General features: G+C 33.6%; 4 protein-coding genes across 7 annotated transcripts in view; 2 read left to right on the top strand and 2 right to left on the bottom strand.

Moving 5' to 3' along the window:
* Positions 1-9,758: 9,758 nt before the first annotated feature.
* On the top strand, positions 9,759-11,905 carry LOC133299302 (protein PHLOEM PROTEIN 2-LIKE A1-like). The gene is made up of 3 exons (XM_061498748.1): positions 9,759-10,278; positions 10,545-10,663; positions 11,297-11,905. The coding sequence occupies exons 1-3, from the start codon at positions 9,796-9,798 to the stop codon at positions 11,664-11,666; spliced, it is 972 nt and encodes a 323-aa protein (XP_061354732.1). The 5' UTR covers positions 9,759-9,795; the 3' UTR covers positions 11,667-11,905.
* Positions 11,906-12,596: 691 nt separating this feature from the next.
* On the bottom strand, positions 12,597-23,688 carry LOC133299297 (lecithin-cholesterol acyltransferase-like 4). Its single transcript, XM_061498745.1, has 11 exons — positions 23,281-23,688; positions 22,566-22,657; positions 22,358-22,476; positions 21,492-21,627; positions 21,287-21,338; positions 19,188-19,288; positions 18,291-18,473; positions 17,691-17,848; positions 17,483-17,537; positions 16,846-16,899; positions 12,597-13,286 (listed from the first exon to the last, which is right to left on the bottom strand). Exons 1-11 carry the CDS (start codon positions 23,498-23,500, stop codon positions 12,870-12,872), a joined length of 1,587 nt encoding a protein of 528 aa, XP_061354729.1. The 5' UTR covers positions 23,501-23,688; the 3' UTR covers positions 12,597-12,869.
* Positions 23,689-27,222: 3,534 nt separating this feature from the next.
* On the top strand, positions 27,223-30,195 carry LOC133299312 (cytochrome c6, chloroplastic). Its single transcript, XM_061498767.1, has 6 exons — positions 27,223-27,370; positions 27,524-27,650; positions 28,721-28,818; positions 28,924-28,955; positions 29,472-29,535; positions 29,759-30,195. The coding sequence occupies exons 1-6, from the start codon at positions 27,311-27,313 to the stop codon at positions 29,897-29,899; spliced, it is 522 nt and encodes a 173-aa protein (XP_061354751.1). The 5' UTR covers positions 27,223-27,310; the 3' UTR covers positions 29,900-30,195.
* A 29,971-nt stretch (positions 30,196-60,166) lies between these two features.
* The window catches only part of LOC133299296 (protein NARROW LEAF 1-like), a 9,806-nt gene continuing 9,024 nt past the window's right edge, over positions 60,167-60,948 (bottom strand). For all 4 annotated transcript variants that reach the window (XM_061498741.1, XM_061498742.1, XM_061498743.1 and 1 more), the window contains one exon: positions 60,167-60,948. This exon is cut by the window's right edge and continues 42 nt beyond it. In XM_061498741.1, coding sequence (XP_061354725.1) covers positions 60,563-60,948 — 386 coding nt within the window. In that variant the 3' untranslated portion in view covers positions 60,167-60,562.

Genomic DNA, 60,948 nt, shown 5'->3' with positions numbered 1-60,948 from the left:
CCCCTAGTCTGATGTGGATTCACCTCATCATGATCCTATATATGGGAGTAGATATATTTTTCGTGATGTCCATTCATGTCATAACATGAGGGTTGAGGGGAAGGGGAGTGAGGCATGATGTGACTTCCTTAATGTACCCTCATCTCATTAGTCTTATAGATCGAATTTTCAGCACCTGGAGGTTGCAGATAGGGTATCACGGATGAGGAGGACGAGCAGGAGCGCAACGATAATGAGGAGGAGTGCAATGATAATGATGATGAGACCCGTTTAAACTTGTATAGAATTATTTTTGGTGTGTATTGTTATTATTTTCATATTAGTTTCTTCAATATATGATCTTGTATGGATTGCTTGTCTTCTATTAATGTTGGTTTTATCCATTTCAAATTTTAATTGCTTATATAATTGCTATATGTAAGTAAAACATGACAAGGAGCTAAAAATGGTGGTTTGATACCTTGAAATTGAATGAAAATTGGACCCACAAACAGTCACATTTAGCCCAATCACATGTATACATTAGATTATAAATTGGTTTGAATGAAAGGAGATTGAGCAGATATTATAAATTAACCTAAAAAACGATTATTTAAGACCTTGAAATTGGATGGGACTATCCTCAGTTGTTATATTTCTACAAATCCCCATCTGAAATTCAATTATACTTGTACATGACATAACAAATTGGTTTGAATGAAGAATGAAGTGCTTTTTGCAACACATATTGAGAAGAACCTAAAATGACGGTTTTAATTTTGAAATTAGATGAGGATTGTCCTCATGTTAACAATGTAGCTTGAATTAAAAAATGTTCATGGTTATAAATTTCACTTGCTTACTGTTAGGAAATTATATTTCCTAATGTGTTTGTGGGCTACATATAGTATAAATAATTATATTATGCTATTTAATATATATTGGGTAAATTAAAGTGATCAAATAAAGATGCCCAAATAGATTCTTAAGTAAGTGTGGGACAAATTAGTGGATACAATGTTGGACCAACTAGGTATAATGGGAGCTTACTGGCCCAACAATAAAGAAAAACACTATAAAGGATTATGGTCCCTAATATGTCAAATAATAACCCTAGTTTATCTTTCACATCAAGAGAGAGACAACACACTAAAGAATAAGGATTAGGGTTATTTGACTTAGGAAGATCGCATACCCCAAAGGTGAAGATCGAAGTTATTCTGCTGCTATGGAGACAGGTAATGCCTCCATCTTTCTGTTAATATTCCTTTATGATTTGGTATGATAAATCTTGGTTTGTTGGTGATGGTTATCACCATAAGATTAAGAGGAATTATTATTCCAACAATTGGTATCAGAGTCGTCATCATATTGAATCATGAGGGAATTAAGTTTTGTGATTTTTATATATGATGAATCATGAAAAGTTTTGCTTTATTGTCTTTTGGCATAAAGTTTACTGTTTTTTGAACGTGGGTTCCATCTCATGTATTTCTGTATTAGCTATGTAGAGTTAATTTTTGTTCCCTGACAATGTCTTTTTTTTTTTTGGAACAAAAGTTACAATCTTTTGAAAATCTAGGATTCACAGTTTAATATGGGTTTGTCATTTAAACTTTTGAATCTGTATAAAGATGGAATATTTGGAAGAATTTTTTCTTTATAATTCATGAGAGTTTGTTGTTTGAATTTGGAATTTAAATGAACAATGAATTCTCTTAGAAAATTTTGGACTTATAGTTTGAAAGAAATCAAATATTTAAGGTATTTTGTTGTAGGGTTTTCCTTATATTTGATATTCTTTGTTAAAAGCTAAATATAATTTTTTTGGGTATTGTGCATCATTTTTAAGCCTTATAATGGTATAGTATGTATGTATGTACATTGAGGATTGATAAAAAATAATTTTCTTTATTGTTGTTATTTTATTTTTAAATGGGTTTATTATCTCTAAAGGTTTCTATATGAAATGAAATAAGATAGATTTGTTGGACGCCAAAGAGGCCAAATTCATAAAGGTTAATTTGATTTCAAATAGGTTGATTATATAAATATATATTATTTATGTGAATAATTATCGACCCAAAGGAAGTTAGTTGTTTGGCCAAATAATATATGTTGTATGATTATGTGTGTGTTTGTTTCTTATGCGGAAAATAATCGGCCCAAAGGAAGTTAGTTGTTTGGCCGAATAATATATGTTGTATGATTATGTGTGTGTTTAATTAGTTTCTTATGCGGATAATAATCGACCTAAAGGAAGGTTATTATTTGGCAAAGTAATTGATATACCAGTGGTAATAAATATGTGACAATTATTAAGGCTTCACCATATGAGTCATAGTCGGCCCAAAGGAAGACTATGGTTTGACAGGACTTATTGTCATTATTTGATTATTACATTGAGAATACCACTTACAAGTTGATTTTTTTGTCCAAAGACTAAATATCAATGTTGTGCTAGGTATCTTGTAAATAAACTCATTTGACTTCAGATTATTTTTCAATATCATGTATATATTATGATTATGATGGTGTTTAAATATATACATTATATGACTGTTATGAGTATGTTATCTTATTTTGTTCTCTATACAGTTTCTGCTACTTCTGCTAACTTTGTTGCTCAAGTGAATATGATTCCCATGCTTAATGGGGCGAATTTCAAGCTGTGGAAAGAACATGTGGAAATTGTTCTCGTCTGCATGGATTTAGACAATGCGCTAAGGACTGAGAAACTCACTTCTACTCCAGAAAATCTGAATACAGATAAGATTGAGAAGTGGGAACACTCAAATCACATGTGTCTGATGATCATGAAACACTCTGTTCTGGAGGCATTTTGGGACTAGATAGTTGAGACTACTGATGCCAAGATATTTCTGAAGGAACTCAAGCAGTACTTTGCTCGAAATGAAAAGGTCGAAATTGGTCAAACCTTGTCCAAACTCATTAATATGAGGTATAATGGAAAGAGAAACATAAGGGAGTACATTACGGAAATGTCTAATCTTGTTGGAAGACTAAAGGCATTAAAGTTAGAGCTGCCATCTGAGTTGCTCATGTACTTAGTTACAATATCTCTTCCTGCACAATATGGTCGATTTGTAGTGAGCTATAACACCTAAAGGGAAAAATGGACTCTTAATGAGCTCATTGCTCACTGTGTGCAAGAGGAAGAAATGTTATAGCGAGAAAAGACTAATAGTGCTCACTTGGCATCAACCTCTCAATTAAGGCAAGAAAAAGAAGAGAGCTAAGGATAATGCGGAAGCTTTGCCCATGCAAAAGAAACAAAAGAAGCAGGATCAGGAATTCACTTATTTCTTTTGTAGAAAATCTGGACACATGAAGAATGAGTGTTCCATATATCTGACATGACGCGTAAAGAAGGGTATGACTCTCACTTTTGTTTGTTCTGAAATTAATTTAGCTTTTGTGCCTGTTGATACTTGGTGGGTAGATTATGGTGCTACTAATCACATAAGTATGACTCTGCAGGGTTGCTTGTGGAGCCGACCGCCAAGTGATGTTGAGAGATACATCTTTGTGGACGATGGCAAGAAGGTTGTAGTTCAAGCTATAGAAAATTTAAGATTATTATTAAAGACTGATGTTTATTTGGATTTGATTAAGACATTTGTTGTACCGTCATTTAGACGGAACTTAATTTCTATTTCAAGTTTGGACAAATCTGTTTATTCAAGTTTGTCTTTCTCTTAATTCAAATATTATTGGTACTGATTCTTTGATTGATAATCTTTACATGCTTGATACTGTTACTACTGATAATGAAATAATGTACATAAGTGCACAAGGTACAAAGCAAAAATTAAACGAGAATTCTGGCATTCTGTGGCATAAGCGTTTAGGTTATATCTCTAAACAAAGAATTCATAGGCTTGTGAATGATAGAATTCTTGAACCCCTTAATCTGGATGATTTTGAGGTGTGCATTGATTGTGTAAAAGGGAAACAGGCAAACATAAGGAAAATAGCTTCCAACAGGGCATCAGACGTCTTAGAACTGATTCATACGGATATCTGTGGACCATTCCCTACAGCTTCTTGGAATGGTCAACAATACTTTATCACGTTCATGGACGACTATTCAAGATTTGGCTACCTATATTTGATTAGTGAGAAATCACAATCATTGGACAAGTTCAAAGAATTTAAGGCTGAAGTTGAACTTCAAATAGGCAAGAAAATTAAGGCCATAAGATATGATCGTGGTGGTGAATACTATGGTAGATCTGATGGATCAGGTGAACAACGTCCAAGGCCCTTTGCGATCTTCCTAAAGGAGTGTGGAATCGTCCTATAATACACAATGCCAGGAAAACCTAGCATGAATGGTGTTGCGGAAAGGCGAAATCAGACTCTGAAGAAAATAGTGAGGAGTATGCTTAGTCATTCTCCATCACCAGAATCACTTTGGGGAGAAACACTAAAGACTACAATTTATATCCTTAACAGGGTTCCAAGCAAAGCAGTGACTAAAACCCATTTATGAGCTATAAACTGGAAAGAAATCTAGCATAAGGCATTTACATATTTGGGGTTGGCCAGCTGAAGCAAGGCCTTATAAGCCAAATGAAAGAAAGTTGGACTCAAGAACAACCAGCTACTATTTTGTTGGATATGCTGAAAGCTCTCAGGGCTTTAAGTTTTATAATCTCACTACAAGATTTTTTTTTTTGAGACGGGAAATGCCAGATTCCTTGAGGATGTTGAGTTTGGAAAGGAAGATAAAGTTAGGAATGTTGCCTTTAATGACGAAAAAAATTATATTTCTCTTCCTAATATTGTCGTCATTCAAGATGCAATTCCGGTACAAACAATTAATGATCAGGTACCTGTTCATGACATTGTTATGGAACATGCTTTGGTTCCTGACATTACTTTGGGTCAAGACAATAATGAACCACCTCTTTTGCCACATGAAGAACAAACTCAAGAAGTGTCATGAAGGAGATCCATTAGAGAAAGGAGAAACGTAATTCCAGATGATTATATTGTATTTCTTCAAGAGCATGAAAATATTTGAGGCTTAAAAAAAGATGATCCTGTCAACTTCCAACAAGTATTACAAAGCTCTGATGCTCATAAATGGATTGATGCCATGAAAGATGAGATGAAGTCTATGAAAGATAATGACGTTTGAGATCTTTCGAGTTACCTAAAGGTCCAAAACTCATTGGTTGTAAATGGATATTTAAAACCAAAAGGGATTCCAAGGGCAACATCAAAAGATATAGGGCACATCTAGTTGCTAGAGGTTTCACTCATAAGAAAGGTATAGACTATAAAGAGATATTTTCTCCAGTTTCTACGAAGGACTCTTTTATGACCATAATGGCACTTTTGACTCATTTGGATTTGGAGCTACATCAGACGGATGTAAAAATAGCGTTTCTCATTGGTAACATTCATGAGACCATTTATATGGTGCAACTAGGAAACTTTGTATTTGGAGATTCAAAGTCTATGGTTTGCAAATTAAAGAAGTCCATATATAGCCTTAAGCAAGCTTCTTGTCAATGGTATCATAAATTTCATCAGGTTATCATCTCTTATGGCTCTGAGGTGAACTTAGTAGAAGATTGTGTGTACCACATGTTCAGTGGGAGTAAATTCATATTCCTAATACTATATGTTGATGATATATTACTTGCCAGCAGCGATATAGGCTTATTGAATGAAACCAAAAAGTTTCTCACTAAATTTTTTGAGATGAAGGATCTTAGCGATGCATCTTTTGTCTCAGGAATACAGATATTTAGATATCTCTCTCAAGGTATCCTATGGTTATCACAAAAGGCCTATATTGAAAAGATTATGGATAGATTTGGCATGAAGGATTGTACATCAAGAGACACACCCATATCTAAGGGAGACAAGTTTAGTCTCGGTCAATGCCCCAAAGGTAAGCTTGAAATGATGGAAATGACAAAGGTACCTTATGCTTCGGCAATAGGAAGCCTTATGTATGCCCAAGTTTGTACTCGCCCTGATATAACATTTATAGTAGGAGTGTTAGGTAGATACTTGAGCAATCTAGAAGTGGATCATTGGAAAGCAGTCAAGAGGGTTATGCGGTATTTAAAGAGAACAAAAGATTACATGCTCACATATCGGAGGTCAGATGAATTAGAGATCATTAGGTATTCTGACTCATATTTTGCTGGATGCCAAGACAGTAAAAGATCCATGTCAGGTTATGCTTACATGTTAGCTGGAGGAGCTATTTCTTGGAAGAGTGTTAAGCAGACACTTGTAGCTTCCTTTACTATGGCAGCTGAATTTATAGCTTGTTTTGAGGCGTCCAACCATGGGGTATGGCTGCGAAATTTTGTCACAAGGCTGCATATAGTTAGTGGTGTTGAAAAGCCACTAAAGATTTATTGTGACAATAAGTCAGCAGTGTTGTACTCCAACAATATAATAGACGCTCTTTAAAATCAAAGCACATTGGTATAAAGTTTCTGGTTGTTAAAGAAAGAGTTCAGAGTGGTCAGATTTTCATAAAACACATAGGGACGAACTCTATGCTTGCGGATCCGCTTACTAAAGGCTTAGTGCCTAAGGTCTTTTACGAGCATACTGCTGATATGGGTGTTGTTTTGTTTGATAACACTATGATTTAGTGAGAGTTCTTTATGTTGGTGTTATATGTAAAAACATTTATATGTATGTTTTCTGCAGAATAAAGATTTTGATGTTATTTTCCCTCTAAATGTATATATTTTGTGCTTGTGTTTCTGCTTTGTGTATGCAGAAAATTAAGGACAGATTTCATAAGGACTAAAGTAGGACCAGTTGGAAATAGGCATGACAGAGATCACATTGCATGTAATTTCCATGCCACTCATCCATACTTGATCCATGTTATTGAATATATTGGTGTAATGACCATGGAAGGTTTAGTTACGATTAACAATGACAAAAGCCGTCATAATCTCATTAATATAGGAGATGGACCATATTGTATCTAAGGAGGAATCTAAGGATAAATAGCATACAATTGCGCACTAAGGATATATGATATAATTATCTCAGGTCAATGTGTAGCCCAAGTGGGAGATTGTTAGGAAATTATATTTCCTAATGTGTTTGTACGCTACATATTGTATAAATAATTATATTACGTTATTTAATATATATTGGGTAAATTAAAGTGACCAAATAAAGATGCCCAAATAGATTCCCAAGTAAGTACGGGACAAATAGGTGGGTACCAGTGTTGGACCAATTAGGTATAATGAGAGTTTACTGGCCCAACAATAAAGAAAAATACTATAAAGGGTTATGGTCCCCAATATGTCAAATAACAACCTTAGTTTCTCTTCCTCATCAAGAGAGAGACAACACACTAACGAATAAGGATTAGGGTTATTTGACTGAGGAAGATCACATACCCCAAAGGTGAAGATCGAAGTTATTCCGCTGCTATAGAGACAAGTATGCCTCCAACTTTCTGTTAATATTCCTTTATGATTTGATATGATGGATCTTGGTTTGTTCCGCTGTTATGGAGACAGATATGCCTCCATCTTTCTGTTAATATTTCTTTATGATTTGATATGATGGATCTTGGTTTGTTGGTGATGGTTATCACCATAAGGTTAAGAGGAATTTATTATTCCAACACAAAGAAAGGGCATTTCTTGTTCAAGTCAATCGGATTGAAGTTACAGGAAAACTGCCTACGAATCTCTTCAGGTCTGCCTCTATAAAAAGTTGAGATATGCTTTCTTGTTAACTTTGATGTAGATGCATTTTTATTCCATGCATTTTTCATGGTTAATATTACACGAGTCCTGTTAACTTTTACTTTTAGTAAAAGAATATGTATTACAGGAAGGAGTACTGAAGATTTACTCCATGATTATTAAAGCCACAATTATTAAGGCCACGAAGGATCAGAAGTGAGAGGACTTTTATAAGAATGAATTTTAAAATAATAAAAATTATGTTATTTTGAATTATTGTTTTTGGTACAAATGTTAATCTGATTGATAAGATGGCACAACTTTTCTTTGTTTTTATTAATTTACAAAATCCATTTTTATCTGCTGCAAATTAAGTGTGTTTTAATTCAAAAATATCCGAGCATAGCCTTTGATAAGGCATCGTCGAACTCTGCACACATTTGTGATGAAATGTGAATTGTTACGCCAGAAAATTGAAAAAAGAACAATTGTAAATTATAAAAAGATCCATATCTAGGTGTCATGGAAAGCAAAAGAAGTTCCCAATGGCAAAGATCCAAAGTAGAGCACTATTAAAGATGTAGAGTAGAACAGAACGAATCAGAATAACATGGATAGTAACTCAGCCACCAGAATCAAATGCCTTATCTTGGAATAAACATTTAACTTTTTCTCGTAAATATAAATAGAATTTTCTTTTTATGTTTGACACTTCGTGATAAGGAATACAATTCCCTATATATTTCATTGCAGAAAGAAAGCACAAATACCGATCCTTGCTCCTTCCTATTAGTAAGGGGGCCACACGTGAAGTTTCATAATCTTAATTAATAGCACGTTTTGACAATGAAAAGGAAATAAACAAGAGGAATTGTTTTTTTTTTAATTATTTTTAATCAACCTTATATTCATTATATTTATTGTTTCAAAATGTCATTTACAGTATTTTCTTCATAAAGTTTTGAAAACATGTAATAGAATGAAAAAAAAAATGTATTATTTTTATAATTACAAACAAAAATATAAAAACAAAAAATAGAAATAGAAAACAAATCAAACATTCACTTACCGATATTTCGGTGGCTCTTTTAATTTCTCCTTTTATTTCAAATTTATTAGGAGTGTTTGTGATTTAATTTGAGTCAGTTTCAAAAGAAAAATCACATAAACCAAAGCAGGGAATTGATGTGTTTGCTTCTATTTGGAGAACCAAACTAAACTAAATTATCTTCATCCATTTGATTCGATTTGGTCTAATTGATTATTCTATCTAGTAGTTTTTCTTAAATAAACTCAAACTTCATTTCATTTCTTTCTTTCCATGACTCAGTTAACAGTAAATTAAATTTGTGTAAAAGTCTTAAAGAAATCACCATCAATAGATGTAAACAACAAATTAACCTTAAAAGTTTTATAACAATAACAGTAAGCTATAAGATAATTATACATAAGTAATTAAACTAATACAACATACAACGTTTTGGTTTGATTTGATTTTATGAATGAAGTTCAAACAAAACCAAACTTATTCACTTTTAGTATTTCAATTCGATTTTTTCAGTATAAATAAGGGTTCTATTTTTCTCATATATGAGAGAATTATTTATAGCAAAAAAAAAAACTTGTAAACTACGGATAATACATAGTTATAATAGTAAAATTGTTTTTTCTTTCTCTGTCACGTCAGCTGACAATATCTAAGGAGAAAAAAAAAAATTTAATACTATAATTCTGTATTATCCGTAGTATATAGTTATTTTTTTAGAAGAATGATTACCCTATAAATAATACTAATAAGCAACTATCTCATCCAAAAGTTTAGATGAGACAAAATTATTAATTTTATATTTCTCTAATAAATATCAATAAAGTTTTCTAAGGTAATTCATTTATCAATTATTCTCTTATATATAATTATTATCATAAAGCATCTCATATCTTTTGGAATAAAGAGAGAGAAAAATCAACAATATTGGCGAGTATTGTTTTTTTTGTCTACTCCATCACATTTTGTTAATAGAAATAAATTCCTTATGACTCAAACTTTAGGTATAAATAGTATTTCATTAGTACAATATGGACTAATAGTTCAGGAAGAGAAATGGGAGCTTCACCTTCAACACCGTCGTCGTCACCGCCGCCGCCGCCTCTGTCTCTGCCGTCGCCCCAGCCACAATCACAGCCGCTGCCACAGTCACAACCCAAGCCACAGTCACCGCAGTTACGGCCACAAACAGGGTCACAACCCCAGCCACAGTCGCAACCGAAGTTGCAGCCACAGCCAGGGTCACAACCCCAGCCACAATCACATGAACCAATCAGTAGGGAAACATGGTTGCTGCCTTTTCTAGGTGAGGCAAAATCCTCCACTAATAGCACAAAGGCAGTAGAAAATATTGCCACAGTTGTAAAACGCAATGAGACTCAATCCATGACGTCCCCATTGAAACCTTTAAAAGAACTAAATTTCCCACACAACTATGAACACATATTGAAGGATGCAGACTCACCAGTTGATAAATCTTCCAGGGAAAAGCTCTGTGATCAACTATATGCTGGGGTGTTCTTAGACAATAAAACCAAGGCAAGTTCATTATATCATTCAGTTTCAATTTTCTGAAATCCTTTTTTATTAATAAGGGAACTGAAAGCTATACATTAAGATGTTATTGTACAATTGGATTCACTGTAATGCATAGATAGCAATGTGGTAGTGCATATGGAAGAATATCTCGGGTTTGGTTTTGATCACAAGCTCGGTTAGAAACTTTTATCTATATTTGTAGTATATATTTTTACATTTAAGAGTTTATTGATTGAACAATTTTTAATGATTATCGTTGGGTGCAGAAATATTGGCTAGAAAAGAAGTCAAACAGCAACTGTTTCATGCTGTATGCAAGAGCACTCTCAATCACCTGGGCAGAAGATCAAAATTATTGGAAATGGGTACTGCAGAAAGAATCAAGGTATCACGAACGTTAAAAGTTTTTTTGTTAACTTAATCTAAATTAAACTTTGATGAATATTGTTCACCGGGTTAGATCTATGAAAGCCCACGTTATGTTTGATTTATATATATTGTAACTTAATTTTGATGAATATTGATCTTTTTTGTAACTTAATCTAAATTAATCTAATAAAGATAAAAAAAGATCAATGGTATCACATGCTTACAAATCAGAGTTGTTGATCTTTTTTGATCTAACGGATATCAGATAAGGTGTCAAAGGATTCTACCGCTATATGTATATATATACCAACCCTCGGTACCTTTTTGAGATGAGTAGGCTCCGGGTATTCTCATAAGTTTCAACTCTTTGAGTCAGTTATAAGACTAATTCATAGTTAAGGTTTAATCATAGTTAAAGCTCTTCGTCCCTCTCCAAATATATATTTGATGAGAATTGAATAAAGGTTCTCTCCACACTTATTCAGCACGTATTGCTAATTGAGTTACAGCCATTGGGTGGTTATGTTTGATTTTGCCTTTTCAACAACATACTATGTCTAGTTAAACTGAATCTTAATTATAATTTAAGGACATTGATCTTACACATAGTTCTAGTCCTAATTAGAGCAAGGTATATATGATGTTGCAGTGGCACAATGGCAGAGGTGGCTGAACTGAAAAGAGTATGTTGGCTAGAAGTGCATGGAAAATTTGACACTAGAAAGCTTTCACCAGGAATTCTATATGAAGTCTCATTTATTGTAATGTTGAAAGATGCAGCTCAAGGGTGGGAACTTCCAGTTAATGTTAGACTTTCCCTTCCTGGAGGAAAGAAACAGCAACACAAGGAAGCTTTAATTGACAAGTTAAGGATGCGTTGGATAGAGGTTCCTGTTGGTGAGTTTGTGGCATCTGAAAAAGATGTTGGTGAGATGGAGATCTCTATGTATGAATATGAAGGTGGTATGTGGAAGCAGGGGCTTGTCATCAAAGGGGTTGCCATCAAACCAAAAAACTAGGAAATAGATAACTACAAAGTATAAACTCTATCTATGATGTGTAGAGGAATCATATTCCCATGCATGGAGTAAAAAGCAAATTGCAATATTCATGTCAAAAGACGTATCAAAATGGAGAATTATAGTTTAGTATATGATCTAAAATTATAGAAGGCGATGCTGCAAATGTTATAATAATTATTACTTAAAGGTAATGTTAGTGTTACAATTCAAATATGGAATCATGACTATCTAATGTACTCATTAAATATTCTGTCAAGCTTGCTAACGCAACAATATATTTAACAATTATAACTTAAATTACAATGTATGTATAAAATATATCCAAGTTCATATTAACAACTTATTATTTAAACTTTTACCCACACAAACTAAGTGTCAAACTCATCTATAAATACTTTTTAATGCATATGGTTATTGAATAAAGGTGGCAAAGCGAATTTGACTCGTCAAATCAACCCATCTAATTTGGCCGATTAGATTATATTCTCTAATCCATCAACCCACACTGCTTAAGTGTAAGTTAAAATGAGTTGAATATGAATCGAGACGAGCTGACCCAACGGATTGTTTTTATATATATATATATATATATATAGATATATATATATATATATAAAAGGTTGACAGGCTAGTTTAGATAAAACATCTATTTATTTTTTTTCTAAAACATTTCATTCAATCTCCTTTTTTTGGCTATTTTTCTTAATTTTTCATTTTACGGGCTTGAACCGCTAATGGAGTGAATTGAAATTTTCACTCGCAAAACACAACGGCGTTAGAGGCAGAGCGAGTCAAATCGCCCCTATTGCCACCCAAACCGATTGCTATTAGTATTTCTAAGAATATTGTTTCTTTTATTATGAATTTGGTCCAATCTCAAATGTAAAACAAAAACATACAATAGTATAGGTCCAAATCCAATAGTACTTGGAACAAAAAAAGAAAAATGCACAGAAGAGAAACATACAAGGCATTACCAGTACAAGTATAGGCTAATAAATAGTAACTTTTTATATGTACTTTAGACAGCACGTCACTCTTTACAGAGATAAGAATGTCCGAAAGATGGTCATATCATACATAAAACGTGGAGGAATATGTCAGCATCGACATACGAATATCCTTATATACAAGAGATGCCAACCACAGTCAACAATATAGACAGTATTCCCTGCACTCAGACTTCCAACAGAAAATAATTCATGAGGCATCAACTGAAACAGCCAAGGCATTCAGTTGAACACGCTGTTTACCCTCGTTACCAGGGTGAACACTGATGGTAGCATAAGCCTCAGAGTAAGATTGATTGGCTCCTTCATTCGAAACTGATATGGAGCTCAAGGACATTTTATCAGCAGTATTGCTTTGGTCATCTTGGTCTCTGGAAATAATCTCCCATTCCTCTTTAAGGGATGCTACTTCTAGACCCTTCTCTTTATGCCTCTCCATTTCAAAAGCAGTAGGTAGAATCACATAATCATTCAGGGGATTGTAAAAGGGATCTGGATCTCCAGCCTTCAGCCAGTGCTTAACAAGCCGGAATACATGAGCCTCACGAAGGATACCTCGGTGTTCACCTGGGACTCCAACCCTTGCCTCTGCATTGAGTCCATCAGCCTGCATTTGGTATATAAAGATAAAAAAGCTTAAACACAAGGCAGTATTATATGATGATTATGGATTCAATCGAGGTCAGAGAGAAAAAATTGCTGGCGGAAAATGATGCGGGAGAGGAATCATTTAGGATTCGGATCCTCCTCTCTTTTTTGCATTTCTTTCCTTCACAAATTTGTAAGAAGTTGCCGTGAACTTCCCTTGGCTAAGCTTCAAAGCATATGGTCAATTTCAAACCTTCTACAATTGCTGTGAACCCCCCTTGGCCAAGATTTTCAAAGCAATAGGTCAATTTCAAGTCCGTTCCATTATAACTTGGTTACTTTATAGTAAACTAAGTCTAAAATAGTTTGAATGTAACCATACCATCATTTTTTATAGTAACATATAGTTTAGTTTAGTTCAAACGTGACCATATAGTTGTATTCCAACAATGGATATCTTAATAAATATCCAGGACCTAACTAAGCAATTAATAAAATTTTCAGGGACCTAAACAGAAATTTTGCACTTGTCTGAGGACTTGTAATTTAAGTCAATTAGTGCTTTCCCACCAAGTTGGTCACTTGTATCCCCTATGGCATGATTCTAATCTGTTTTATCTAGAAACACCACATTAATATAGTGAGAAATGAGAATATAATTCCCAGTGACAACAACACAATTTCAAAATCACATGGTGAATCTAGCTGTACTAAGCTACAGAAAAATATCTCTATCACATCATGAGCACTTGCAGCAAATATAGTTACAAGATAACTAAGCATCAGTAAGCAAACATCAGCAATAAAAGTTACTGCCTTTACTTTTATTTCTCTTATCCTCTTTTAGCATCTTAGCTAAAAGCAGTAAGGTAAAATCAGCAATAAAGAATTGCTTCCTTTACTGCTTATTCTTTCTCATCTTCTTAAACTTTATAACTACGAAGAGTAAGCTTAAGCAAATAAGTAGCAGTGGAAGTATGGCCCAGTGGTGGCAGTGGCAGTCTTGTAATGGCTAGTAATGTACTGATAATAATCACAAGGGTTTATAGTAATCATAACAAAGGAACTTGGGGCAGTGGTAATATCATATGACTGTGTTCTTAACCTCCCATATGGATATCAGATATTCAACTTTGAGGTACTTTCCACCACATCAGTATATCCTAGTTTACAAAGTTGTGCCGGAGATAAGTAGGGAAAATTTCATAAAACACCTTTCAACTTTTCTAAACGTCCATGTTCTGAAAACTAAACCAAACCGTCCAATTGAACCAGTTAGACCATAAAACAGCTATGTCTCTGGTTCAAACATTATGCATTTCCCACAAAATTTAACTAATGAACCAATGGAACCATGACCAAGAGGTCTTGCTGATTCAATATCATGTTCGATTTTTAAAACATTGATCCACGAGCAATTTAACCTGAAAGGATTAGTGCAATTTACCCCATAATCTAATTGAATGTATAATTTATGGGGATAAAATGCCCCAATAAAATTTTTATGGTGGTAAATTACTAAATTTGTGGGAGAGGGTTATTGAACATCGCTTGAGGAGAGATACCAAGGTTTCTGTAAATCAATTTGGATTTATGCCAGGAAGATGTACCATGGAAGCCATTTTCTTGATGCGACAACTAATGGAAAGATACCGAGAAAAGAAAAAGGACTTGCATATGGTGTTCATAGACCTTGAGAAAGCATACGATAGGGTTCCAAGGAAAGTTTTATGGTGGGTTCTGGAGAAGAAAAAGGTTCCATTAAAGTATGTAAAGGCAATCAAGGATATGTATGATGGGGCTACTACATGTGTAAAAGCTTGTAACGGATCATCAAGTTATTTTCCTATCACGGTAGGTGTACACCAAGGGTCGGCTCTAAGTCCTTACCTCTTTGCCTTAGTTATGGATGAACTAACAAAAGATATTCAAGAGGAAGTGCCATGGTGTATGCTTTTTGCAGACGATATTGTGCTTATTGATGAGAGCAAGGAGGGTGTTAATAGAAAACTTGAATTGTGGAGAAGCACATTGGAATCCAAAGGATTCACATTAAGTCGAAGCAAGACTGAGTATCTGAAGTGTGAGTTTTCTCTGGTACGAGATGGGGACCAAGAGCCCGTGCATCTAAATGGTCAAGAGGTACCCAAAAAAGATGCTTTTAAATACTTGGGCTCCATTTTACAAAAAGGTGGAGAGATTGATGAGGATGTAAATCACAGAATCAGAGCAGGGTGGATGAAATGGCGCAGTGCATCTGCATTTTTGTGTGACCGCAAAATCCCCCTGAAGTTAAAAGGAAAATTCTATAAAACGGCAGTAAGACCGGCAATGCTATATGGAGCGGAATGCTGGCCAGCACATAGGCAACATGAGCATAAGATGGGAGTAGCAGATATGAGGATGTTAAGGTGGATGTGTGGTTACACAAGGATGGATAAGATAAGAAATGAAGATATTCGACGAAAGGTCGGAGTAGTACCGGTAGCCGAGAAGATGAGAGAACATAAATTGAGGTGGTTTGGGCACGTGATGAGAAGACCCATGGATGCTCCTGTAAGAACAGAAGTTTGTTACCAAGAGCTAAACACAAAAAGAGGCAGAGGTAGGCCGAAGCTTACTTGGGGGAAGGTGGTAAAACAAGATTTAATGGAGTGGGATATAGATTGGCGGACAGTATGTCTTAGAACAGAATGGAGAAAAGCTATAAGTATGGTGGAGGGTTAGACCCGTTGTTATTCTTATGTTCCAGATGGTCCCTTTTTAGTCCTTTTCCCCTTCATTTCCCCCCCCCCCCCCCTTCTTCTTGTCCCTTTCTTTTTTACTTTTATTTATTTATATATACATATATTTTTATTTTATTTTATTTTATTTTATTTTATTTTATCTTATTTTATTTTATTTTTTTTATTTTATTTTATTTGTTTATTTTTATTTATTTATTTATTTTTTGCTTTTTTTACTTTTTTTTCAACCGTTTTGTATTTTTCATGTGGGTTCATCTACCACCGACCCCAATTAATTTGGGATAAAGGTGATGTTGATGTTGGTAAATTACTAAATTGTGTTAATTGAAACTCGAGGTAAATTACATAGAGTAAATTGAATAAGGTTTTTTGAAATTTAACCAATAAGTAATAACAGGTTTAATCAAACTATATTTTGGAACTTTCTCCAAGTTAAAGCTAGCTAGTAATCAAAACATACTTGACTGGTACAATACCAAGAAAAAATTTATACATAAGAGATATGAAAAGGCCTTTAATGGCATATTTAGATTCAACAAATCAGCAATTGCAAAAAGATTATGCACAGGAAAGTTAGCAAACCTTAGCTGACTGCATTGTGTAAATTGAACAAGGATTTCTGAAATTTTCCCAATAAGCAATAACAGATATAATCAAACTATACTTTGGAACTTTCTCCCATTAACTACTAGCTAGTAATCAAAACATACTTAATTGGTACCATACCAAGTAAAATTGTACATAAGAGATGTGAAAAGGCCTTTCCTGGCATATTTAGATTCAACAAATCAGCAATTGCAAAAAAGATTATGCATAGGAAAGTTAGCAAACCTTAGCTGACTCCATTGGAACTGTTCCATCACCATCAACACATATGCATTTGGGCTGAATATTTAAAATAAAAAAAAAGTTAGCCTTGGCAACCAAATGTAAAAACAATGACTTGAGGGGGGGAAATGTTTGCACAGTTTTAACATGATGTACATTCAAATAAAATCTGTACTTCAATTAGATCATACCAGAGAGAAGACACAAAGTGTGTGACAATAAAAGAATTAAATGTTTTGAAATAATTATATGAAGTGGAAGAAGAAAAATGGAAAGGAAAGAGAAAATGGAATGCACATAACTAAAAGAAATGTTTTTTTAGTGATATAAAGTTTAGGCAGAGGATAGGTTGCGACATTCCAGTCAGGACATGCCACAGGTCTTGAGGGCCTAAAAAGAATTATTTAAATTTATTAATTACATTAATAAACACAAAGCTTTTTTAACTAATTCAACAAATACTAAAATAAATAAGGGAAAGCAGAAAACGCAGATGAAAAACTGCACAGATTTCTCTTAATTGTATTGCAAATAGGGGGATCAATATTGCATGCACCAAAGCATATAGCCTTTGCTACCCTTTGATATGTATCGCGTCTCAAGAAACATATATATTTGGCACAATTACAAATGTAATGACCTGGAAATGACGTAACTGTTGCAGATCTGAGACAGGCTTGTTCTCACTTCCATAGCTGCAGAATTATAGTTATGTAAAGTGAAGGTCACATATTTTCAAAAGAATTATATATACCTACATGCACGCACTGGACCATTCTTAATACAATTTATAAATTCCTTTTTTGGGGTAACTATGGTATCATCCAAATAAATGATAGAGGCATTACCAAACACTATGAGCTGTCTCAAGATTGGTCCCATAAATATTGTAAAATTTGACATTCGAGGGAAGTTTGGCAGAAGACAGAATCTCCCATGTTTTATTTGCCCATTTTAAGATCTCCAAGTTGAAGGGCAGGGGAATGTTCTCACCATCATAATTAACCTGGATCACAGATAAATATCACCAATCTAATTAAGCCAAGCACCAGTAAACATCCTAGATGACTAGATGTTGAACTGCAACATGTGTACTTCTCCAATGTATTAATGTATTCTAAAGTATATGAAAGTAAGAACTCATCAACTCCCCCCTCCCCCCAAAAAAAACGAAAAGAAAAAAAAAGATTTGCTTAAACATGAGAGATCCAATTGACAAGTTCAACTCTAGACATGGAAAAGCCAAAGATCCCTCCTATTATGATTGCTTATTTTCCAAATTATTCATTATTTATTTAATTTAATTGTCAAAAGCGAAGATTGTAAAATGCTCCGGAAACCAAATTTTAAACTATGATGCACCCAATTTCATGGAAATGTTGGTGACACTTAAATTTAACTAAGTTCAACTAATCTGCATGCCGAGCAAGATGGAGCTGGTAACTCACTGTGTTATTTACAAGAGCTTGCTTCAAAACATCAATGCTATCACATGGCGGATATGACTCCAGAATAATATGAGATTTCCCATCAGGATCTTGCTTATCACGCCATAATTCCAGACAAGGAATGTGTTGCCAATGAAAATTAGGACAACCCATCAGTTCGTAGATTGACGGACATTCAATTAGCTGTGACATTGGAACAAGCTTCAATAAATAACTACTCTACAATATCAAAATGAAAATAAAAAACAAAATGAATCATAACAAGATGCATGTATACAAAGCAATCCACATGCAAGATTATGATTAAATACTCTTGTGCACAGGGAAGCAGCACAAACAATAGAAATAGAGAACACAGCATCCCACAATAAATACCCTATAAAACACAAATCACGTAGTCAATATCAAGCGATCATGCATTAAAGTGCAATCCAATTATCAAATAACTTGCACAAAGTTATGAATAATAACAACCAAAACTATTTTTCGTGTCTTTTTCATTTGTATTGTGTCACTGCATACTTACTTTCTTTTGATATAGACTTAGATCTCAAAAGCATGATTGTGAATTGTGATGATGATTAAGCATTTTAGCTTTTTTTCTTCATACGGCTTAATAAACACTATTTCACAGGTACTGTCAGTTGCAAGCACAGAAATGTAAATATAAATTGCTGAGACAGTCACAAAATAAACTTAACATTGTTAAAATGCATACAAGTAAATTACTCAGCTCCCTCAAATTTCTGTATCCAACAGACAAAACGTCATAAATAATAATGATATACCAAATGGAATTAGGCAGAGTGAATCTCAGAAGTCTCCAAAGTAGGGGTTGTTTGCACTAATAAATGAACTCAAACACAAATTCAGAAAACAAAAATAACTGATCTGTACCAACTGGTGCATGCTCCATTTGGAAATATAAAGATTTTGCTCCCATCCCTCCACAAATGACATTCCATTTAAAAAGGTAGAATTGATACATCCAGGTGCACCTGCAGAACAATGTATAGCTAAACTATGATGCACTTCCAATGGCAAAAGAGATTTAAGAAACCTCTAACTAGCTGGAACAATATAGATGATATACAAACCAATACATAAAGACAACGAAAGGAATCTATCAAATTATATATTGTTTAAAGTTCAAGTAAAATTTAGCCCAACATCAAGTGACATGACAGTAGGACCATAGATCCAATAACTTTCAGCATTGTTTTTTGCTTAATCTGTTTCACCAAGACATGCACCAAACTATACATGCCAACATCTCTTTTTCTTTCTTATTTTTCCTTGATAATAAAAAATTATCCTTTCATGCACACTGTTTGTGCGTCAACTATTTTAGCCTATAAATAAAACAAGATATTGCCTTCTTCAAATAGATTAATTAAGGAAAATAAATTACAGCCCCAGCTTGAAAAATTGTATTGAAATGCTAGAAGAATGCTATGACCCATAAATGATATTAGGGGCTCAACAGAAAGTCTTCCATAGGCAACGATGCAGAGAATAATATTCCTTTATGCTGACTCATCATGGAGGGAAAGTTTGTTAGGGAACTCAGTTAAATAGGGAGCAGCATGGAAGGAGTGGGGGATCTTTTGGGCATTTGGGACTTGGGAACCTTTCGGTGAAATTGGGAGAGATCAGGGGCTCTCGAACTCCTCTGAACCTATCTTTACTTTCTTACTTTGTAATCTTTACTTTCTCTGTTTTGTAATATGTTCTGAGATCTGTAATTAGGAAGAGTCATATTGTTTGGTGTTTACTTGTAATTGATAACTGTTGAATTGGAGAATTATATACAAATTGTCTCTGTCTTTGGGTTTACTCTTGAAATTGCAGGTTCTGATCGTTACAATTGGTATCAGAGCACTTTTTCCCTGGGAGTGTTGAATGGTTTTGACCAAAACTATGGATCATCGAATGGAAGCAATTGAGGCAAGGATGGGTCACGAAAGTCAGATCTATGCTTTGGGTCATATTTCTATCTTCAAGTACAGGGTGGGAGCAAAGCCTTATGGCAAAAATCCATCAACTTAATGGCGAACAAATCCATCAACTTAATGGCGAACTGCATGATCGTGATGAGGACAAAAAGAGCATTGGTCATGAAAATTCTGGTGATGATAACAAAGTGGTTTATGTTCCAGTACTGCAAGTTATTATTCAAACACATCCCTGCTTCATGATTTCTGCAAGGGTTGTTTGTATTCTGGTTTATTTGTATAATTGTATTCTGGTTTCAACCATGAGAGATCAATGCGTTGAATATTCTTCAAGGGTGGGAAAGCAAAGATGTCATTAGCACAGAGGGACAATGGGATCCAGGGGGAGTTTATATTTCTGCAAGCATATGTTGGCCTTTACAGTTCACACAGTGGGATCCCGATGGCGGTTATGCTGCTTCATGCATCAATTGGCCCTTATATTTCAAACAGTGGGATCCTGGGGGGAGGACACTAGTTTACTGACCATCACCTTGAGGACAAGGTGAATCTTTTGGAGGGGAGTATTGTTACGACCCATAACTGATATTAGGGGCTCAACAGTAAGTCTTCCATAGGCAGCGATGCAGAGAATAATATTCCTTTATGCTGACTCATCATGGAGGGAAAGTTTGTTCGGGAATTCAGTTAAATAGGGAGCAACGTGGAAGGAGTGGGGGATCTTTTGGGCATTTGGGACTTGGGCACCTTTGGGTGAAATTGGGAAAAATCAAGGACTCTCCAACTCCTCTGAACCTATCTTTACTTTCTTATTTCTTAATCTTTACTTTCTCTGTTTTGTAATCTGTTCTGAGATCTGTAATTAGGAAGAGTCATATTGTTTGGTGTTTACTTGTAATTGATAACTGTTGAATTGAAGAATTATATACAAATTGTCTCTGTCTTTGGGTTTATTCTTGAACTTGCTGGTTCAGATCATTACAAAGAATGTCCAATATCCATAATTTATACTTCTGAGAAATATAGAATAGAATTACTTACCCTGGAACGGCGCAGCAATCGCAATCCAATTCTTAACATATTTCTCAAAAACCTGAAAATGACAAGAACAACATTGTAGACTTCTCATTTCAACAATAAATAAATAAATTCCAAGATTTAAGTGTATAAACCATAAATTAACAGATATAAATGATCAGGTTATAAGAAACCATGAAATAAATTTAAAGCTTAATGGGTGTTTTACATCGCTTTGCAGGCTCATGAAACATTTCACCAAAAGACCGCCCATAGAATGACTTATGATGTTTATCTTTTTCCCTCCTGCAGCATTATACACTGATTCTAATTTTGCAGCCAACTGATCCAATATTTCCTGCAACCTAAATGAAAATAAATAGAATTGTTAAGAGAAAATGCTTTCATTTGTTAAAAGAGAAAATACTTGTTAGAGACATTATCCTAAGGACTGTGGGAAATCATAACCACGGGGAAACCAACACCCAAAAGATACAATTCACATTAAATTCATATGCAAAATTACAGTCTACTTCAGGCTATGCTTGTTTGTCGGATAATAGCTTCCTAAGAAAACTGCTACTTTTGTAAAGATTCACAAATATTAAAAATACTAAGTAAAAATACAACGAAGTACCAATTCTATTATAAAAATGAGACAATCAATTTTTTCATGCAGAAACATTAAATATAATATAAAGAACCAATTCAACCCAAAAGCTTAAGCTAAAAGGTGAAGGCACATTAATGGTCTTATATTTTATATCATATTTCTCTAACACGCCCCTTCACACAAGAGCTCATTGGACTTGAAATGGTACAATGCATAAGGCTCATACCTGTGTTAAGAAACTCCACAATATTAAATTATTATTTTTAATAGAATGAAAGATTAAGCTATTAAGTGAACTTTTATATCTCTCTAACATATAATAATCTCATAACATGTACAGATTTGTAGAGCGGAGTATTAGAGATTTTTTAATTTCATTATTTTGGATTAGTGATGAGAAGAGAATTGACTCCTTTCTCATTTCTCAAGTTTAATCGAATCACTATCACTAAACTGCTTCCAGTTTCAAATCAACTAGTTACCTGTTGCTTTGGCGAAAATCATATCCAAAGCCAAAAAGTGTTTTTCCCTCTTCAAACCCCCATTTACGCATTTCAATGATCATGTCATGGAAATAATACACAGAATCACATCCAATTACCTGCATCACAAGATTTATATAGGATTCAAGAATCAATTGTGTATCCATCTACATTACAGTTAACACAACTCAGTTTAAGATAGGCATACCATGTCAGGGTCCAAATTATCAATTGCATAGAGTCCATGCCTATCGTCGGGGACCATAATTCTGGTATTTTCATCCATGGATACGGTTTTCCCTGATTTAAAAAAATATTATTAGAGATGTTAAGCTTACCAAAATCAAAGTTTCTTGCCGCACAGTCTTCAGCTTAAAACAACTCAAAATGATTACAGTAAGGAAAGAAATAAACTGAGCAGGTATGAAATCTGAAGTACAGCATTCAATCACAAGGCTACTTCATTGTCTCACTGCAATCATTTGCAAATATCAAAGTAAAGGGAGAATCATTTGCAAATATCAAAGTAAAGGGAGAAAAAAATAAATTTATCTAAAAATTTCTATTATATATATATATATATATATATATATATATATATATATATATGAATTTGACGATTATAATTAATTAAAAATTAGTAATTAATTAATAAGAGTGACCCAATAAAACAATAGATTCATGAAAATCAACAGTTAAAATATTACATGAGACTGATATTTTTATACCGGTTTAAGTTCATCCTACCCAATATATATATATATATATATTAATCAAGTTTCCTTTTCTTTAATCCGAAAATAACTTCAGAACATTGATAGTATCAACGAAAAAACTGTTACATTAGCAACTTGTATAACGAAATAGCATCAGTTTAACGTTTTTATTTTTTATTTTACTTTTCTAACAAAAATTAGTTTTACCAGTAGAAGGATCGTAACGTGACCAAAGCTTGGTCTTCAACTTGTACTCGGCGGAAAGGAAGCGAACCCAAACCCGTTCCTGGCTACCGTCGCTATCGTTTACGGCGTTCAACATGGAGCCACCGATACCAGGCACCAATAAGACAGGGTCGAGATTAGGGTTCAGGTAGGGCTGGGCCTGGGGCTTCTTCATCAGATTCAACCATAGCTTGATCGTCATGGCGAGATGAAAACCCTAACCACAATCAATTGGTCAGCTCCGGAGTTTCCAGAATGGATGATTAACTGGAAACCCAAATTGGGAATTAGGGTTTTCGATTTGGGGAATGCGCTGTTCCGTACGGAGGTGAAAGAAGTCCCGTTGAGTGTGCCAGCACTGCTTTCTTTACACGGAAGATTGGAAGAAAATAGAGGATAGCGTAGAATGAAATAGCTTATACAATTGACAGTTGTTAGGTAGAGACTTTTATAGCATTATCAATATAGCTCCTCTGAATAATTATTATATGTTCACTTTCTCTATTTTACGTTTTCTATTTTTAATACGTATGTGTACTGTGAATTTGTGATAAAGCAAATAGTTATTAGAAGTCCAGTCAATTAAATGTTTAGTTTAATTTAAAATTAGTAATTTAACTCTTTAATGCGCATTGATTCCTTAATTTTGTACATATACGAGATAAAGTTTTGGTTAGCTTAGACAATTAAATATGTCTGGACAAAGAGCAGGATTATATGGATAAATTTTTTTTTAATAAATTTATAAATTATATTATATCTGACCGATAATACTCTACTCAAAAATATTTTACAGATCAAACATAATGTAATTTATAAAAATTTATAAAAAAAATTGTAAATATAAACTTCTTCAAATAAATATATGACAAATATACGTTATTTTATTACCTTGGATTCATTCGTAATTGGATCTCTCTGACCGTTGACTTATCACATCAAAGAAATAGTAAGAATATGGTTAAAATGAAGAAAACATGGCTGTCAATTCGTTTCTCATTCTGGGCTGTGCATATTCTGAAGGCCTGCTTATCAAATGTACAACTCATGAACCTATCAATCTATCATTATAAGCTTGACTTAATTACGTTTGTGGTTCCTCTATTAGTGTATTGGTTTTCGTTTCTCAATGATTTTAAACAATAGTTAAAGGGTTATATTAGATAAACAATTTTTTTACACATACAAACTGAAGTTGAGTCTCACATTTATTTATTTTCTCTTCTCTTACGTAATATAAGATAAATATAACTCATAATTAAAACTTTAAATTTTGTGTAATTGAAAAAAATAAGTGTCTTCGTCACCCTGTCATTCAATTACTAATAAAACTTAGTCACATAATCAACTACATACATAATATGACATTTTACAAGTCCATATTTTAATGAATCAATCGGTGATTTTAATCTATTTAAATTTTTTAGTACAAATAGATTAATAGAAAATGATATAATTAAATATTAAAGTCACCAACCGATCTGTTAAGAAGTTTTATTTAATAAAATAATATATTTGAACAGAAATGATATATTCATAAACTTTTTTTTCAAATTCTTATAAATTATACTATGTATTAGAGGTAGTATATTGTGTGCTAAATGTACTACCCCTAATACATAGCATAATTTGTAAATAAAAAATTTGTAAATATAATTTTCTCTATTTGGATACTTCATTAATTCTGCTAGTTATCACTAATGGAGGGACCTAGTTTTTAAAATTAGAAAAATTGAGAGATTTGACCATTGCTGTTATTGGTAGGTGTGTCAATGGGTCGGGTTCGGGCTGGACTTTGGTCTTGAAAGGTTAAGTTTACTTGTTATGAATATAATTATCAACATGTGATTTAACTTGTTTACAAAAAAATAAAAGTGTGGCTTAACCTGTTAAAAAAAATAAGACAACAAAAATTTATTCAAACATAATATACGATCAAAAGCACTAATAATTTCATAAAGATTCATAAATTCAATGTACATCCAAATAGCATAATATAAAATAAAATTATTCAAAAAGTATACTTAACCAATAAACTAAAGTAGTACAAAGTTATTTACCAAAAAAAAAAAAAGTAGTACAAAGTTATGCATATCCAAAAGAACAAAAGACTACAAAATCTATATAGACAATTTAATATACTCATATCAACAATTTTAATATATTGGGTTGTTGCCTCCTCCTACATAAAACAAAAAAAAAGTCAAATTATTTTTTACATTCAATTATAATATCATAAGATATAAATAAGTAATCTAAAAAATAAAGACTTAATGCAATAAAGACTACAACAGATATCCCTGTCTGTTGAAAGCCTCCTAATGAGAGTTGGATTAAATTGAATACTGATGGTGCTTGTAGAAGTTCCTCTGGTTTGGCTGCTTGGGGTGGTATTGCTAGAAATCATATGGGACATTGGCTAAAAGGGTTCTCTTACAGAGTAGGAGTTTGTAATTCTCTTAATACTGAACTCTGGGGTATTCTCAAAGGGTTAGAGATGCTTGGGAGGAAGGCTGGAAAAATCTTATTGTTGAATCTGATTCAACATCTGCAATCACCATTTTGTTTACTTAGTCCACACATACAGAGAAGGCAACTGCTGTGTTGACTGGCGGGCAAATTATGCTCTGGATAATCCTAGTGCTGCAGATATGTCTATTTTTTGTTATCCTCATGCTCAGATTCATTCTGTTTTTATTGCTGATTTAGCTTCTGCTTGTAGGGTCCGTACAATGACTATTGTGTAGTCTCTTGCTGGTTATTTGATTCCAGCTTACAAAAAAAAAAAGTAATCTAAAAAATATAAAATAAAAATAAAGATTAGTATGCTCCAAGGCCAAGTTTTTGATTTGGAACGTATGACCTTCTTATTAAATGAGTTTTTACACAAGCTCAAATTCATATCTAACAATCAAAATAGACACGTTAAGTCAGGATAGGCCAAAACACGCCCTTTTAACACCCCTAGTTATTGTGGAATAAATCTTTGGTACTACTGTTGTACCAAAGATTCAGTGCATCCCACCAATGAAAATATTACATGTCAGCTAAAATACTTTTTTTCTGTCAAATTTTTTCTCTCTCATCTAATGTGTAAGGCTCTCATTTATGAAATGCACTGAATTTAAGTACAGCAGTAATACCAAAGATTTATTCGTGAACCTTAATCGCACATCAACCAAAATAAAAGGACCACATGCACTTAATCCCAGAAGATTGAATTCATCGGAGTTTTACAAGCCTACTTTATTTATTTGCACTTGAATAATTACAAATTTATTTTTGTCATGAATAATTTTCAAAGGGTGGATGTCCAAGACTCATGGTAATTACACAATTGCAAGAATCTTATAAAAGATTCGCTATTGTGAATGTTACACACACAATTCTTCTTTAAATCCCATAGTGGTGGTCTTAGTTTGATATAGTTTTGGCCTTATAAATATAAAGTATAAGACACTTGAAGATGATACACAAGAACAACGAAACCATTCTTTGCTCCCTATTTTTTTCTCTCTCTATCTCATGAATTGATTATGCTTATTTACAACACATTATAAGCACAAGCGAAGGCTTAATCAACTTGAAGATTATACTAAAAGAGTGATATCTTCTATTATCATTTTTTTATGTTAATTTAACTCATGTCTCATCTTTTTTTTCTTACGACTTCTTTCATATTGTTTTCATTTTTTATGTTTCTTCCTTGAAGATATTAGCGTCAAATATTATTGAAGAAATTATTTTGTAGATATGAAAACATCCATGTAAGATTGCATAAAATTAATGCTTTTCCTTAATTATTATTTATATGAATAATTGTTACATAATTCCTAAAGAAATATACATTTAGATCATAAATATATAAAAAAAATACCATCGAGACTTTTTTTTTTTTTAAAAAAAAAAGACATAGAAAGACAAGACAATTATGTGTGCGTTTGGGGTTAGATATATCCAGTTTCAGACTCTGAGTTGCGCCTAAAGCCTTATTATATACGGAAGAAACAAAATGAAGCTTGCTTCCCTGATTTCTGGTTGCAGTGATAACACACGTCTTCTCTCTATTAAGGTACAAACAATTCTTGTCTCTCTCTCGCTTTTCCTTTGTAATTATGAATTATGATGCTACCTCAGTCTCAAAACAATAATTAGTTTGAACACACAAAAAAAAAACAAAAACAAATGAGAGTGACAAGGAGAAGGGTTTGTTATTTGATTAAAGGATACTGTGAAAAGGGAAGATAAGCTCCTCATTCCTAGAAATTCAAAAGAAGTGAAGTTTTTCAAGAGCTTGGCTCCTCCTCTTGTGACTGCGTTTCTGGTCTTATCTCCATTTTCCACCACTCCAGGTGAGGTGACCATCAATCACATTATCTCTCTCTCTCTCTCTTTCTTTGTAAAATACTAAAATATCCCTGCTTTTGATTCAAACTGCATTACTGCCCTCACGTCACTGACACTTGCTACAACAGTAACACCACTAATATCAAAGAGATTTATTTTTTTGGATTAAATCTTTGATATTACTGTTGTAACTAGATTCAGTACATCTCATCAATGATAGCATTACACATCAAAGGAGAGAGAAAAAATTTGACAGAAAAAAAAGAATTTTAGCTGACATGTAATATTTTCATTGGTGAGATACACTGAATCTTTGATATAGGACGAAAGATTTATTCCTTCTTCTGTAATGTTAGTGAAAACTGAAAATTGAAAACTATTTTCGTAGAGAATATTTTCAATTGTAAACCATATATTCTCAATATTTGATTGTACCAAAAATAATTTAAATTTTCATAAAATTTGAGCAAATTAATATAATCATATGAGAGACTTTGGTACATTATATTAGAAAATCCCAGTTGAAGAGGAGAAATGCATGGGTGATAAATGGTTAATGAACAGGTACTCAAGGGTTTAATAATAGATGAGATCTCTATATGCAGGAATCAGATTAATTGTTTTTCTTGTTAGTGATAACACGTGTGGCGTAGAGCCATAGACTGAAAATTTATGGTGTCTAAGGCTTGCTGAAGTCATTATTTTATTTGTGTAGACCAATTGGGTAAAAGCTGTTTTTAATGTCATTGGAGCAACTTTGTTGTTTCCTCTGCTTTATCTTGTTTCACTTATCTCAAATGTAAAGAGGAAGAAAGTTTGCTACAAAAGAACTAGCACTTCTGGACTTGTCAGCTACTCTAAACTTTGGGAGAGGATCCGTTTACAAATTTTTTTTTGCAATTACACTAATATAGGACCGGTCGTATACTGTGTGATTAATGTAGGACCGGTCCTACATAGTGTAGTTTGTAAGAGTTTGTAAACAAAAAAGTTTGTAAATATAACCTGCACTTCTAAACTCAACCTTTATAAAGAAATATGTAGTTCATTTTTCTTAGCTTCTTCTGTTCTACAGCTTCAATTGGCCAAACCATAGATATTCACAGAGGAGCCTCATTGTTTAGTCAAACTTGTATTGGATGTCACGATGCAGGTGGAAACATAATACAACCAGTAAGCATCCCCCTTAGGAATAATGACATTTTTTAACGTCATTGCAAACCCAAATTAATTTCTTCTTTGTTCCTTAATCTTTTCCATTTCTTTTTTCCCTTTCAGGGGTCAACACTATATACAAAGGATTTACAGAGGTAACTGACGAAAACCTGAGGACCCTCATGATGTGAATTAAAATATGTTGGAGATAGAAAGCACTGAGATTTTTAGAGGACACACTTCAAATTGAAGTTGAAACTTCAGGGCTTGTTTTCTTTCGGTTATGAAAATAATATGTCAGCTATAGGGAAGGTTATATTTGTAAACTTTTTGTTTACAAACTCTTATAAACTACACTATGTCTGACCGGTAATACACTCTTGAGTAGAGTATTACTGGTTAGGCATAGTGTAGTTTGTAAGTTTGTAAAAAAAAAAATCGTAAACGGATCCTTCCCCGTGAGCTATTTCATAAGCAAATTGCTATGGACTAAATTGATGGCATCAAAAAATATTTCTTCCTTGTAAATTGCTTGCTTAGCAGGTTTTTAGGAATATAACAGATGTGAATTTAAAATTCAAAATTCGTTGGCCTCTTGCAAAAGTTGTAGAAAACTTCTGAGTCTGTTTTTTTGTTAAATATCTTGAAATAATCCAAATGTTGCTCTACAGAAATGGAGTTGATACAGAAGAAGAAATCTACCGTGTCACATACTATGGCAAAGGAAGAATGCCAGTAAGTTATCTTGTGCAGATTTAAGGATGACCTCTTTATATATTTAAATGGATACGTAGGAAGAGGGAAATAGGAAAACCCATCAGAACATTATATATATTGTGCTAATTTGCTCGACCTGATGCCTTAATGTTTTGTTCTTCATCATTCATAGTTTATGTTTGCTGGTTTAAATTTTCAAGAGATTCTACTTGGTCGAAGAATGTCTTATAGTTCCATGCAGGGCTTTGGTAAAGAGTGCATGCCACGGGGTCAATGCACATTTGGAGCTCGTTTGGAAGATGAAGAGATCAAGATATTGGCCGAGTTTGTCAAGTTACAGGCTGATCAAGGGTGGCCAAGCATAGAAACTGGAGAAAAATGATTTAGCTATTAGCTTTTATTCCATCTTTTCATAATAAATAGGTATGCAACGATTGGTTTACAGTTATTTTGAGCTTATGCAGTTATTTTGTACCCAGACATGATATATGGTTGAAATTTTGACTTTATTTATATAGATTTAGGTAGGTTTTGGGTTTGGATTCTTCTAAAATTACCAAAAATTGATGCTAAAGCCGTACCTACAATGAGGTATACTTCTACGGGTACTTTGTAAATCTTTATGGAACAGATCGAGTTATTCTTTTGCATACTATGTTAATATTAAATGGATCAGAATTTGCCCCATGCTCAAGCCATTAAGTGAAGAATTAGTAAGAGTGCAAACCTATGTAGATTTCGACAAATCATTAAAGCATTAATTCAATGCTCGGGCGGTGAATAGATTTGAAAAATTTAGAGCTAGAATACAGTCAGTATATTGCACCAAGGTCGAATAATTTACTAGGTTCTCAAATACTTGTTGTTCTGATTTCTGAAGTCTAGATATTTGGAATTGAAAAATGGTAACTGTTGGAGTAACATTTTCTATGTCAGCAGGATTTTGTTTTAACCAATTTCCAGAATTTTCTGTGGGAACAGATCAACAAAATTAGACAGATAAATAGGCCAATGAGATTTAGCATTTTGATAAAGGCTTATCAAGTATGTGTGAGTGAAGTGTAAGACAGAATAAAATTGAGTGTTTCCAGCCATTAGTTTCCTTCTCTTTATCTTTTTCTCTTTCCAAATAGACATGAACAAGTGACACACATAATGCACATAAATGCTAACATTATGTTATCCATTTAGGTTGACCCAAAGGATAATATCAGAGCCATGGCATCTACCAATAGCAATTTTACAGCATTTCAAGTAATTTCTATTGCACACTGAATGAGAAGAAACGTCAAAGACATAAAAGACTTTTGAGTAATGGAGAAAATATCAAAAAAATGAAGAATTTCTCACCGTTACCCCAAGTTGGAATTTAAAGGGGAGGAGTTGTTTTTTGTTTAGATGTTACATTTTGCCTTTTACGCCCATCTAAACTTATAGCCTTGCTGAATTTTCTTGTTTGCATTACATTTGCACATGAAAACTATCAAATCTTATTGTATTAAAGTGTTGACATCCTTACTATAATTTTCCAGCATCTTTGCATAAATGTTTTCTTGAAATCAATATTCCTTTTCTTTTTTTTTCATAAAGACACAGTATGCATACTTTCTACGTGTTTACTTTGACTTTATATTGTTGAAAAAAATAAGTTGAACTTCATACTGTGGAAAGCATACATAAAACAAAAAAGTATTTTAAATTTAATAAAGTATTTCTATTCTCACAAATTTTACATTCTAATTCATACACTTTATAAGCCATGACCAAATTTTAAGATTACTTTTTCTTTTAAAAAAATTGAGAAGCATGGAAAGAAATTGTTCATGTGTAGGACTAGGGCCGGCAAAACAAGCTTGGTTCGGCTCGGCGGGACGGACGGGCTGATTTTTTAGTAGGGAGAGATGAGGTGAGGCGGGTTAGTGTAAAAAAAATTCAGGATGGTGGGCCATCCCACCTCACCCGTAAAATGGGGCAGGACGAGCCGAGTTTTCAGTTCATTCTCAAAAGTGAAATGGGGCAGGCTGACTCATTTTTGGCGAGTTAATGATGGGGCAGAGAGGCGCGCTCTACCACTGAGCTAATAGCTCGTCGTGCTCGCCTCCTGCCTGGGCCCGCTATGCCAAAAGCGAGAGAAACTTCATCCTTCTCTTTCCTTTTTATCACGGGCCGGGCGAGGCTGCCCACTTTGTTACCTCTATTCAAAATATTATTCAATTGAATAAGTAAAAAGGAAATATGTCAGATTAGTGCTTACATTAAAATTTTTAATTGCCAGGTCTATTCATTTTAAGAGAAGTACAAAAAAAGAAATTAATATTTAATTTCTATTCTTATTTATAAACAAAATTATCTTTCTTTGTAAAACTTTTCACTTTCCCCGCATGAAAAAAAATGTGTATATTAGTAGAAATAGATTATTTTACTTACTTCTTTTTTTTTGCTTACCTTTGTCTATCACTCTTTAATATCATTAGATCAGAATCTCAACTACCTTTATCATTTCTCTCTCCTATTGAGATTCTGATCTAATGATGTTAGAAAGTGTTAGGCAAGAAAAAAATAAGTAGAATAACATATCCCATATTAGTATATGGATTTATTATTTTTCATGTTATAGGAGATAAATTTATCCATACATATACATAAAAGTATGTGAGACCTATATTTTCTTTCTCTTTTTTCTCCTCATATGAGCCCATATGAACCTCACATACTATTATGTGTGTATAAGAGATAAAATTTATCTACTATGAGAAACATTAAACCCTTAGGGCTCGTTTGGTGGACAGGATAGGATAAAGGTAGGATATGATATGGGGCTAATAAGCCTATATCATGTCCTATGTTTGATGAGCACCTGTTTAACAATCTGATAAGATTATGTAGAAGGAGAAAGGAGAAAGAAAAACAAAATATAATGCAATAAATACAAATATATTGGGTAGCGTGGGGATATATTGGGTAGCGTGAGAATATATTTGGTATCCAATATTAGTATCCTATCTTGTTGAATCATAACCCAGCTCCCCTCATAGGATAAGAAATCATGTATTAGATAAGATAAAATGAGACAATAGGATAAACTAATCATATCCTATTGACCCACCAAACAAAAGATAAAAGTAGGATATGATTAGTTATCCTATCCTATCTTCTTTATCAGGTGCTTCAAACATACCCTTACTATATATACCTGGAAAGGCTTTTTCCAAATCCTATTCACGACAGACTGTCCTAAAAACCATCTCCAAGAGCTCATATTTAGTGCACCACGAATACACACTCATTTATAAAAAAAGGAAAAATATATGATATGGGTGGAACTAACTATAAAGGTAAGGATAGTTTAAAAATGTTATTTTTTGCCATATTTAATAAATTATGTACTGGGTACTCGATAGGAGAGGAGTATCGAAAATATTTTCCATCATCTCCAGGTGCCTACTTTCAAGGCCAACATCTCCTTTGTCTTGGACCTGGCGAATCACACCCTACACAGTCATAGACATAAATGTTGCTTTTATTTTTGCTGTAATGCATTATGTTTTTTATATATAAATGCATAAGTGCATATGTTACATTTACCCGATGAATGCTAGGAATTGGTGTTGAGATTCATGAACAACCATCGTTACTTGGACTCTTTCTCTCTCGTATCAAAGCAATTCATGTCCATTACCAACCACCTATGATTCTCCCTCACAATCTACTACCTAACACTCCTTTTTCTCACATCCTTCGATGCATTTCTCCACCATATCTCTCGTTCATAGCTGGAATTCAAATCGCTCAATCTCTCCCACCACCCAACAATTCCCTCAAATGGGTTGCGAGCTTTGGCCAAAAGATGAAAAGTTTAAAGTTTAAACACTCTTAGCTGCTCCAACATGGGTTCTCTCAAAAATGCCAATATCCTCTTCATCGCCAATTTTTTCCATTTCCTCGAAGAACTCAATCTCAGCTTCCCTAAAGACTACAATTTGAACAATTTCATTGACCCCATTTGAATAACGTAATATGGGTCGTGTATGAATGGTAATGAAACAGGGATAGTTCCAGCAATAAGAATGATGGATAAGACTACTCGATGGGTGGAGCTAGTCGATGGTGGCAGAGGTTGCACGGTGATGAATCTAACATGTGGCAATGGAGAGATGAGCATCGAGAGCTGCGTTGAAATAAAGGATTTATATTTTCCCTATCCTATCTGGTTAAATGCTAACCTAAGGTCCCCCCCTCCTCAAGATAACTTATCAAGCTTTCAATTAAGGGTGTTTGGGGTCTAGATTGGATCAATTTTGAAGCAAAAATCGGTTGATCCAATCTCTTCGGTTTGATCGTTTAATCATCATTAGATTTGAATTTTTTTAATAAAATCTGATCTGATCCAATCCAATTTTATTTGGTTTGGATTGGATCAGTTTTTGATTTTTTGAAGAGCCTTAAATTTTAGTCATACAAACTGCTAGCTATATCAAAATAAAGTCATTCAAAGATACAAATCACTAGAAAATTCAAGTCTTCAAACTAAAATAAGTGTTAAAACTCATGAAAAGTTAAAATAAATTAATAGACAATAAAAAACTAAAACAAGATAGTTTGCTATCAACAATATCCAAGATTCCAAGTCTATAAAACAACAAGATTCTAAGTCACCATCTTTTGAAAATAATATATACACAATACATTGGATCTGTTTTCACCAACCAAATCAAAAACCGATCCAATCCAATTAAAATATGCAATTTTTTTCGGTTTTTGATTTTTTGATTTTCGGTTAATTTGATTATCGTTTTTTCGGTTTTGTAACCACGGATTGAATCGGTTTGGATCAGTTGATAAACACTCCTACTTTTAATAATATAAAATAAGCTAATTTGATAAGTTTGTACTATCCATTGGGCTCAACAAACAACTGATAATAATATGATAAGATAGTTTATCCTATCCTATCTTATCCTTCTTATCTGGTGCTCCAAACGAGCCCTAAAGGTTTAATACTTTGATTGATAAAAATCAAGTCATATATCAAGTTGTTGAATGGTGTAAGGTATAAGCTTAATAATTCTAAGACATATTATAAGTCAATCATCCCACTTGCATAAAATATCTCACGTGACTTATAAATTATAATAGAGTAGAATAAACGTTTAATAATAAGCATGAGACTTACATCGGTATAAATTCATCATTCTAAATATATATAAGGTTAATTGTTTCTTCTGTCAAAAGAAATAAAGTTATCTCCTGCAATTCCAAAACGATATCATTTTGGGGTAAGGAAAAGATTTGTCATAATTTTTTTGCCATGCATACATCCTAAAATTATCCTCCTCGGTCTCTTCACCTTAGGCGCCATTACCAACATGACACTACAATTTTTCAACATTTTTCTCGAGTTCCCCCTTTTCTCAAACTTCCTTAATCTCCACCGCATTCCCTTCTCCCAATCATCCTTATCTTCAAACATACCCCCTCGTTACTCGACTTCTTCTCATCGTTCTTCTCTAGGTTTGACTTCCTATATGCCACCTCTATGTTGTTCCATGCCTCTCCCTCGAAACCATAGCAACGCGAGGAGAATTCCTTCTCTTGTGGGAAGTTTAGAACCACGTCCACCCCAATAAGATGAGCCTTCCTCTCCAAAATCATGCTCTGTAATGTAGTCAAGTCCAATAACAGCACCAATTTCCCCATATTCATAATCATGGCAGTAAACAAAGAAAGAGAGAAAGAAGGAAAGGAAGAACAAGTTTCGATGAAAATATAATTTTTTCTCGACCCCACGTCTAGGGTCACATAAGATAACTTTATCTCATGTGAGAAAAGAATATATATATATATATATATATATATATATATATATATATATATATATAGCTTTTAAGTGGTTTATAAAGTGTAGATAAAAGATATGTTTTGATCACAACAAAGATTCAATAAAAAAGAGAGAAGAGCTTTGACTAAAAGTAAAAAGCATCAACCATGTGTGAAGGTTAAATATATATAATTGAGTCATATAAGAAGAATAATGACATATCAAAATGGAAAGAACGTGGATGAGTCTTAAAGAAAGTTAACAACGAATCAAAAGCAACAAGGAAGAATTAGAAGAGAAAAATCAATATCAAAGACAACTATCATGGACAATCTTCTAGAAAAGATTAATGTCATAAGGCATGGTAAAAAAATATATATATTAAGTCAAACAAAGTATCAAAACATTGTAAATTCAGTAAGTCCGGCAACAAGATCCAAAGAAGATTCAAGATCCCAATATCAATGCATAAAACTAAATCAATGTCCTTATTTGATTTTATTTTTAGGACATAGATCTAATTGTAAGGTTATATATTGAATTGTATTGCAAGAGTTCAAAGTGTGGAAAGTGTTTTAACATGTTTTGAACTTATAAACATCTTTCCATGAGTAAATTATTTATGCCTACAATGTTAAAAAGCTTTTAAATGGAAAGGAATGCATTTTTGAAATAAAATATGCATCCTGACATGGAGATATCTGGATACATGAAGTTATATATCCATATATATGGAGGTAGATATCCTAATATCTGAATACACATATCATATCATTCAAATACATATATCCTGATATGTGCAGGGTTGTATCTTGATATATGGGGGTGTCAAATATCTAGATATGCCTTGATAGATATCTGAATATGCATTTTCTTGAAAGTGTTTTAACTGCTATAAATCACTATATTTTGTTGGAAACTGATAAATATTCACCCTTTATTTCTCTAAACCTACTTGAACATTATCGAATCATTATAGCTCCTACACGCAAATAACTCATTCTTCAGCATTTAAAGTCTTTGAGCTTATATCTTTGTGAAAAACCATTTACCTATAGTTCTTTAATTTGTATTATCCACACTTTGATCATGTTTATTTAATTCTAAATCCATTCCTCATTGTATTCTTGAGTTAAACTATAGTGAAAGCCTAAGTGATTCAAAGGTAGTCCATTGCCTATTAAAATTTGGAAAAGATTGTGAGGTTGCTAAGGCATACAAGAAGCTTGGTGGTTGAAAGCTTACAAAACATCTCTGAAGTTTAATGGATTGTAAGGTTTTCAAGCATCTGTGAGCTTGGAGGTTGTTGTGCTTTGTCAAGCATCCATGAAATTTAACTAATAGTGAAATACAAGTTTGATCGGCTTAGCAATTTGGATGTATGTCACAAGTGGTGATGACCGAACCAATATAAATCATGCTTGCTATCTTTTAAACCCAAAGCTCATTTATTCTATCACTTTAATTACTTCTCTGATATCTTATACATGTTAATATAGATTTATAATTATCATGGTGTATGTTTACGAGTTGATTGAATGTATTGATAAGTCTTTTACATATCAAAATTTACATGAAAAGATAATTTAAAAACAAAAGGGGACATTTGCAAAAAATTTAACATACTTAATTCACCCCTCTTAAATATAAAAATCATATTTCTTATATATCGTAATTAAAGTGGGCTAGTGGTGACTATCTCATAGTTGGTGCACCAACTCAAGCAAAAGTTTGACTTCGACTTGAGAGGCAAAGGAAGAATGAAATTGTAGGATAAAGTAAAGGTTTAATTTTTATCATGTTATAAGAGATAAATTTCATCTCTTACACACATATTAAAGTGTGTGAGCCTCACGCGGGCCGTCTATGTGAAAAGAAAACAGAAATAAAAAATATGAATCTCATATATATATATATATATATATATATATATATATATATATATATATATATATATATATATATATATATAATTTATCTCCTATAATATAAAAAATAAATAATGAGCCAAGAGTGGGGTTAAAATGATGGTTTTCATTAAAAGCGAGTGTATAAGATGATGACATTGAATTGAAATAACAAGGATAGAGATCCCAATATTTAGCAAATTGCATAAGGTTCACAAATCACACCTTGGTTTTAGCTCCACCTTTTGTGCTCTGCTCTCTTTCAAAGTATAGAAAACGACAAAAGATTCCCATAGCAAGATCAATGGTCCTCCCTTGTCGCAACAGCTAGCCTAATAATCAATATGGGACAAACTATATCTCTATTCATTTTTCCAATGCGTAAATAAACAGGAAAGTCAAAAGCCAGACAAATCAAGAGCTGTTGGCGGCACAAGTTGTTGCCCTAATTTGTTGACATGTGTCATTTTGTGCTTAGTTTCAGCCTTCAGGAAAATTCCTTGAAGTGCATAAAGGGTTTCACCGTCTTGTACGTCAGGTTCGATGAATTAAATTTGAAAAGTTTTCTCCACAAAGCAACTTTTTTTTTTTAATTAGAATTGGATTTAAGCAGAAAAGGTAGATGTGTTAATAAAATAACAATCATTTCATAAAACAAATTTTTTTTTATACAATCCAACTAGACTCAAGGTCCTAAGTTAAGTACTTCTCCTTAACTCGCTAAAGCTGGAAACACTTGACTATTTCATGTTCGAAAATTGGCAAAAGCAGCACACCCTGTCTTGCTCCATTTCTAATTATGTACTAACTTAAAATTTTGAAATTTATTTAGCTTCATTAGTTTGTGTTGCTCGTAATTAAAATATAAAAAATTAGAAATCACGAGCTACCAATTTGTGCATATCCCACGAGAAGTGTCATTTTTTTTTTAAATAAAATTTCTAAAATTACTTTAGAAAAATATATTTAATATTCACCTGACGTAATTTTAGCTTTGAAAGATTAAAATAATTGAATGGTAAATATTATTATAATCTTGAAATAGATTAAAATTACAAACACACCATGATTTTTACCGCAAAATAATATCATTTTGGTGAACATTAAACAAATTTTTTAAAATAATTTCAGAAAAAACGAATTTTTTTTATTGGGTCCCAAACGTAGTTTTCAACTACTAAGGTTATTTATCCATATTTAATTTTAACATTTATGATAATAAATATTTATTCATTAAATGTATATCATATATTTAAATCATTAAATTTAAAAAAGGGTAGTTTATCTTGGAGAAACTTTTCCAAAAAACCTATGGGACCCACTTAATCAAAAAAAAGTGGCACACTTTTTTATGTGCCTATCAACGGAAGAAAAATATATCCTTTAAAAAATATATAATCAAAATATGTAAAAAAAATCTTTGGTTAAACTTTTTTTAATACTAAATTTATCAATTCAAACATATTTAAATCTTATAAAATATAGAAGAAAAACTCATGTTTAAAATTCAATAATTATATGAATTTATTTTAATTTTTTATTTATAATAATCTTTAGATACATTTTTTAATTTATATAAATATAAGTTATTATATTCATTTTGACATGTTAAGCAAATTTGTGTAAGACGTACAAAATTTTTACAATTTTTTAGTCTTTATATAATATTTAGATACATTTTTAAAAAATAAAATACAATATAATGAAATATAGAAATTAAATTAAATAAATATTTTATAAATATTATTTTCCTTAAGAATTTATAAGAATAAGATTAAAAGACAATAAAAGTTATAAATTAATAAAAGATAATAGTCAAAGGAAATTTTATTAAAGCATATTTTTGTTTTTCCTCTATCGAAGTCACTATATAATTTATATATGTTTTTTTTTCAATTTATCAAAAATCAATACACTTTTGATTGTTATTTAATTTGTTTGAAATTTTTTTAAAAATAACAACATATTTTTTTAAAAAAATTTTAAAATGTTGAAAATCTGAAAAGTCAAGAAATATTTAAAGAATAAAAAATTATCTAATGAAAAAAGAAAGCTAATAACTCAAAAAAATAAAAATTTAGAAAAAATAATGCATTCCAGTTTGAATAAAACAAATGTAACATTCTAAAAAAAAAAAATACAACTGTAACATTCCTTGACTGCTTGAAAGAAATACATTTTGTCTTTACAGACACAAAGCCAAGACTACGACTCCATTCTCTCCAGGAATGTTAGCTGGTAGCCTTCTTTGACTCTGTATGTTAAATTAAATATAGTTGGCGTCTCAAAGGGTCAAACGACTAAAGCAACTTGTGGAGGGCTTCTTCATGATCACTGAGAAGTTTGGCTAGGAAGGTTTAATGAATTACTGCAAGAATTGATCACTTTGCTATTTTACAAGCAAAATTGTGGGGTGTGTTAAAAGGGCTGCAGCTAGCTTAGGAGGCAGGTTGGAGAATGTTTTGGTTGAAAGTGAATGCCAAACAGTCATTGCATTATATTTTAAGGAAGGCAATGAAGCTCGCGAGTCTCACCAAGTGACTTGAATACGAGCTTTTGTTAGTTGTCAATGGAGTGTTCAATTTTATGCATGTTCGTCGGGAGGGCAACTAGTGCACAGATTGATTGACAAACTATATGTTGGTGCACTTGGGGTTACCTAATGAGGCTCACTTCTCATAACAACCCCCCCAACAAGACTATAGTGTCTTATTCAGGCTGGCAGTAGGGATGTGATTTTTGCTAGACGTGCATAGACTCACTAAGAGCTTTTCCATCAAATTTTTATGTTTTTCCTTTTCTTTGCTTTAATTTCTGTCTTGACATCAATGTATAAAAAAAAACAAAAAACAAAAACTATAACATGATCTATAGATAGATTACAATGTCGTGTTCTCAATTTCAGTCACGGTGTTCAGACCTCAGACATATGTTTAAGATCAATCAAAACATAGAAAAGTCTTGAACAAATTAATTATTGCAAACCAATAAGCTAGATGAAATTTAAAATTAAAAGGTATTCCAACTGAGAGAGGGCTCGGGCGATGATACCTCCCAAAATCTTTTGCAAGATATACTCTCACTAAAGCATTAGGTTAGGAGACAAACCATGATAAATAAGTTTAACATTGCATCTTAACCTAAAATTTTACACTTATAAATTTATGTATTTTTTATTTATATAATCTTCACTTAATTTATTTCTAATCGACGTGAGACTTATATATCATCTGATCTAAACTCATCCCACACGAGATTACAAGCCCAACCAATAAAAAGCCCATAAGGTCCAAATATTATTGCTTACCCGAAAAGAAAATGCAGCTATTCCACGTGATTGCAAATATTGATTACACACCTAATACCTCTACCCATCAAAATTTTCCTTTATTTATGATTTATCAAAGTAGGAGAAGAAAAATGTACCTCAAAATGAAAAGTTTGAGCTATTTTGTTGAGTGTAACTTACTGTAAAAAGACATTGACCTATATATATATATATATATATATATATATATATATATATATATATACATATATACTATACACCTCTTCAGTATTTGAATTTTGGATAAGTGATAAAGAGATGAACCTCATCTTGTGACACATGACCTCACATTGAGCATGTGTTAGGAATAGAACAGGACATGAAGCTAGAAGTAAAAGGATAAAGGGCTTCCCTTCGCGGGCCGTGGATCATGTACAATAGTTGTAATATCATGGGTTGTGATCCATGAGAATAATGAGACAAACATTAGTTAGTTGTGTTGAGATAGTTGGTTACTTACGTGGCAGCACTTAAGTGTAACAATAAATAAGAGACTCTTGTGTAATGACACGATTCATTGATCATTGAATACAATCAGTTTGTAGTTACCTTCTATTACAGAGACCCACCTCTGTATCATTGGTGCTTTCATTCTTGTGGAGTCAAGATCCCAAACCCATGGCGATCTAGAAGCTTTAAGAACTTGCAGAGGAGTTCAAGCAATACCGTGAGCAGAACAATCAATGTATGGAGCAATTGTTCGCGACAATGGAGACTCGTTTTCAGGACATGCAAAACACATTTCGGGAATCGCTCCTTCAGTCCCAAGGTACGATTTCAGAGAATCATAGTAACAATTTGTGTTCACCAACACAGCGTGTTGTTAATACTCATGCTAATAACCATGATGATCCAAGATCGGTGTTAAAATTCATCAAACCGGAAATACCCAAATTTGATGGGAAAGACCCAAATGTTTGGATTTTTAAAACGGAATTGTTCTTCAAAATCCAACAAGTTCAGGAGCAATTCGAGGTGGAACTGGCAGGATTGCGCATGGAGGGGGTAGCAGCAGATTGGTTTCAGTGGATGTTTAGCAGTGGAACCATCACATTGTGGGAGCAGTTTGTTCGTTCTGTCAGGGAATGATTTGGCCCTTCCAATTACAAAGACATTCAAGGTGTTTTGGCCAAGCTAATGCAAACGGGATCGTTGGCTGATTATATGGCAGAATTTCAGAGGTTGATGAATCAAGTTTCTAATATAAATGATGAGTTGCTAATGACTTTTTTCATTGATGGGTTGCATTCAGAGCTACAAGGAGCAGTGCAATTACGATGGCCTACTTCATTACACCAAGCTATGCAACTGGCTATAGCCTATAATAGCCACCATGGGGAGCTGCGTTCTTCCTTCCAAAATCAACCAAAGAAATTTTTTCCTCGTTCGAATTTGGGAGGAACACCAGATGAGGTAAACTCTAACACATTACCTTCTGCATCATCTTCAAACTCTAATTGGCCCATTAAGAAAATTTCATCTGATGAGCTAGCAAAAAAAAAGAGAATTGGGATTGTGCTATGTATGTGATGAAAAGTGGTCATCTAAGCATCGTTGCAAGGCAAAAATGCTAGTTATGATAGTTGACAATGATGAATCAGATGGAGAATCAAAGGAAGAGATAATTTGAAGAAAAGAAGATGCTAAAGACTCTAGACTTGATGCTGCATTACACCCATTGTCTGGAAGGACAGATGCTAAATCGTTGATATTGTTGGCAAGGGTAGGGAAATTGGAAATTGGAAGTTAAAGTGTTGGTGGATTTCGGCAGCTCTCATAACTTCATTCAAAGAAGTTTAGCTGAAGAGTTACAATTGTCCATGGTTCGAACAATCAAAATGAGAGTCTTTATGGGAAATGGTGAATTTTTGAGATGTGACAAGAAGTGTTTATAGGTACAGATAATGACTCAAGGATATACATTTGTGACTGATTTATATGTATTGGATCTATGCAATCTCAATATTGTACTGGGAATGCAATGGCTAATTACTTTGGGTCGAGTCACTCACAATTATGCAGAATTATCCATGGAATTTACATGGAACAACAAGTTGATTGTGTTGAAGGGTAAAGAACCACAACAACAACAATTAGCTAAGGGTGAGGAGGAAACCACTTGCCATGCCTTACTAGTGCAGAGGCAGAATGATAAGGACTATAAAGTGAATTCTGATTTGTTTACTTTGAAAGAGAAGATTCCAGCAGAATTGTGGGATGTATTAGTCAATTGTCAACAGGTGTTTGAGATGCCAAAGACACTGCCTCCCTTTCGAGAAATGACATATTCTATTCAGCTGATGGATGAGTCTAAAGCAGTCAAGGTTAAGCCGTATAAATACCCTCACCACCAAAATGAAGAAATCGAAAGGCAAGTAGCTGAACTCTTAGACTTTGGTTGGATTCAGCAGAGTCATAGCTCATTTTCCTCTCCAGTTTTATTAGTTAGAAAACATCACAATGCTTGGAGAATGTGTATAGATTCTAGGGCTTTAAATGCATTAACTGTCAAAGATACTTTCCTTATGCCTACTATAGATGAACTATTAGATGAATTGTATGATGCTAAGCTATTTAGTAAGTTGGATTTGCGTTCCGGTTATCACCAAATACGTATGAAACCAGAAGATATACACAAAACATCATTTAGAACACATGAAGGTCACTATGAATTCAAGGTTATGCCATTTGGACTTACAAATACACCTGCAACCTTTCAAGCAACCATGAATAGAATTTTTCGACCATTCCTTCGCAAATTCATTGTTGTATTCTTCGATGATGTTCTGATATATAGCTCTTCATTGGCTGATCACAAAGAGCATTTGGCAACATCACTAACTTGATTAATTGATAATATGTTTTTTGTCAATTTGAGCAAATGTGAATTTGGTGTGAGTGAAATTTCCTATTTGGGCCATGTTAGAGTGGCCAATTCCCAAATCCATCAAACAGCTTTGAGCCTTCTTAAGGCTGACAGGCTATTACAGGAGGTTTGTACAAGGTTATGCTTCCTTGGCTCATCCTCTAACTGAGTTATTAAAACATGACAAGTGGAAATGGACATCTGGAGCAGAAAGTGCATTCCAAGCATTGAAGATAGCTATGTCTACCACCCTAGTTCTAAGGCTGCCAGATTTCAATTCTTCCTTTGTGATTGAATCGGATGCATCCAACATGGGAGTAGGGGTAGTATTATTACAAGAAGGAAGGCCAGTTTCTTATTTCAGAAAAAAGCTAGGTCCTAGGATGGCTGTAGCATATGCATATGTTTGAGAGCTTTATGCAGTACCTAAGGCAATTAAAAAATAGAGACATTACTTATTTGGATCCCATTGTGTGATTAGAACAGATCACCAAAGTTTGCGGGAATTGTTGAGGCAGACTATCTCGACTCCAGAACAGCAGAAGTATGCTTATAAACTAATGGGATATAATTTCTCTATCAAATATAAATCAGGATCTTCCAATATTGTGGCTGATGCTCTTTCGCGACAATTTCCAAAAGAAGAAATAGTAACTTGTTGTGTCCTACAATCACAACCTACATTTGATGTCTGGATGAAGATAAAGGAGGAAAACAAAACTGATCAAGAATTATTAGCTATTCACAAATCGATGGACGAAGGCTCTCATACGAATCCTGATGTGTCCAAAAGAGATGGGATGTTATTTCACAAAAAATAGGTGTTTGCTAGGATCTACATCCATATTAAAAGAATTATTGTTGACAGAAGCTCACTGCACACCTGTGGGAGGACATGCTGGGGCCCAACTAACATTCCTTCAGTTTGTCTACATCATTTATGTGGGGCAACATGAGGAAGGATGTCAAATTATTTTTCAAAGAATGCTCCATTTGTCAGCAAATTAAAAACTCAACTCAGGTACCGTTTGGCTTATTGCAACCATTGAAAATACCTGATGTCATTTTTGATGACTTAACATTAGATTTTATCACTGCATTACCAAAGTCCAATGGGTAAGCAACCATATTAGTTGTGGTGGATCGATTGTCAAAATATGGTCACTTTGGACCACTACCAGCCACATATACTGCAGCAACAGTAGCTGCTATATTTTGAGATATGGTGGTGAAGCATCATGGCTTTCCTAGATCCTTGGTTTCTGATCGAGATCCGGTTTTCATGAGTAAGTTTTGGCAACAGTTATTTCGTTTGAATGGGACTAAACTACTTGCTAGTTCGTCATACCATCCACAAACAGATGGACAATCAGAAGTAACCAACCGGTATCTTGAACAATATTTACGTGCATTCTATTTTGACCAGAACAGTAGATGGTCTCAATGTCTATGCTGGGTTGAATTACACTATAATACCTCAGTGCACTATTCAATTTAAATGTCTCATTTTCAAGCGGTATATGGTAAAATGTCAACCCTCATTCCTCAGTATCACAAGGATACCGTTCAAATTGAAGCAGTAGATATGATGCTGCACCAGCGAGGGGAAGTATTAGCTTTACTTAAGGTGCAGTTACAAAGAGCACATCAAAGAATGAAGAACCAAGCTGACCGCCATCGTCAGGAACATGCATTTCAAGTGGGAGATCATGTGTTAATAAACCATACCATTAAGTATCAGTGGAAAAATGAGCTAATCACAAATTGGCTAAATGTTTTTTTGGTCCATATACTATTGACCAGGTTATCAGCCATGTTATCAGCCATGTTGCTTACAAGGTCAACCTTCCAGAAGGAAGTTTAATTCATCCCGTTTTTCACACTTCTGTTTTGAAACCATTTTATGGTTCTTCAAGTCCAAGCTTTGAATCTTTACCAGCAGACAGCATTGACAACAGACATGTCCAAGTTCCTATAGCCATTTTAGCTTCAAGGCAAATTACAGTGGGAGGCAAACCTGTACTGCAGAAATTGGTGCAATGGTCTACGACTGTTCCGGATGATGCAACATGGGAGAACGCTGAAGACTTGCATCAAACTTATCCCACACTTGAGGACAAGGTGGCTTTCGAAGGAGGGGAAGATGTTAGGAATAGAACAGGACATGAAGCTAGAAGTAAAAGGATAAAGGGCTTCCCTTCGCGGGCCGTGGATCATGTACAATAGTTGTAATATCATGGGTTGTGATCCATGAGAATAATGAGACAAACATTAGTTAGTTGTGTTGAGATAGTTGGTTACTTACGTGGCAGCACTTAAGTGTAACAATAAATAAGAGACTCTTGTGTAATGACACGATTCATTGATCATTGAATACAATCAGTTTGTAGTTACCTTCTATTACAGAGACCCACCTTTGTATTAGCATGAGTAAGAAAAAAGCTGAAAACTCTCTTGACAAGTTTTGTCTCACCGCCGTATCCATGAGCTTTCAAAGAATATTGAAGAGATTGATGGCTTTTGCTTAGAGCATTAAGTCGTTCCATTCACTTTGTGGATTGTACCCACTGCTTCTTCACGGGCATTCTTCTTTGAAATGCATAGTCCTTTTTCATTCCCAAACCAAAATTTGAAATCTACATTGTATGAATATTCTTTTGAATCCAATTCAAAATTTGGCTTCATGTATAAAAAACACTGTAGTCTAGTGATTAGTTGAGCTTCAGGAACATCGCATTCACCAAACCTATATTCATTATACCTATAATTTCCCCCCTCAAACTATTATTAGGCCTTTCAAAAGAAATATATAAGCTCATATATCAAATAATTAATAGAGCCAATAAGAGCGTTGAATTGATTCCGTGAAAACAATGGCATCTTTTCCAATTTAAATAAGTCTATATTTTTAGCAATTTAACAAATAAATTATTCATAAATGCTAAGAGAGGAATGTATAAAAACAAGAAACTTAAAAAGGAAAGAGTTTAATGTATAAGAGAAGCGTATGGACAAACTCAGTATATTTTGGCTTGGTCACAAACTTGTAACTTATTGCAGTTACTAAATAATTACTTGACATTTTTTTTTGCATACTAGTAAACTTCAACCTTTTTTTGGTTTTACTTAAAAAGGTTTTACAACAACTTTTTCTTTTCGCTTCTATAAAAAAAAGAAATAAATTTAGAAATGGTGATTTTGCTTAAGAAAGCTCATAGAATGAATTTTCTGTTCTGTTATTCTCTTACTAGCTAACAGATTATATCTCTTTAACATGTTTTGGGATACTGACCAAAATGCCACTGTTCACCAACTTTTTTACCTAAATGCCACGCGAACAGTGTTATTTCCCAATATGCCACGGGGGCAAGTTCGCTTCTGACACAAGCGACCTCGGTTTGCTGACGTGTCATATTTTTAGTGGATAATAAGTATTAAATTTAAAAAAAAATTCAAAAAAAATGAAGTTCGCCTACCATGTAGGCGAACTTGGTTAAAATATTCTTGAAATCGAGGTCGCTTCTGACACCACCAGGAAGCTGACACATCAGCAAACCGAGGTCGCTTGTGTCAGAAACGAACTTGTCCCGTGGCAGATTAAAAAATAACACTGTTCGCGTGACATTTAGGTAAAAAAGTTGGTGAACAGTGGCACAATGATCACTGTTCCACATGTTTTTCGAATGTGATACAACAACCTCTCTCAAGATTGTGTACGCTAATCTAATATATGTGCGTGTCAAGAAGAAATTATGTATAATATATAGAAGATTTGCAGAGTTTCCCTTTTGTTTTTTTTTCTACGGGAAAGCTACCCTTTTATAGGGCTTTGTAATTTTTATTTCTCGAACTAGCTATTACAGGGAATTCTACCTTAATTACTGCATTTCGAGGTCTTGACCATATTTAATTTTGGCATCTGGAGTAGCTATTAATTAATTAATGGAAAATTAATTCTAGCACTTCAAATTTTTACGTTGGATTCTAAATCATTATTTAGATAAGCTTCAACATACTAAAAAGGATTAGTTAGGTACACACTGGTCTTCCATAAAGAAAATCAAAATTCAAATCTTAATTAAAAGATATAATTGTTGATATAACTTCTTAATTGTAATAGTGTATATCCCAAGAGTTAATATCACATAATTGTTAACTCATCATTAATCCTTAATTATATCAGCCCAACATATAATTACTTTGGCTCTACCCCACATTTAATACACATGTTAAATGTAACCAACCGAAAGATATCAACTACGATCTTGTAAAATATAAATACATATAGAATCAGTTGGCTAAGAGATTGGTCAATAGCAATTCAATTTCACATCATATAGAACACTTGCTCATATCAAACATAAATGTTGATTTACTGTTTTTGTATAGGTTACCAATAAAATTATAAATACCAAATGACAACTGGAAAGGAAGGTTCCTAATAATTTGGGGATAATTAACTAAGAATGGAAGCTTATATATATGTTTCAATTTTGTTCCCGGATTTCCTATACCTGAAAAATGCTACAGAAAATGGAATTGTTACTAAACTATTTTCTTTGTGCTTTTTTTTTTTCTCTCTAGTTGCTGTGTGTTTCTAATGATACAATTGAGTGTCTCTTTTGTGCAGTTGAAGTAAAATGGAGCAGGTGAAACAAAAGTTGGCCATGACAAAAATAAAGATGATAAATAAATGTGATTTTCTCCATAAAGCAATCTTTACCCTGATTTAGGTAGACGCTGGGACAAACTAACTATATATGAGATTGAAGGCATTGAAAGCAAAAGGGAATCTTATAAAAAAAAACCTATCTATGAAGGTGTTAATTGAATTATCAAATTAACTCACAAGTGGGACCAAAGATAGAGAAAATAAATAAAAAGAAGAGAACCCTAATACGTTTGGTGAAGAGAGCAACCCTAATATGAAGGTTTTATTCACAATCACAACCACCACATACAATACAAGTCACAACTTCCTTAATAAATTTAAATTATCAAACTAATAGAGCTAAAACACAAAAACAAGACCATGTGACGCTATCCACTAATCAGAAGAGCTATTTAAAGAGGTGCATATGCATGCGTGGTCCTTGCCTTCCATTTGGTCTGTCCACATGTCATTGTTTGTCAACAAATACACTAATAAAGACAGAGAAACAACCCAAAGCTAAAGACAAAATGAGGGCATCCTCAACTGATTCCACCAACCTGGCCAATTTATACCCTTTTATTACATATAATTACCAAACATTATTTAATTGTGATTATGTAGATGTAGGGACGAAGTGTTCTCATGGCACATGGGAACAGTATCTTTACTACCTGTTTAGAGAGTAAGATTAACCAAATCCAAAGAAACACTAAGTGGTGCCAAAATATTGTGAAGCTTTCTAGCACCATGCTTTTCTATGGCTTGGAGAGCGACCTTGCTGTGACAGTTGTAGCAAGTGAACACTAATTAATTTTATATAGCTTTCACTGATAGCAGACTTCATGATCAAATGATTATAAATATTTTGAAAAAAATATATTTTGGTTTCAATTGTCCAATCTCATAATTGATTGATGAGTATACATTAAATTAAAATTATATTGTTCTATCGATTTTCACGGAACAAATATAAATTATTATCCTTTTAAATTAAAATCGAACATAATGTTGACCGTAACCACAATATTTTATTAAGACAAGAAATTTATTTGGACTCCATTACTATATCAAAATAATAACATGAATTGCATATAATTTAAAAGCACAAAAATAAGAAAAGCTCAGTTTTTTTTTTAGTAAATATGTTCAGTTATTTTTAATCCTTATTGATGGATTGTCAATTTATATATCTAAACTTTAGCATGTATTAAGGACAACAGTATCCCTACCAAAAAAAAAAAAGGACAAGAGTATCAAATCATAAACTGTTATTGATTGATATCCTTGTATACTGTTAAAGTGTGAGTAATTATGATGTTGATTTTTGTCTATATACAAAGCTTAATTTAGACAACTAAGCTACATTTATTTTGAAATATATATAATATAGAAAATCTCTTTTATTATATAGGCTAAGAAAAGGAATTTTTTTAAGTTTGGATGGACATATTTTTTTCTTCTTTTTTTAATCAGATTTAACATAAGTTTTTTCACGAAGAAGATTTTAGTTTAAAGGATGACTCTCTTCATTTTAAGGGCATACACAACCGCTAACTTAATCTAGCCAGAAGACAAAACGAAGTTGTATGTTACCTAGTAATTAACAAGGGAAACAAGATTATGCAATTGTTATTAAGTGGAAGATCAATGAGTTGAGCTAACTAAATGGCAACCTAGTTAATGTATTAAATCCTAAACTAATTTTTTGGAAAGTACTAACAATTATGAGCCTTCTAATTTATGCACTCTACATGTAAATGTTGACGGTTAATTTGATATTTTTATATATGAGAAAAGTGTTTATCCTTGGCTTTTTGACCTTATAACCTTTTTTTAATAATTAATTACCAAATTGACTTTGATTATAAACTATTTCAAAAATTTAACCTTCCCAACAAACATAACACCAATCTGCCCCTGTTTGACCGTTGACCACCAAGCCTACCCGGGTACACCCCTACCTACCCGGGTATTTTTTGAAATTTTGTACCTACCCGGGTAGGGAGTGGTGTACCCGGGTATAGTTCTTGAATCTGAGAAAATGGTTGAATTATTTACCTGGGTAGGAAGGGGTATACCCAGGTAAATCTCTACCAGAAGCCTATTATCTCATCATTACGTTTCCTAATTCAATTTGGAAGATTTTTTACCGTTTGATGATTTTGGCATTCTTCATCTCTTCCTTCACGTTGATAAGTTCATCAATATTGGTTGCAACAAACTCTAACGATTCGACAACCTCGAATATTCCCCAACAACAACAACAACCCATGCCTCATCATGGAGACATGGATAACCTATTAACACTTCTCTTCCGTGACCTAACAAATGAAGGCCTCATGAGCAAAACGCAGCGCAATAAGGCTGTTTTTCTGAGCAACAATGTAAACGACATGAACATTAACAGAGAAGGGTTTCAGGTTGTCACGGACTACAACATGGACCATATTTCCTTAAACGACTTGGAGAAACAGAGCACGATACTCGACGACACGGTTGACTTCGTCTTCTCATCTAACTTCCCCGCAGCTTCGGGAATGTTTGGCTTTGTATGGAAAGTTAAGAGATGAAGGCGTTGCAGTTCATCAGTGGTGGGGTTAGTTAAATTAGTTTGTTTTAATAGAAATTAACACAAAGAGGAGGAGAGAGTAGTGTTAATGTTTATGAAGATGAAAATTAAGACTTGCGAAGAACTATTTTCCCAGATTTACCCGGGTAGACCCTTTCCTACCCGGGTAAATAATTTAATCATTTTCTCATATTCAAGAACTATACCCGGGTACACCCCTCCCTACCCGGGTAGGTAAAAAATTTCAAAAAATATCCGGGTAGGGAGAGGTGTACCCGGGTAGGCTTGGTGGTCAACGGTCAAACAAGGGCATATTGGTGTTATGTTTGTTGGGAAGGTTAAATTTTTGAAATAGTTTATAATCAAGGTCAATTTGGTAATTAATTATTAAAAAAAGGTTATAAGGGTAAAAAAGTCGTTTATCCTTTTAAATGACACAACTTATATCATTTCACTCCCATAAAAAAGTGGGACTCACACCTTTATTTTTTTTGTCAACTCTCTCTCCTCCTTTATCTATCTCTTTCTCACTCTTAAAATGACACAACTTTACATCCTTTAAAATGACACACATTTTTCCCTTTATATATTTACATCTTTTTAGACAATTATATAATTTATCATACTAAATACATAAATAAAATATACATTGAACGTGCTAAATAATCTCTTTATCTTTTCATCCAAAGAAAAGGATCTCTCATCCAAAACGAGGACCAATAAAACTTTAGTGCTAATAATAATAAATAACTTCCAATATAAAATTTCCCACTTTGGTTTTTATTTCTTAAGGACCATAGGGTGGTCCCCTCTTATATTAGTTATAGTATGATTTACAAATGTAAACCCTACAGAGTAAGAGAGAGAGAGAGGAGAGAGGAGTCAGTGTCAATAGCTGTAAGGAGGACCAAAACCCACCATTAAATACTCCCTCTATGGCACAGTGAAAGAGAAGAGACATTGAGCTGCATACACAGGCATTCATATGGATCAGGAGAGAATCACGAGGCTTTATTCTTTACTCCAAACATGCATGGTTCGTGCCCCTTTTAATTTTCTCAATTTCTATATTAATTGGTGCCCTCTGAAGTTAGATAGATAGATACATAGAGTTCATCTCTTGATTCATTCACAAGTATGTTGGTTTGAGAGATTGAAGCTGCCAGCATGATCTGGTAATTAACCACACACACTCTATATTCTCATGCCTAATTCATCACTACTCACTACTCATCAGAGAAAAACAATGGTAAAAAAAAAAATCCATCTATTCATTATTTCAAGTTTATTGGTATCAATGATAAGTGGTTGCTGAATCAAGCAAAAGGGACTTAATTAGTGGAATCCTTTAAGGAATCCATAAAGGCAATTTGGTTATAAGATATGGTTCCATCAGGTCATCTTGCAGCTTCAATCACTCAATCACCAACAGATTAGTTTCTCCACTGATGGATGAACTCTGGGAGTACTGTTCAATTTCAATTTTGATTTCAGGTAACATTCTTTCACATACTTATGACTTTCAGTCTTATTTTTATTTTTTTCTGATATACAATTTAGTTTTTTTTTTTTTTTTAAAAAATTCAATTTAATTTAAATGCATGTATTTCCCTTTTTACTTCCATTCTCATCCCAGTATAATATATGAACATATATAAGACAAAGTATGAGCCTAAATTTGTACATATAGCTAGGGGAAGAATCCACGACAGCCAAGATTTGGAAATATTCTGGTTAAACAAATATGTGGTTTATAGTGTTATGTGTTTATATGGTTTTACAACATGAAGGTGATCTATCCCACAGAAAATAAAAAAATCATTCAAGTTTATTTTTTTAGTCGTACTCATTTTTGTCTCGTAATCTCAACAACCTTTATCTAACTTTTTTGGTATGCGTTTTCTGAGAGATAGCATGAGTTTGGAGACAAACATGAACGGTTTAATTTGTTAGTTTCCTCAATAGACAACTTTATGTGGTCCAATATTTGGTTGGTCCTCTCGAAATCTACCTATGTCTTCTGGAATTCATTGTATTCAGCGTCTGTTAGCTAAAAAGCTTTGGATAATATCTCCCTGGTAGATGAAGACTAACATTGCCCTAAGATTGCATTTGATAAAAGATTTAAAATTTAATTAAAAAAATATTTATGCGGTTATGCTTTTACTTTGTTTGACCATAATTTCTTAGAATGTAAGTGATATCTCCTATTCTACAAATATACACACCTGTTGTAGATTGTTACTTTTATTCTAGGTATGTGACAAAAGGACAAATATGAGAAAATGGGTTGTGTTCAAAGGGACTAGGCTGATTAGCAATTTTGTTAATAGTAACCTAGATGTGAATTTAGAAGTGGCTTATAATTAAACAAATGATAGTAGCTCAGTTGGCGTATAGGAGTTGAGCAAGTGTCAGGTGGAGGTGAGAGCATGTATTTGATTATTCCCAGTACCATTTTTGAAAGGGATTTAAAGCTTTTAATATCTTAGACCTGCCCCGAACGGTATTGTTTCCCATGTAATATGCTCCAACTTTGACATGAGTTTAGCAACTTGTTTTAATATCATTTGAGCTGCTCTCTAGTTGAGTCAAAGTTGTGCATTATTTCAAGAATTCCATCAAAGTGCAACATATTGGTCCAAGTCCAACACACGAGTTCATGCTTATAAGAAGCTAAAATCAGGTATGTTCCAACTTGTATTCTAGATTCTGATGAATCATGCTTCACCTGATTTGAGTTTTCTACATTTATGTGGTATTATCTTTGCAGACATTAACGTGGTGAAAATGCTATGTTGCTTACTCGAAAATGATTGTAAAGGGGCTGGAAAATTATAAAACAACAAGAAAGAAGCTTAAAGTTTGCGTTCCACGAATTAGGGTCCTTTTTTTTTTCGTATTTGATTTGTCCTATATATGCTTAGAGTCATATGCCAAGCCTTATATATATTTATTGCTTTTCTATCTATTGTTTGTGAGATGGTTACACTGATTTTTGGGTCTTTAAAATAACTGTGATGTGGTTTCTCTCAGGCTAGTTTTTGTTCTTGTTGGATCAATCCATTGGTGAGATATGACCCCCCCCAACATTTTTGTATTCATCCTTATGTGGATTCCACACTCCGATAAATATTCTTGTTTTGTATATAATTAAGGGTACGCTTAGTTTCTTTCATATTTTTATTTTCAGTTAACATGTTTTTACTGATAATTATAAAAATTACTTATTATTTTTATCTGGTTTCTTGTTTTGTTTTTTTTTAAATTGTGAAAACAATAAAACTTTTATTATTATTTCCTTTACAAATTCTTCAAAACAGAAAATAAATAAATAAAACTAGGTGACATTTATGTAATTATTAATAAAAACATATCAATTGAAAATGAAAAAAAAAAAAACACCATTGGTATCTTAAACTCATTGCTCTAATTTATCACTTATGATAAAAGTGATTCCTTTCTAAGTTGATTTAATATCTCAATTTTATTTTTTGTTTTTGGATAGACCACAGATATCCTTCATGGGAAGTAATCCTGTTCGGATCGGGTCCAGGCTTAAGACTTTAAACCTCTCTCAAAAATGCTACTAGAGAAGATCGAACATATATTTTCACCACCATCTGTTCAGCTCCCATGCACCAACTGAACTGTCATCATTTGATACATCTCAATTTTCTATGACTCAAGGGAGTGTTTGGTAGAAGATTTCTTTTAGGATGACTGAGAAAGTTGAAATGGGTTTCCTAGTTGACTATGTCTGATAGGAGGTTTTAAATAATTTGCCCATCATTCGGATTTGCATAGCAATCTCAGTTTGTGTGTAAAATTGAAAAAATTTGTCATTTCAGAATATCATTCAGAGGGTGGTATTCTCATTACCCCATCAAACCAAAAAGTAGGGGGGAAAAATAATGGACACAAATATTCCTTCTCAAAAAACATGCCAAAAGAAAACGAGAGAAAGTCTTCTTTATATTTAGTCAAGGGTTAGTTTGGTAATTTCATCTCATTTTTCCATCAATATTTTACCTTCAACTAAACATAGACTCAGAAAATTTAATCCAAATTTTCCGGTAATATTTTGGCCTACCAAAATCAAACAACTTTTTTTAACTTTCCTACCAAACTCATTTTCCTATCATATTCCTAATAATTGTATTTTCCTGATAAAAAAATATTTCTCCTCTAACAAACGCCCGTCAAAGAGTGTTTGAGTTCATTGTGTAAATCGCCTTAAGTTGGAATCACTTTAATCCAAGCAGTGTGCTTTGATATTGTTGAGCCAAGCCCAAGTGTATTTGTACATAGTGAGGGGTTGTATTTGATTTGAGCTCATATGATAGTAGCAAATGGCTTCTCAGTGCATTTAGAGAAGAGGGGGTAATGTATCACAGACACTTCGATGCTTAAGTGGGGGTAATGTTTATATATGTATCAAATAGAAGAGCGGGTAATGTTTATATATGGCAGCATCCAATTGGCTTTGCTAGGGTGGGTGAAAAATCAATCGGGAGCTATAAATTCGGGGAATTTTCTTACAAGTTATTATTTGATTTAATGTTTATTAATTGTATCATCTTTGTCTTGCAGGGGAGTGTGCATTGGGCTTAAATGGGGCCAAGGGACCGGTCGACATTAGATACCATGTTGAAACCTTTGATTTCAAGATCCACATCCCAAAATTTGAACAATTCAATGAAATTTTGGGTTTTGGCTAAACACTATTAAACTTGCCTTTGAGTTCAAAAAGTTTCCAAAGGATCTAAAGGACAAGTTAGTGTCCCTAGAATGGTGAGTGAATTTGAAGAAGAAGGAAAAAAATAAAAATAAACTTAGGAGAAAATGAAAATGTTAAAAGAGGATCTTACTTGAAAACGATTTATGGATTTCTTCTTAAATTTCAACAAATATGAATGTGAAAGAAGTATCGACTTTAATCACGTTACGTTGAAGTGGTGCGACATATAATAGAATCAGTAGAGCAAACCATTTTGCGTTAATTTTGGAATTTAAAAAGGGAAATTGGAGATGTCAAGCCTTTTAGTTGTTATCCAGTGACATGCAGAGGACGACTTAAGTATATGTTTAACTATTATTGTTACTCTTTTTATCAATCTGTACCATAAGAAAATGTCAAAAACATGAGAAGGGTTATTTGAAAATCTTATGACAAATTTCCAAATACGGGCAAAGTATCACATGCATATTTGAACATTTAGGGTGCGCATGACAACCTTTCCGAATTTTTTTTTTTTAATTTTTGTTCCCGGAAACAGAAATGGATAGAAAAATCGGTTGGTAAAATCGGTTTATTTTTTTATTCCTGGGATGAACCGATTTAATTTTTGTACTGGGGAACAGAAAAAAGAATCAGAAAAATCCTGTTTTTTTGTTTCCGGGCACAAAATGAGAAACATTTATCTCTCTCAATCACTCTTCACTTCTATCATCATCACTACCATCATCCTGACACGACTGCTGCCACCATCACCGCCACCGCTGTTGTACCATTAGTGTCGTCGTCACCAACCCCACCACCACGATGTCACTGCCACCATCACCACCACCACAACTACCACCGCCGCCACCACCATCACCACTACCGCCATCAACCACCACCACCATCATCGCAACCACTGTCGTCATCGCCACCGCCGCCATCACCATGCCATTGTCACCACCACCACCGTCACCACTACCACCACGACGCCACCGCTACCATTACCACCACCGTCACCAACAACCACTATTGTCGCCGCCACCACCAACCACCACTACTATCGTCACCACCACCACCACCCCCGCAACTACCATCACCACTACCACCGTTGGTGCCGCCGCCACCACCACCACCATTGTCACCTACCGCCACCGCCGCAACCACTGCCACCACCACCATGATGCCATCACAACCACCACCACCACCATGTCACCGCTACCATTGTTGTCGCCACCAACCACCATCCCTACCACCATCGCCGCAACCACTGCCGTCACAACCACCACCACTATCATCACCACGTCACTGCCACCGTCGCCGCCACTACCGTACTGCCGCCGTCGCCACCACCACCATGCCACCCCTCGTCGCCACCACCACCACAACCACATCATATGAAAATGAAAATGATGATTCGAAATTTTTTTTATATTTAATAGGAATTATTTTTTATTATATTACTTGTTATGTTATCAAACACAATTCTCATTCTCAGAATAAAAATAGAACATGTTATCAAACACATTTTTTTCTCAGAAACTGTTCCAAGGCACAGAAATAGAAAAGAATTGTTTCTTTTCAGAAACAGTGCTAGGGAATAGAATGATTGTCATACACACCCTTAAAATTATCTAAAAAATAAATAAACATACATTTTCTAAACAGTTAGATTTGGGATTTTTATCCTATATATTTTTTGAAATATATTGTTGAATAAGTAATTTCTTAGAATAAAAATATTTATTTTGTTGCCCCAAAAAATAGTTATTTTAAAAATTATGAATATAATTAAAGTTTAGGTGGGTCTAATTAAAATTTGAGTCACTAATAAAACTAACCTCAAAAAGTTGTACCAGCAATAAAGACGAGTATAATATATAGTTAAGCACATTATCACTATATATATTTTTTAGACTTGTTAAAGATAAATCATGCATTACTTGGGGTATATGCATAAATTGAACTGGATATTATTTGAATACTAAACCCCAAATGTGATGTGATAGCATTGTTTCAAATTGCATGTGGTTGTGTTGGGGCTTGGCGGGGAGTTGGGGAATGGTACTCGATGATATTTCTTTTTTATTTGTATTTGACGATGTCCAATATTGAAGATGCAAGCTTCAGCCCAGATGCAAACTCCAACTCATGCAGCCCATGTAGCTCAGTAGCAGTTAGTTCAGCTGTTGATAAATTACAAACGTGATTCTTCTCTTAGCTGTTGAGAGTAGTTAGCATTAAGTTATATGGTTGTAACTGGTTAGTAGTTAATTTTCTTTTCTGTTAACTTTTAGCTGCTTTAGCTTAGTCTTGATCTGGTGTATAGAAAGCCACATTTGGCTTGTGTATCTTTCATCTTTACCATTTTAATCAAAGTAAATTTTCTTGAGATGGTATTAGAGCTTTAGCTCTGGTATCCCACTCTTTTTGCTGCAACTCTGAATCAAGAAACAAAGGCAAATCAAGCTCTTCTAGATTTTCTCACTAATCCGGGGAATCCACTTTTTTTCACTCCAACGAAAGCCCTGCGTTGGTATTGGTAAATCCAATTCTTGATTGAAAGAATTATCACAATTGGACAAGAGCCATGGCTATGACATTACTTTCAAAGAACAAGTTAGGTTTTGTTAATGGAACTATTCTACCTCCACAGCTGAAGATCCAACGTTTGTTGCTTGGCAAAGGTGCAATACGATCATACTTGTGTGGATTCATCGCTTCATCAATGAGTCCATTGCAAGATCCATTCTCTGGATAGACAAGGCACGTGATGCCTAGATTGATCTTAAAGACAGATTTTCACAATCTGACATCTTCCGAGTTTCTGATCTACAGTAAGACATTTACAAAATGCAACAAGGTGAAAGAACAGTTACTGATTTCTTCACTGATATGAAAAGCATGTGGGACGAACTAGACAATCTGAAGCTACTTCCTACTTGCAATTGTGCCATTGCATATGCGTGTGGAGGATATCAACAAATGAGAGATCACAGAGAACGAGATCACATCATCAGAATTTTGAAAGGTCTGAACGAACAATATTCTAATGTTCGTTCTAAGATCGTGTTGCTTGATCTTCTACCAAACATTAATAGAGTGTTCTTTATGATCATCCAGCAAGAAAGACAAATGTTGATCGAAGGAAAACCTATTGTTGATGTTGAACCAAAGGCATTTTCCAGTACTAGCAATTTTGATAATGGCTTCTCTAATAGAGGTGGTTTTTCTGATACATAAAGAGGTGTTTTTTCAAACAGAGGAAGAAGTCGTGGAGGATATAATCAAGGGCGAGGAGGAAACAAGATTTGCACCTTCTATGGAAGACAAAATCATACTGTAGATACATGTTATCGAAAACATGGATTTCCACCAAGTCTTAAACCAAGAAACACAGCAAACTACATTTCTTTGGATTCTGTTACTAATAATCTAGATCAAAGCTGCAAGGATGTAAAGGATATTGAAGTTTCTATGACACATGAACAATATAAGTCTCTTCTAAATGCTTCACAGTCTTCCAAAATCAACACAACCTTTTCATCAAATCTTGTTCAAACCTCTGTGATGAATGTTGATTCACACAACACTTCAGGTAATAATTATGTCAAATGGTTTCTAGATACAGGAGCCACAGATCATGTGTGCTTTGTTCGATCTGCCTTTGCCAACCTCCACAAAATTCCTCCAATTTCCATTTCATTACCTGATGGTTCACACAGTTTAGCCTCACTTTCGGGAACAGTACATATTTATATATATGTACTGTTTAATTCGATTTCAGTACTTTCCGATATTAAGAACGACTCTCCCAATACCAGTTTCTTTAATCTCATAATTCGAACTTGAGATTTCGGAAAACAAACTTACTACCACTTAAACTAACACATCTTGGTTTTGATTTATGTACTATTTATCACAAGAGCATTGTTACATTTAACCATTGCAAGTATCAAGGGGTAGTGTTAAAATAATTGTATATTGCTAGTGAATTTACAACATTTGCTAAGGAAATTGCAAGCTTTTGATGTTTTCGAGAAAAAAAATTATTTTATTGCTAAGGAATTTACAAAAGTTTACCTCTTTCTATTTTATCAAATGATACACAATTTTTAAAAAACATTCACAATAATTATATCAAAATATTAAAAAAAAAAAGTTTAAAAAAGGCATCTTTAATAAAAAATTATTGTGAAAAGGCATCATCATACCAAATCGAAAGGTGATATTTGTCTATTTCACACATTTCAGTTATAACTGTCAATAAAATCTGACAACTTTTGTGGACCTGAACCAACAACCTAGATTACAGATCCACAATTGTGCTCCAAGGCGATTGTCAATTTTGAAATACAACACATAATAGTTTAACTGTTAGTATTTTTACACACTGATGGGTAAACAATGTTACAAATTGTGGCTGCTTCAGGCATTTTGAATGAGCTTGACTAGATAAAGGTTTAAAAACCAACTGCACCAAATGCAAACATAAGACTCAAATAGAGACAACTTTATCAGAGTTAGCATGGCATGACAGCCATTAACTGGTAATCTTACTCAACATAGGTCAAAATAGTGACCACAAAATGTCAACACAAGAAAAGAAAATTCAACTCATCCTACACTGCACCAATAAAAAATAAAAAAAGATCATCAACAGAGTAATACCACACAAGGCTAGAAATTTCCTATTACATAAAATCATCAGCTGTTTCATAAAAGAATTAGAATTTAAAGCAGGACAGATTAACATTGGAAAATGATGCTTAAGTATAAGATCGATACTGAATAGAGTGAAGCTGCTTGAAAAGGATATATTTTACATTCCTTTTAACTTACAATAGCTGCTCCCCCTTCAGGAGTGCTTATGATACAAAGTCTACAAAGTGGTATAAATCAAAGATTCATTTAACACAGTGCAAGCTAAATATCCTCTATAAAATATTATATAACCCACAAGTGACTAATATCATCACTTTACCAAAACATCAAAAAAGAAAAGAAAGAATTTTATCCAGAAGTGAACCTTGTTTATCCTTGGATTTTGAAGCACCTCCCATACTAGCCACGACATGCTATAGGCCTGTGTGTTTCTAAGGCGTAGAGAACAACCATGCAGATGAGATAGTCGCTTCATTTAGTCTATGTGCTGCTTTTTACTTCAGTTTTAACCCTACTAGTTACTTTAATTCTTTTATGCTAAAAGAAGAATTTGAATGCTTTCGTCTCTTTGTTTCAGGCTCTCCTAAATGCAAGGCAACAAAATTATCTTCATTGGGGCAATTCCTTAGTTCAGAAAGACTTCTAAATTTCAAGTCTTCTTTTGGGTAGCTTTGATGTAATGCAGACTTGCCTGCATAACTTGGAATGAACTGGTGTTCTACATTTGGAGCTGCATCAATCTCATTTATGATATGAAATTCACAGGGCCTTAATGATGGGTTGAATCCGTGAGAGGGTTCGTCTTCAACTGGAACTTGCCGGATGTTCAAGCACAAAGGCTCAAAGCTCTCTTCAAGCTTTTCTTTTATTGGGACAGTGAGAGAGGATTCTCCAACGGTAGAAT

Source organism: Gastrolobium bilobum, unplaced genomic scaffold (assembly GCF_033153095.1).
Source record: "Gastrolobium bilobum isolate Gb01-03AN ecotype WA unplaced genomic scaffold, APGP_CSIRO_Gbil_v1 utg61611, whole genome shotgun sequence".
Lineage (NCBI taxonomy): Eukaryota > Viridiplantae > Streptophyta > Magnoliopsida > Fabales > Fabaceae > Gastrolobium > Gastrolobium bilobum.
This window is presented reverse-complemented; position numbering and strand designations above follow the sequence as displayed.

What these genes read in the sequence shown, in the direction of transcription:
- LOC133299302 (XM_061498748.1), top strand. Translation starts at nt 9,796, where the DNA reads ATGGGAGCTTCACCTTCAACACCGTCGTCGTCACCGCCGCCGCCGCCT. An exon ending in TCTTAGACAATAAAACCAAG is followed by an intron (nt 10,279 to 10,544) that starts GCAAGTTCATTA and finishes CGTTGGGTGCAG; the next exon opens with AAATATTGGCTAGAAAAGAA. An exon ending in GTACTGCAGAAAGAATCAAG is followed by an intron (nt 10,664 to 11,296) that starts GTATCACGAACG and finishes ATGATGTTGCAG; the next exon opens with TGGCACAATGGCAGAGGTGG.
- LOC133299297 (XM_061498745.1), bottom strand. Translation starts at nt 23,500, where the DNA reads ATGACGATCAAGCTATGGTTGAATCTGATGAAGAAGCCCCAGGCCCAG. An exon ending in ACGTTACGATCCTTCTACTG is followed by an intron (nt 22,658 to 23,280) that starts GTAAAACTAATT and finishes TTTTTAAATCAG; the next exon opens with GGAAAACCGTATCCATGGAT. An exon ending in TTCCAATGGAGTCAGCTAAG is followed by an intron (nt 13,287 to 16,845) that starts GTTTGCTAACTT and finishes TACCAAATGCAG; the next exon opens with GCTGATGGACTCAATGCAGA.
- LOC133299312 (XM_061498767.1), top strand. Translation starts at nt 27,311, where the DNA reads ATGAAGCTTGCTTCCCTGATTTCTGGTTGCAGTGATAACACACGTCTT. An exon ending in TCCATTTTCCACCACTCCAG is followed by an intron (nt 27,651 to 28,720) that starts GTGAGGTGACCA and finishes TCTGTTCTACAG; the next exon opens with CTTCAATTGGCCAAACCATA. An exon ending in TATACAAAGGATTTACAGAG is followed by an intron (nt 28,956 to 29,471) that starts GTAACTGACGAA and finishes GTTGCTCTACAG; the next exon opens with AAATGGAGTTGATACAGAAG.